General features: G+C 36.2%; 4 protein-coding genes and 1 pseudogene across 5 annotated transcripts; 1 reads left to right on the top strand and 4 right to left on the bottom strand.

The window, feature by feature from the left end:
• Nucleotides 1-29,447: 29,447 nt before the first annotated feature.
• Nucleotides 29,448-34,220, bottom strand: LOC147292190 (SWAP (Suppressor-of-White-APricot)/surp domain-containing protein / D111/G-patch domain-containing protein). 2 transcript variants are annotated; one of them, XM_086238397.1, is made up of 9 exons: nt 34,085-34,220; nt 32,341-32,788; nt 31,772-31,898; nt 31,443-31,549; nt 31,050-31,196; nt 30,673-30,807; nt 30,287-30,469; nt 29,801-29,979; nt 29,448-29,659 (listed from the first exon to the last, which is right to left on the bottom strand). In XM_086238397.1, the coding sequence occupies exons 2-9, from the start codon at nt 32,744-32,746 to the stop codon at nt 29,633-29,635; spliced, it is 1,311 nt and encodes a 436-aa protein (XP_086094523.1). In that variant the 5' UTR covers nt 32,747-32,788; nt 34,085-34,220; the 3' UTR covers nt 29,448-29,632. The 2 variants fall into 2 exon arrangements, with proteins under 2 accessions (XP_086094523.1, XP_086094524.1); XM_086238398.1 differs by having other exon boundaries at nt 32,341-32,804; nt 34,085-34,201.
• Nucleotides 34,221-37,793: 3,573 nt separating this feature from the next.
• Nucleotides 37,794-46,102, bottom strand: LOC147292189 (3-isopropylmalate dehydratase large subunit, chloroplastic-like; annotated as a pseudogene).
• Nucleotides 46,103-49,235: 3,133 nt separating this feature from the next.
• On the top strand, nt 49,236-52,140 carry AGL26 (tRNA (cytidine(34)-2'-O)-methyltransferase). Its single transcript, XM_086236717.1, has 7 exons — nt 49,236-49,584; nt 49,735-49,835; nt 50,577-50,645; nt 50,763-50,821; nt 51,280-51,340; nt 51,446-51,499; nt 51,843-52,140. Exons 1-7 carry the CDS (start codon nt 49,422-49,424, stop codon nt 52,119-52,121), a joined length of 786 nt encoding a protein of 261 aa, XP_086092843.1. The 5' UTR covers nt 49,236-49,421; the 3' UTR covers nt 52,122-52,140.
• Nucleotides 52,141-53,527: 1,387 nt separating this feature from the next.
• On the bottom strand, nt 53,528-61,523 carry LOC147292187 (putative disease resistance protein RGA3). Its single transcript, XM_086236250.1, has 13 exons — nt 58,777-61,523; nt 58,286-58,674; nt 58,053-58,133; nt 57,734-57,802; nt 57,224-57,377; nt 57,039-57,079; nt 56,228-56,596; nt 55,935-56,073; nt 55,420-55,553; nt 54,761-54,901; nt 54,475-54,552; nt 54,218-54,327; nt 53,528-54,104 (listed from the first exon to the last, which is right to left on the bottom strand). Exons 1-2 carry the CDS (start codon nt 61,521-61,523, stop codon nt 58,293-58,295), a joined length of 3,129 nt encoding a protein of 1,042 aa, XP_086092376.1. The 3' UTR covers nt 53,528-54,104; nt 54,218-54,327; nt 54,475-54,552; nt 54,761-54,901; nt 55,420-55,553; nt 55,935-56,073; nt 56,228-56,596; nt 57,039-57,079; nt 57,224-57,377; nt 57,734-57,802; nt 58,053-58,133; nt 58,286-58,292.
• A 7,257-nt stretch (nt 61,524-68,780) lies between these two features.
• LOC147292186 (uncharacterized) lies at nt 68,781-71,578 on the bottom strand. Its single transcript, XM_086237076.1, has 9 exons — nt 71,424-71,578; nt 71,209-71,328; nt 71,053-71,120; nt 70,398-70,506; nt 70,252-70,320; nt 70,068-70,125; nt 69,596-69,831; nt 69,456-69,507; nt 68,781-69,311 (listed from the first exon to the last, which is right to left on the bottom strand). The coding sequence occupies exons 1-9, from the start codon at nt 71,424-71,426 to the stop codon at nt 69,244-69,246; spliced, it is 783 nt and encodes a 260-aa protein (XP_086093202.1). The 5' UTR covers nt 71,427-71,578; the 3' UTR covers nt 68,781-69,243.
• Between the last annotated feature and the right edge of the window lie 511 nt (nt 71,579-72,089).

Below are 72,089 nucleotides of genomic sequence, written 5' to 3'. Positions count from 1 at the left end.
TATTTTGTTTTTTCTGTGATTGTGTTGTGTGTGTTATCTTCTTTTTCATTTTTTTTTATATCTTTTTGATGGGATATAGTATTTGTTTTCTTTATTTCTGAAAACAACCTTATCTATAAACTTTTTGAAAGGATAATGGTATATTGGTATATGGTGCTTTGCTTATGGACCAAGCGACTCTACTCCAACTCCGAGGGTAAAACTAAAACTGTATGCTGCTATAAAACATTGAGTGGTCTTTGGTTTGAAGGAAGAGACACTGGTAGCTAGGCACATGCATATTCTCTTTCATGAAGATTGGTCGACATTCATATGTAACATTAATCTAATTAATTGATATTTTGCATCCTATCCATCTAGGAAGCTATGTTTTATATCTTGCTTACCGAAATATTATTAATTAATAGCAACAAATTGATTAATTTGTTTCATTCTTTTGGTGTACTTTTAGGTGCCAAAAACTGCCTGCTCACACATCATTAAGAAAAGTGAGTTTCAAATAGGAATCTGAATATCATAAAATGCTATTAATGTACATATTTCCGATTGTAGTCGAATGAACTAAAACTTGATTATGAACAAAATTGAAACATTCAACTCAAAATTAATCCATAATAAGAGAAGAGGGCCAAAACCTTTATAAACACTTACACAAGATTGTAATTTTTCAATATGAGACAACACACTTTACAATCTCACATCTCCCACATGTGTGGCATCACATAAGTCATACACATGGACAACTCATATTGAATGATGTAGAGTACGTATAGTCACTTGGCTAAACACACACAGGTGCACCTGCTCTGATACCATGAAGAAATTGGAATATTCAACTCAAAACCAATTGACAATATGAGGAGAGACCCAACACCCTTATAAACACTTAGGGCTCGTTTGGTACGTCGGACTGTACTGACTAATTTCTATCGGATAGTATTAATCTGTTCCGGAGAGTACTGACTGTTTATTCAGAATATTATCAGGCGTTTGGTACTGTTCTGGATAAACAGTCTGAATAAGTTATAATCAGACTATTTTTTTTTTTTTTTGATAACTTAGTGGAAATTGAAGAAAAATACTGCCCAAGCAAAACTTGGAAGAAAAAATCATAACCTAATTCCCAAAAAAAATGTAATAAAAAGATCTATTGAATAAATCTAAAATAAAGAATAAGAAGAAATAATCAGACACCATTTATAAAAGAGGAAATATATAAAGAAAGCGAAGATGAAGAGAGAAGAACAGAGAAGAAGCAAGAAGAAGCATATTGGAGAGAGTATGATAGAGAGAGAGAAAGTGAGAGATGGATACTTGGAGAAGAGTGAAGAGAATAACCTGTAGAGAAGATAGTATAGAAGAACCCTAGGGAGAAGAAGATGAAAAAAGCGTCTGTTGGTTTTCAGCGTGTTTTTGTTTTCCCAATTTTTTATAATTAAGCGTGTATTATCTAATTCTAGGTGTATGGGTTGTATTAGTTAGTCAGGTAAGGAGAGTATTAAAAGCCCAGTCCGGTTTGCATAGTCAGGTAATTAAATAATACAAATTGACATCAAACAATTGACATAGACTATTTACTCCTATTCAGAGTCTAATACGATGTACCAAACATGCCCTTATACAATATTATAATTTTTCAATGTCAAACAACATACTCCACATTCTCACAATAACAAAATACTCTACCCTAATAACTATTTGGTGTTTACCTAAAAAAAGAAAAAAGTGACCGTTTGGTCTAATAGTGATCATCTCCAAGTTTCAAATCCAAGTCCAGTGAACTTGATTTGAAAACCTATTGGGTGGTTTAATTTATTTGTGAAAACGTTATACCTAATCTTGTAATGCAATATCATTGATGCAAGACTGAGCCTCGATGATAAGTAGTCATTTATTAGGATCATATTTAGATTTGGATTCACTACTTATTTATGTGTTTGTTTTTAAAGTAAATGATTTTAAGTCTATTTTATAGTATTTTATGATAAATCAATTCACCTAAAATATTTTAGAATGTTAAAAAGGTCCACCTAATAAGAAATAATAAACCCACCTTTTAAAAAGAGGCACTTAAATTCATCCAAAAAAAAAAACAACATTAAGTGCACATCGCTGTATAGTGCCAATAGCCACTGTTCAATAGGAACTTTGAAGCGATAGTTCAATGACGAACATAATAAGGGTTGATGTGACTCCATAAATATATGTGATTTTTTGTGTTTTATGTTGGATTTATGAACTTTTGATATGTTTACGTAAAAAAAAATATATATATATATATATATCTATAAATATCATGTTTATACATTTTTTATGTTGAATAGTGGCTATTAAGTAAAATACGGAACAAAAAAATGGCATGCACCGTCGTGTTTTTTCATTAATTTGGACTAGGTTATCACCGATTTTTTTTAAGGTAAGTTGGGTTATTATTGTATTTTTCATTTTGAGCTTTAAAAAAAAATCCATTGTTTTTACTTAAAACTTAATCCTATATTACAAATTCAAGAGGATTATATATATTTTATTTTTATATTAAACCTTAAATCATAAATTAGAATTTTATAATGCAGGATTAAAATAAGCACATAAATTTGTAATGAACGATTACAATTGAAAAGAAATTGAAAGATTAATTACTCTTAAGGGCTTAAGAGTTCATGAAATTACTATAAAAGAAAAAGCACTTTTGATTTGCTACCTTCAAATACAGGGACATCTAACTTACGTAACAATAAACAAGAACCACTAGCAGCTACTAGAGAGAGAATGGCCACTTTCTAGAGGGGAGGAGGAGGGAGCACGATTTGCTAGCACTTAAGCTGCTGGTGGTTCTTGGTTCGTTTGTCAAAATTGAAGGCTGTAACAAGAAGGTGTTCAGTCTGATTTCGTGTTTTTGTGCTAGGTAACGTCCAACCCAGTTGATATAGAATTTGTTTTTATGACTTACATTTGTTACCTTAAAGAATAGGGACAACTAACTTATGTAACAATAAAGATAATTTTTGCACGTGTTTGACGTGTGCGCCAATAAATCTTAAACTGCCGAACGCTTAGCATAAATATCGATCGCTCAATAACTGTAGCTGTAGTTGCACTGCAGCTACAGTTGCCTGTCAAATTTTTTTCTTTATTTTTTAGTTGAATCTTAATATTTGGGAGTTTGATTATAACTTTTTACAACGTTTAAGTATGTTTTTTTTTTTAGATTTATTGGCTTAAGAATTAAATTTAATGTTTTTTATTGAGGATAAATAATATAGATGCAATATTGTAAATTGCAAATGCAGCTACAGTTGCATTGCAGCTACATATGCTGAGTAATAGGCACAATCCTATTAAGCACTTAACATTATTTTTTGTCTTGAAACGTAATAACACAAGTCACTATACTCTTGGATAATAAGATTAATGGTCTGTAACTTATAATTAACCAACCCTAAATAAAAATTAGCACATAAAAAAGTAGAGGATCTTAACCAATTAAAGGACTATCTGTGAGGCTCATATATTCTTCCAGTTGTTTGTTTTTTTTTTTGGCCATTATATTCTTCCAGTTGTTAATTTGTTGCATTTTGTATTTTTTAACGTGGGTAAGTATATTTTATTGTTAGAGGGTCCCTTGGTCCCTATATAATAAGTAGTTCTTACTCTGTCACTCACATGAGGACATAAATTGCTAGTACTGTGACAGCATAAATTTGGACAATAAGGAAAAAGAGGCTTTGAGAAATACATTGTTGACCATTTATTGACATATTCTAGCATCAATGCATGTATATGGAGGATAAATAAATGCCCAAGACAAAGACCAAGACCTTCAAACAAGTACTACAGAGTACAGAAGACGATAAGTGTTACCTTTCTTTCACGCAGCATTGATATATGGTTTTTAATTTATTCAACCCAATAGAACTAATTTTCAGAAGGGTATTTGTTGAAGATACCAGCCCAACTACTTGATGTAAGAGGTCCTTAAAGTTTGCATAATTAATTAATCTAAGGGATTGATGTTCATTTGCTGATGGCGATCGCCGATCCGTACTGACATTTGGGTTGACATTAATTATAATTCTTAAACAAATTGGAAAAGAAAATTCAAGAAATTACGAGGAGTACAAAACCAAGGCAGTCATCATTTGGACTTGTCCACATCTAGCCACAAAAGCAAATGCAGTTTAATATAAGCCAGAATTAAAGAAAACTGAAAAAAAAAAAAAAAAACACCGGAAATGGTTAAGGACCTTAAGGTTGACTTATTCAGAATTTACTGCCAAGAAGGAGCCACATTTTGCTCTGTTTGATGTAAGTTTTTCTTGAGTGAAGAAAGTTCGTGATTACCAAAAAAAAGAAAGAGTGGTATATCATGAAACAAGTACATATAGAGAAATGATCGAGTTTGGTCCTTTGCTTATGTGTAGAAAGATATCTTACTTGTTTTCAAATTATATGCGTTTATCTAATTATCTTTCAAATTATCAGCGATTTTAGTGAGGAATCAGTGGAGCCAAGTGTCTTCACTCACTGTTTTAACTCGGTTGAAATCTCCTAATAGTCCAAATTTTTCTTTGATTTTTTTCATAAGAATGTGAGAAATAAGCTTAATAAAATGTTTCAAAGAAGTTGAGGCAAAAGATCGAAATAAGAGTATTTGAGAGCTACTTTCTCTTGAAAAAAAAAAAAAATTATGTGAAAGTTTCATCTTCTTGTCCCCACGAAGAATCCACCATTATTTCTATCTACATATTTAATTTTTCCAACAGTTTAAACTTTAAAATAGCCAAAAGACATTATGTACACCCTAACATCATTGATCAATATCATATTTCTTTACTTATTTTGATATCAATAAATGATCATATTTTAAAGAGAAATTTGCACATTTGCTCATAAGTCATAAGGCATTTGCTCATAAGTCATAAGGCATTTTTTTTAAAACAAAAATTCATTAGAAAAATGTACATTTTAGTACCTGCCTGTTATTTGTTTTCTTTAACATCTATTGTTGATTTCCATGATTCTAATCATATACAAATGAGTTCACATGCAACAATGATTAATTCAATTGGGGGAAAGAAGCATAGGACAAAGAAGCATAGGACAAAGAAGAAAGGGTGTTGGTCAAAGAAATTTTCAAACCCCAGCTGTATAACCCCTAATCCCAACAAATAGGTTATCCTAACCAATCGATTAACAGTGGTCCCTCAAAAAAACGTTATCTAATCCACAAAAAGTTAATTAATTAATTAAGTACACATGGTTGTTGTTTGTTGATGTTAATGAAAGCAATGCATCTTACTTTAACTACATATTTCACTTAAACAAATATCACGTGTTGCCCGTGAATCCTAGTTAACTATGTGTCCGAATGTCTTCGACGTTGACTTATTACTATGTCAACCCTCTTGGTTTAGGAGAAAGTCACTTGTGTTGATTTAGTAAAACCCCTTGACCTTCTTTATTTTGGGCTTTCAACTTATAAGGCATGAGACTCTGTATTCATTAGTCTGCATGTAGAGGGTCCCTAAATTTTAAGGACAAGGAGCATTCCAACACTTTCGATAGAGCATTCGAAAGCTCAAAAATTGCTTCAATACAATTACATTCAGTAGCGGAACCATAAAACATATACACACGAGGACATCTCAGACAATGTAAAAAAAAAAAATTAAACTAATAACTAAATGTCTGCAAATAAAATAGCTTAAACATAAATAATTATTTTAATTTTTACATATATATTAAAAAAAACTCACATCAATTGAAAAAAAGAAAAAAAAAACACAATAAGTGCAAAAGAAACACGGACTGAAAGTAAGAACAAGTTCACTTATTCATTTGTTGTGTTACATTACAAGAGAGCAAGATTGGAAATGATAGGTTAGAGAGGTGTGGCTATGTGGATCTAAAATTGAAAGAGTCTAAGAGGCTTCAATTCGGGAAAGAAATGGAATTTGGGAATGTCTTGAAGATAGGATGATAGGTTAATTTTACAAGTATTTATGTAGTAATTTTCAAACTCATTTCTCTAATATTTCTAAAAATATTAAGCAGAACATGCAGCCTTTTTGGGCCCCATATGTCTTTATTTTTTGTTACACTTTATTGTCACTTTTGAAAAATTATTGAATGTGATTGTAACACTACCACGTAGTGTTATCTTATCCACCTGTCATAATATAGGTGGACGACGAGTTTATAAATTTAGGATTTAGAGTTTTAGATATAAAATAATTGTAGACATATACGTTATAATTTTAATAAATTAATCATATCGCCACACAGTGTTACAGTCACACATGATAATTCTTGTACTTTTAAATTAACACCTATGTATCCTTACCAAAAATTATATATATTTAATCCTAAATTCATAAGTTGCCTAAATCAAACTAAAATAAGCTCTCATACACTAATTAACTCCTGATAACAAAGTAACAATTAAAACTCACAAGTTAAACATTGTTTGACCAAATAAGATTTAAATGGAATTACTCAAAACCAAGGTGAGCCATATATAATAAATAAACGTACAATGTGTACTAAGTAAAAGTTAGCAATATAATAATTGGAGATATTAAACTCGATTTTTTATTCCACTTTTTGGGAAAAAGTTGAAATTCTTAACCAAATTTGGCACTTATAGTTTAAAAGTAAAACCAAAGCAACCCGCGCTTTACTTCATACCTCATTTGACTTTCGATTTTATTGGATAAAGTCATGCATGGTACATATATGATTCAACACATCAATCATAGTCATAGTAATCAAATCCAAGTTATAAGCCAACTTTATAGACTAGTCAAATTTAATTGAATCACGAGTTTTAATTACCACATCCTGAGGGTGTGTTTACATTTGCTAACAAAATTTCCTTTTAAATTATCATCTTGATCTCAGCTAGCTGTGGTGTCCGAGAATTGTTCCCTGAACAAAGGGATTGGTTCTTAAACCAAGGCATATATAGGAGATGCTTTTACTCAAGGATTTGTCATGTGTCTAGGAGCACCCAATTTCACACTTAAGACTTGAAGCATCTCAAAGTGTCATTGTCCAAGCACAGTTCTGTAATTACCACAAAAAATGCATGCTAAAAGATATACTGTATTGTGTGTTCAGAAATATTGCTCTTAATTTGAAAGTGTAAAAACTTTCTTTAATTTCAAATTACCAAATTGCTTTTGGTAGTGTTTGGTTTAGATAGACAAAAGGGTTTAATTTCCTAATTAACTGACCTAGCACATCCATAATTTGAATAAGATGGGGTAGGATTTGAAATCCTGGCCCACTTAGGATGTGCCATGTGGCTGCAACGGTTGGCTAGGATCTAATTAATCCAACCATGATCAAGTTTATAAATAGTCAACAAGAGTCTCATGACAAATGAAATATTATTTTGTATAATCATAGCACGTACTACAACATAATGTAACCAATTTATGTATTATAATATAAGTGAACGACGAATTTATACTTTTAGGGTATAATGTTCATCAATAGTATAATATGTGGATCAATTACACCACATGACAGTGGTAATACGGTTAATTATAAATAATAATTTTTCCATGCAAAAGTATATGATATTCCCACAAAAAAAAAAAAAACTCATTATTAATTTATCTCGAACTAACTTTCGTTGGAGACTCTTTAACTAATACCACACCAATGTCCCATTAATTTTAAGGTTTTTTCCACTAATTATAGGATTTTTAATTCATGTGATCAACTTTATGAAAATTCGCTCTCTTAATGAATATGGAGAAATCAACCACTTGAATTTCTAACAAAAATTTCTTATGTACTTCTTTTAACAGAAACACTACTAAAGAATACTAGTAAACAAATTATAAATCGAAACAATATTCTCAAACAAGCCCTAAAATGCACCATGATGCATTATTTTGGCTACTTATATAAAAACTTATATTCTCAAACAAACCCTAAAATGCATCATCTGGGATCTTGCGGTTGAATTCTTCTCTCTTAGATGGTCTTGGATCCCAAGAGAAGCAAATGGTGTTGCTAATGCAATTGCCTTGCTAGCTTGCAGGAGGATGTTGTCCAGAAGACTGGGTGATCTCACCCCCATCTTCCTTAATTGGAGTCCTGGTGGCAGATGGGCTTCCTCTAGATTAATATTTTGATTTTAGCTTATTTGTTTTTTTTTTTTTTGAGGAGTTTGTTTAGTTTGGTTGATTGAGTTGTTTTTCTGTCTTGTTCTTTTGGTTTGCTGCTTTGTTTTATATTTTTCTGGTTTGTATGTTGGCCCAAGGAGTGAAATTTTGAAAATTTCACCGAAATTTTCATTTTTTTTGGGTTCCGAAATTTTATAACATATCCCTTAATTTTCATTAATATTTCGGCAAAATTTCAAACCTCCCCACAGTGTGTTTCTGTAAAATTTCATCGAAATTTAACCAAATTTTGACGAAATTTGGCGAAATTTCGACGAAATTTTGCGGTGACTAACTTAGATAGTTAGATCTCATAAGTACCCAGCCCCATTTCCATTTCATCTCTCAGATCTTTCTCTCTGCGCAACTTCTCTCTGTCTTCTCCCCTTGTGCGCACCCAGCTGCCTCCAGCGTGACGGCGTGACGGCGTGACCCCCTGCCTCCTCCCCCTGCGAGCACAGCGCACCCAGCAGTTATCTTCAACCTTGTACCCAAATACTCAAATCTGTCAAATACTTGCGAGTTACGGCCTTGTGTTGTGGAGTTATGGGTTTACACTTTCCAAATACACAGCAAACAATAGATGATTTTCTTTGGATAGAGTCATAGAGATAGATCAGTGGGCTGTAGCCTTTAGGCATGCAGTAGTAGACTAGTAGGCAATAAATTATTCGATACTTTCCATTCCACTATCTAAGTATGAATATCTAATGTTTATTTATAATATATTAAAAAATAATCTAATATTTATTTATAATATATTAAAAAATATCTAATATTTATTAGATTTTCTTTTTTCTAGTTGATTACTTGATTGATTTGATTCAAGTGTTTAATTGTTTAATTGTTTAAATTTAGGTTTAATTGTTTAAAGTCTTAAACTGTACCCTAATATATTTGGGTTTAATTGTTTAAATTTGGAAATAGTTTTTTTTTTTTTTTTTTTTTGGGGTATGAAATTTTTTTAATACTTATTTGGAATTTGAAAATAGTTATTGACTATGATTGTAATTTGTGTATATTTGGAAATATATAGGTATCCAAATACTTATTGTGATTGTGTATATTTGGGGAAGATTTAAATGTTTAATATGATTTTGAGTTTAAATTTGGGTTGCCTCACCCTTTTGCTTATGTGAGTCTGATAGTAGCTCTTCAAATGAGTATGGCTATGGGCAAATCCCACCATAAATACCACCTCTTGATCTATATGGTTGATATGTTGGGAATTATATGCAAAGTTATGCTGAAGATGTATCTCGGAGTAATTATTCTTCGCAGTTCACCTACTCTGGACATGATGATATTGAAGATAGCGGAAATTTTGAACCTGTTAGAAATTTTATGTGCTATTGAATACTTATTTAATTCATAATTTAATATTGTAATATAAATAAATTAGAGGTATTATTTATATAATTATTAATTAGTGACTCATTTTTTTAACAGTATTTGTCTCCAGCGCGCATTATATTCACCTTATATCACATGAAACCTACTATATAATTTGATTTCTTTAATGTTTTTTATCAATGTAGTAGATAATATGTTAAATAAGCATATGGTCAAATTTCATTCAAAATTTCCGTATTTTGATAATAATTTCCGTCGTTTTTGTCTAATTTTGCCGAAATCAAAATTTTAATCGAAATTTCCTCGAAAATTTCCGTCGAAATTTCCATCGAAAATTTCCTCGAAACCGAAATTTTACTCCTTGTATGTTGCTATACTGCTCTTTGCCTTTGAGGCTTTTTAATGGATGTTTTTCAGTGGCCAAAAAAAAAAAACAATAGTATGACTAGCTTGAAACCTATATGATGTAATAAAGATTTGTTTAGAATAAAGATACAACCCAACCCGGCCACATCACTAAACCACAAAGCATTTGTCCCAAAACAAATATTCCATATAAGATTGAGGAGTTGTCTATTTCTGTCTATCCTGACATGCTTACTTTTTTTGGTAGGACAGATTCAGAAATATTATTGCAACTTGAAGTAGGCTCCTTTCTAGGCTGTTCTATGAGTAGAAGGGCAAAGATAAGGTGGGCTCGTACGGATTGTCCACAACTTTTCCCACCAAAAGATACTATTGTATACTTAACATGCAGTTCCCTTAACCCAACAAAATATGCATAAACTTAATTAGTTATATATTGAGGTGTTCCAGCCACTTATAGAACCACCAATATGCAAAGTGAAAAGATAATGAAAATATTATTATGCTTAGTAAAGATGATTCTTTAATATAAGGGTAAAATACGTTTTTGGTCCATGTGTTTTGACTTAAAAACATATTTGGTTATCATGGTTTAAAAATTACCAATTTAGTCCTCCTTGTTAAATATGTTAGCAATTTTAGTACATTTGTCAAAATCCATTCTTAGAACTAGGGCTACCCTTTGGTTTGGTTTTTACCGAACCAACCAACCACGGACCAAATTTTTTTGGTTTGGTATACTGATTTTCACAATTCAAAAATCGAAAATTCGAAACCGAAAAAATCCAAAAAAAGTTAGTTTGGTTTTGGTAAAAACAAAAAAAAGTTTGTAAACCGACCGATTATCAAAAATTATTATTAAAAGAAACCGAATCGATTATTACCGAAAAAATCGAAATATATATCGAAAAAAACTGAAACAATTACCAAAATTTAGTTATATATGCTTATATAATACTATTATGTTAGTGGTACAATAAATATTAAACTACTAATATCTTAAACAACTATAAGAAAATCTAATTATATAATGTTATCATATTAATATTATCAAAAGTGTGAGTTAATATATAGAATCATTCTCTAATAAAGTCAATGTTATTATTTTTAGGAAAATAAGAATCTCATCTTTAGGTAAGTAATGCATATATATATATATATATCTACTCATATTTATCGGTATATATACATACTAAACTAATAAGATATGTACTAATACATATTATTAAACTAATTATACTAGTATATATTATTAATAATATTAATATTATTGCAATTAATACTAGTAGTATACTAAACTACCAATATTACTCGTGCAAATATATATTCATCAAATATTATATTTTATGCAAAATATTATATTTTATGCATCATATTTGATTAAATTTAATTTATATTGGTATATAATAATTAGTATTATTATAATTAAACTGAAAATGAACTGAAGATATACTGAAGTAAACCGAAAATGAACAAAAGATATATCGAAGTAAATCGAAAATGAACCGAAAGTATCCGATACCAAAATTACCGAAATTGAATCGAAAACTGAAGTTTACCAAAAATTACTGAACAAAAAAATACCAAAACCGAAAAATACCAAAATCGAAAAATACCAAATTTTTTTATTTTGGTTTGGTTAGCCCCAATACCGATCTGAATCAATCGATGGGCAGCCCTATTTAGAACTGTTAAAGTTTGCACTTGTGGCATTCATGTAGGGGCAATTATAACTTTTTCCTCTAACCCAACCATTAACTCTAAATTAATTAATTTTCCAAAATAGTTTTCTTATGAATTAATTTAACTTTTTAATTGAAGCATTGGACTTTCCATTCTCTCTCCTCCTATCATTCCCAAAATCGCAAACTTCAATTCCTCTGATGGGCTGCTACTACACAATTCATAGAAATCGATGGAAGCACAAAAAATCACTTGCCATTTGCCCAAAAAAAGAAAAAAAGAAAAAAAAAACTTTGGCATAGATATCGATTCTCAAACAAGAACATATATTTGAACCAAAATTCATTATTCTGTCATCAATGAAATTTAGTGTATCAAAGAACCATTTTCCCTGTAATGCCAAGCAAGCCATTTGGGTGTTCAATGGATCCTCAAAAATTTGAAATTTACTGTATCAACTTTTCATCCAAGTTGGACTTTTTTGAGTAAGGTGTCCTTCAGAAGGAGTTTGAACATTTGTTGGATCGGCCATAGAAAATAAGGGAAAGATTTTTTGTTTTTTGTAAACGTTAATAGAAATCACCAATCCTCTCACCTTCATCTTCTCCATTTTCAAAACCCCAAATTTTCACTCACAAATTATCCAATAAATTATATATAAGACTGCAATTTATTAGTAATGTTGACATGAATCAAATAATAAATTATCATTTCTCAAATTTGTTGAAAGAGAGAGCTGTAGGGAAGGAGATAGAGCCCTAATCTTTCTCAAAAGAGGAACCACAACGAACCCATCAAAGTTCCAAACCCAGATCATTGACATCAAAGCTTCATACGGTCATACCCAAAATATCGTCATCTTCATACATGCATCCTCTGAATTCACAATCGTTCATTTCTCACATCTTCCTTTGCGTTCTCATCATCGATCTCTAGCTAATTAAGTTGTCCCCATCCTGAAAGACCCACTGTGACTCGATGGAGCCCATGGATGCTTGTTCGCCATTGATCTCGCCCTTCTCATTATCTTCCTTCTCAGCCATCAATGATAATATTCTTATTTTTCCTCTATATTATGTGCAATTTCGTAGAAGAATTAGGATTCAAGATACTAGAGTGGGACTTTGGTTGGGTGACTATTTGGATGAGAGGAAATTGATAGAAAATTATAAGGTTTGGCATACAAAAATGGAGAGGGATGAGATAGAATGACAAAAAGTCATATTTGCCCTTGCCTGAATGCCACATGAGCAACATTTAACAGTTTTATTAACGGATTGTGACAATTGTCCCAAAATTGCTAACAGACTTAAACATGAGAACTAAATTAGTAATTTTTAAAACATAGGGACCAAATATGTTTTCAACTCAAAACACAAGGACCAAAAACGTATTTTAACTCTTAATATAAATTTGTTGGATATTTGAAATCTAACTTTAGTCTTTGACTGTGCAGCCATGTCAGTATCCACTAATTCAATGTATTACACATCAGTCTCTCTTGAAAGTTGAAACGTACAAATCTATAAAACTATGAAAAGTGAGTTGTAGACGGTAATCAATGGGTTCCTGAATCATGCAGAGGTAATGATACGTGTAAACTTGGTAGATTTCATCAATTAATAATTGGGTATACAAGATGTATATATAGTGAACAAACTATCCTAGCCGAATACAAGAGAAAAGACTTCACATACAAGATTCAAGAATCTTATTTATACAAGGAAACATATAGAGCTAGGAGACATGACCAATATTATTAATACTCTCCCTCAAACTTGGCAGCCTTGGAGTGACAAGTTTGGAACGTAGGAGCAAATGACGAGGTTTGAAGAGACCCTTGGTGAGTAAATCCATTGTTTGATCAGTAGAAGGAACATAAAGAACTCGATGACTACCAAGAGCCACACACTCACGAACGAAGTGGTAATCAAGTTCAATGTGCCGAGTCCGTACGTGAAACACCGGATTAGCTGTCATATAAGTAGCACTAATGTTGTCACAATGAAGAACAATAGGAAAACTAATCCAATAACCAAGCTCATGAAGGAGGTAGCTTAACCATACTGTTTCAGCGCAAGCATGAGATAATGAGCGATATTCAAATTCGGCACTAGATTTGGACACGGTGGGTTGCTTCTTAGAGCACCAAGAGAGAAGATTAGTACCTAGAAAAATGAGATAACCAGTTGTAGAATGACGAGTAGAAGGACAACCTGCCTAATCAGCATCATAGTAGGCACAAAGTGTAGGGACACCTTGAAGTGGAGAGAGAAGCAAGCCATGATCAAGAGAGCCTTTTAAATGCCGTAGAATTTGCTTGGCTGCAATAAGGTGCGGATGGGGTGGTAGCTTATATATTGGGTGACATTGTTCACCGCAAAGCCAAGTCCGGCCTGGTAAGAGTTAAATACTTTAAACAACTGACAAGCTGCTTGAATTCAGTTGGGTCTGATAAGAGAGAACCAGTGGAGGCATCAAGGTGAGTCTTGGTGGCAACTGGAGTGGAACAAGTTTTGCAATCGAGCATGTCATAACATTTGAGAAGATCAAGAGCATAGTTAACTTGAGAAACATAAACACCATTAGAAACATAGTGAATTTCTAAGCTGAGAAAGTAACTAAGTGTGCCCAAATCTGTGATATCAAACTCATGCCGCAACCGAGTGATAAAAGAAGATAATAAAGGGTCATGGCTGCTCGTAAGAACGATATCATCAACATAGAGTAACAAGAACATAACATGTGAGTCCCTCCGAAAAATGAAAAGAGAAACATCAGCCTTACTTTGAGTGAAACCAAATTTGAGAAGAAAAGAACTGAAGCAATGGAACCAAGCATAAGGCACCTGCTTAAGACCATAGAGAGCTTTGTGAAGTTTGCAAACATAGTGAGGACGGGAAGGATCCTGAAAACCTAGAGGTTGAGCCATGTAAAAATCCTTATTCAACGAGCCATGCAAGAATGCATTCTTAATGTCCAATTTCCGCATAGACCAGCCCATAGAGACACTAACACTAAGCACAATACGAATAGTGGTGGGCTTGACAACCAGGCTAAATGTCTCATCATAATCCAGGCCGAGTTGTTGATGGAAGCCTCTAGCAATGAGGCGAGCCTTGTACCGTTCGATGGTTCCATCAGATTGGCGCTTAATGCGGAAAACCCACTTACAACCAACGAGGTTGATGAAAGTGGAAGGGGGAACAAAGGACTAAGTGTGATTTTTGAGAAGTGCATTGAATTCTTCACTCATGGCCTACTGCCACTCAGGAACCTTGACTGCTTGTGTGGAACATGTAGGCTTAGACGAAGAAGCAAGGATGGCAGCATGGGCAACAATTCAAGGATAACGTATTGTGCCATCAGTACGAATTTTTGGACAAATAATGCCATCTTTACTGTGGGTTGTCATTCCATGAGAAGGGGCAGCGAGAGGCAAATGAAGTTACGGTGGAGCAAGAGCCGCCTCAGGTGGAGGAAAGGGCAACAGAGACGGTGCAGCTGGTGGAGAAGAAGCTGGCGGAGACAGTACAGCTGGTGGAGAAGGCGGCAAGTCAGGAGGTGGAGCTGAAAATGGTTGGAGCTAAAGTTCAACCACGAGGGAAGAATCTGAGGATGACAAGACAGCAAAAGGAAACTTGTCTTCATCAAAGACAACATGGTGAGAGATGTAAACCTTCTTAGAACTCGAATCATAACACTTGTACTTTTTGTGCTGCAAGCTGTAACCCAAAACCACACATTCTAGAGAACGATTCATCAGCTTGTTAGTAACATAAGCACCAAGATGAGGGAAACAGGCACAACCAAATGTAAGAAGATGAGAATAAGTAGGAGGATGACCATAGAGAAGAAAATAAGGAGTAGACCAATTCAGGACAGGAGTGGGTAAGATATTAATTAAATGAACTTCCGTAAGAGCAGCTTCGACCCAGAAGGCAAGAGGGGCATGCGACATGGACAATAAAATACGAGTAATATTGGCAATGTGAAGGTGCTTGTTCTCAGCAAGACCGTTTTGCTCGGGAGTATAAGGGCATGAAAGCAGATGTTGAATACCCCGGGATTTGCAAAATTTAGAAAAAGCATGATTGACATACTCAGTGCCACCATCACTTTGAAAGACCTTAAGAGAAGAATTAAAAATATTTTGGACTATGAAAACAAAAGTTTTAAAATGTTGCAAAACTTCAGACTTGTGACGCAAAGAATATATCCAAGAATAACGGGAAATATTATCAGTAAATAGCACATAATAGCGAAAACCAGAAATTGAAGAAACGAGAGACATCCACACATCAGAATGCACCAAAGAAAAAGGAAATAAATAACTTTTATTATGTGAAATAAATGGTAATTTTATTGATTTGCCTAAAGCACAACCCTTGCAAAAATATTGGTTATTACATAAACGACAACCTAAAGCTAGACCTAAACAACTAAGGATAGTTGAAGACGGATGGCCAAGACGACGATGCCAAACATCAGAGGTGATGGCGGCTAAAGCTTGTGGAGATGGAAGAGAAAGAAGGTAGAGGCCGTCCTTATATGGGCCTGAAAAATTGGAAAACCAGAACATAAGTCAGAAATATGATAACCCGAAGGATGAAAAGTGAAACTAACATTATTATATTTGGTGAACTTTGCGACAGATAACAAATTCTTACGAAGAGAGGGATTATGAAAAAAACTTTTAAGATGAAAAGAATGAGGACCAAGGGAAAGAAGGATTGTACCAGTATGTGCTATGTTAAGTGAATCACCGTTACCCAAAAGAGCAATGTTGTTACCATAATATGGGGTCAGGTTTTGAATAGCCTGACCAGTCATGTGATGGGTAGCACAAGTGTCAAGAATCTAAGTTAAATCAGGATATGATGGCAGTGATTAAGCAAGATGCATGCCAGCATAGGGAACTTGCAAATTATCAAGGCCAATGTAACAATGTGGGCATGCATGAGTTGTATGTTGATTAGTGGAGCAGGTAGTGCACTACTGAGAAGGGCCAGCACCAAGAAGACTAGAGCCACGACCTGCAGAAGAAACCCAATGGCCACGACCAGTCTGCGATGGATCAAAAACAGAGGAACTAAACGCTGGGAATTAAGAGGGCCACGACGGGGCATGCTGGTAGTACCCACGCCTCCTGCCACGACTACCGCTACCGTGACCGCCGTGATAACCATTGGGCAAATTGTACTGTGACTGATGCTGATGGGAGGACCGGTGCAGCGGATGAGACGACGGTTGTTGTGGCTACTGTTGGGAAAGCAGGGCAGTGGATGTGGAGTAAGCAGAAACAGCAAGCTGTGCAGTCTGAGACTCGAAGGAGAGAAGACGGGCGCGTAGGTCTTCAAAGGTTGGAAGCGGAGCAAATTGAGAAGAATGGTAATAATCATATCATAATCAGTGCCAAAACCATGAAGAGCAGCTGTGATGAGGTCGACATTGGAAACATGAGAATTGGCAGCGAGAGAGTCAGCAAGACCCTTAGCATGTTGAAGATATTCCGCAATGGACTTAGAGCCCATTTTCATGCCAAGAAGTTGAAAACGAATCGTAGCAATGTTGGCAACAGACTGTTAAGAAAAGTGCCACTGGAGACAATCCCAAACGCCCTTAGAAGAGGCTTGACCAACAGTCATGGAAAGGATGAGTTCCGAGAGTGTAGATGTGAGATAACTCAGAACAAGCTGGTTTTTCTGAAACCAAGGCAAAAAGGCCGGGTTGGGAATGGCCTCTGTAGTAGGTGGAATGAGGGGAAGAGTCTGAGACGGAGCAGCAGAGGAGTCATCCACATATTTCCAGAGATCATGGCCAATAAGAAAAGGCTTTATCTGAGTAGACCAAAAGAGAAAATTGGAGTCAGTGAGCTTGAGAAACGTAGCAACATTCAGGCCAGAGAGAGGATGCTTCAGATGAAGACGCTATGAAGAAGAGGGGGGGTTGGCTAGGGTTTGAAAGAAACGAAAAAGTAGGGTTTAGGAAAACCTAAGCATCTGATACCATGTAAACTTGGTAGATTTCATTAATTGATAATTGGGTATACAAGGTGTATCTATAGTAAACAAAGTATCCTAGCCGAATACAAGAAAGAAGACTTCACATACAAGATTCAAGAATCCTATTTATACAAGGAAACATATAGAGCTAGGAGACATGACCAATATTATTTAACAATATGACATAAGTTTTGAGATTTTTTGTTTTTTGAATTTAAATAGATGAGGCAAAGATAAACGTGAATCTAAACCCTAAACTTGAATTACAATTTGGAACATAATTGAACGGTTGGCTTTAGTTCGACAAGTTCTTGCAAAAAGGCTCAAAGGTATATTTTGTTAGTGTGAAAATTTTAATAATTTGTTCTTTATTTTGTGTTTTTTTGTGAATAGTTTAGTACAACCACAAGTAAATACTAAACAGGAAAAACATAATCATGGTACAGTAAAAAGGTATACTAAATAGGTATACACTAAAAAGAAAAAGACATCCAAAATAAGCACCCAAAAAGAGCACTCACCAATACTATAAGCACGCTAAAGTTTTTACCCTACACAAAAACCATCAACTAGTTTACAATATTACTCTACAAATTTATAATTTAGGTACAATAAATAGGTTTACTATAAAGTTAGAGCATACTAAACTAGAGATTAAACATACAACACAAGAGAGTTGCGTATACCCAAAGGGACATTTCTTCGAACATATAACATGCATTTTAACAAGTGAAACCTAAGCATTTTACTTTTTGTTTTTGTCAGAAAACACAAAAATCACAGTAATATACTAAAACTCATATAAAAAAACTCATAACAGAAAATGAATTACCACAATTTCCATAGAAATAAAAAGAACTATGTGGTTGTACCAAAATTTTAACACAAAACACAAAACAAAGAATATAATACCAAAATTTTTCACAGTACCAAAATATACTTTTGAGGTCTTTAATTTCCAAGAATGTGTCAAACTATAATTTCAAATAATGGAGCAATAATTGTTCAATTCCGTACAAAATTCAAATTCTAGCTGTGAAAAGTTGAGAGAATATATATATTGTATCTATTAATCCATCTCATCCGTTTGAATTTAAAATAAAAAAAAAACATCTCAAAACTTGCATTGTAATGTATTGTGCTGAACACTCACAAAAGCTGTGGCTTTATAGAAAACTAAGCGAGTGGCCTTTCGTTCGTACTCTAATCTGTTTACCTCTATCTGATTCACGAAACCATTTATTACCTTCCAGATCTTACATTTTATTACCATATATTTTCTGATTTCACGATACAAAGACAATCAATAGATTTTTTCCCTTTGAACATACGACAATTAAGTGGGTTTTATGTTTAGGTACGTTTCAAGAGTTATTGTAGAAGTACGTAGATATTTGGTTTAATGTTTGGGAATTGACAGGTGGATACAATGGCATGGGTAGTAAATAATAAGAATAGTATAACTATGGGTAAAATGGTATAATTTGTTGAGGCCCTTAAGTCTAAAAGTTCATAACCGATATATCATTACGTGGTATTACAAATTCATATGTTATAATATGGGTGAATAACATATTTATACTTGCTACAGGCTAATGCTCTTGACACTCCTTGTGCTAGAGCTATTTTAGTCTAGTTCTTCTTTGTTGGGCTTTGGCCCCCGCTGTACCAAAAAAAAAAACATATTTATACTTGTAACGTATAATATATATTAATAATGTCCATTTATATTATAGAAAATTAGGATTAAATATCAAATATCAATATTTTTTAATAAAGCAGCAAGACACTAATTTTTTTTAGTTTAGGTACTAATCTAGAGTAAAATATTTTGGATTAGGTCACAACACAGTTTGTCATACAGTTGTGACTGTCGAACAGTTACAGTTGTAATTGTCGAACAGTCACAGTTGTGACTATTTAAAATTTATAAAAAATCAAAATTTTTAGGGTTTCATACTTTTGATTTAGGTTTGGGGGATGAAATCTTATAACCCAAAGACTAAATATTAAAGTTTAAGCCTTGCAAATATTGAAAAAACAATAAATCAATAAAAAAGTTATGACTGTTAGACAGTCACAGTTCGATATAACTGTATTTTTTAAAGTTGGTACCTAAACTGAAATTTAGTACCTAAACTGAAATGACATAAATGTTTTAGTAGTTGAAATGAAAAAATATTATAATTTGGTACCTAAAATCAATGGACCTTTTATATTATAATATGTTAATTTGTTATACCACGTAGCGGTATAACAAATATACAAATTATGCAGAATAATTACTTAGCATAATCAAGCTGAAGATTACAACATTTCAAAACTAATTTAGAAAACGTACAGTCGCCCACCATTGAATTAAGGCATATAGATGATTCTTTGTTGGCTAGGCATATAAAAATATTTCTCACCAATATATATTAACCGGCCACCAAGTTTGTGGCATTTTGGTCCCAACTGATCATTGGGTTCCACCTTATGCATAGTCAACATTTAAAAATTCATTGGCTTAGTAGATGAGGTTAGGTTATGTTTTTTTTTTTTAGGTAAGAATCAGCATTTAATTTGTTTGGGAATGTTAGTCACATTTCTCAATTTACCTTCCTTTTCGACCTTAACTCTTATTCTGATAATTCTGCAGTATAGTTTTATGATCAAAATCGTTCATTTTTTAAATCGTTATTTAAAAGTCATTTTTGAAAAAAAAAAAAAAAAAAAACTAAATCGGAAATCGTATGGTCATATAACTGGTTATAAAATAAAAGACGACGAGTCCAACTGTAACCAAAACTGTTTGTTTATTTGATAAGAATTACTTAACCAAACGGTTTTCGATTTGGTTAATTTTTTATAGAGATAAACTTTACAGGGTGATCTAAAAATGAACGACTTCGATCATGAGATTAGACTTCAGAATGAGGAAAGAAGATATTCGACATACACCGACTGAGATTGTTTCTGTGGTTTGTCTTTTAGAACAAGAAGAACATTCTCCTATTGGAAAGGAACCCATATTTGGTGAAATAAGTTTATAATCTTTAATTATTACACTGGATGTTGTAGAGGTGAACTATCTTTGTTAAAATTTGCTTTCATACGGAAATAAGAATAAGATGATAATTTTCGGGCTAAAACTAGATTATGGGCGACAACCCAATGAACACATAAGAGTTTTCAAAGTTGGAAATGCTTCTGAAAAGATGCCTTTGGGTATCTCTATTCCTCAGAATAAGAGAGAAGCTAGGTAAAAGAAGAAGGTAGCTAAATTGAGAAAAATAATTAGCATTCCTAGCTATAATTTGTTTACTTGGAATCTGTTTCTCTCTTTATCTCTCTCAATCAGAATAATAGAATCAGATAAATCCTTCGTTGAGGAATCTACAATTGCTTACGAATCTACATTTATGAAATATGAAACAAGGAAAAGAAAGTTTGTGGGACAAAAGGATGTTTTTTTTTTTTTTTTTTTTTTTGTAGACAGAAGGATTTATTATTCTTGTATCTTGATGATAAGCACTTTTTGCCTTAATCGACTTGTATGCGATATATGATCAGCACTTTTTTAGGCCACTAAAATGGATATTTGATCCCAATATATAAAGGGATATATACCTGCCTGATTAATAAAGAAAAGGTTATTATATATATGAATCTTGATTGCCTTGTTTATGATGGCTATCCCCTAAAAAATGATTGAATATTGAATAGCATGTATATATATTGCAAAGTCATGCAAGATAGAGAAATTATTCTGTATAACTAATATACTGTCATGTGGTATAATCAGTTTATGTGTTATAATATGGGTGAATGTTATTAATATTATACCCTACTAATATAAACAGTTAAACACATTGACTAATAATATCCTTACACGTTAGATTAGTTATACCATGTGACGATATATTGGTTATACCATATAATTTTTCAGCAGGATGGGTTCTTATAGGCAAAGTCCACTGTGACATCTAGCAATATAACAGTAGGATATATAACATGGTACAAGTAACATGTTTAAGAATATATATTTTATTTGGAAACTAAATAATATTATTTGTAACCAAATCTCCAGGAAAATCCCCTTGATTAAGGAACACTTTTAGGGACATTTAATTTAATTTGCTAATCCTAGAGATTAAATGGGTTTATATAGAGTGCGTGCTGGGTTGTTATACCCCCAAGTTTTTGGATTGTGGAAGCGCATGTTAAGTCTCAAATTAATTTATGTACTGGATTGTGGGTTTTAAGATTGCAAGAAGTCTCAGTAGTTGTTAGTGCTTCTAGGATATTGGACAAGCGCGTTGCTAGGTCTTGACATAGAGTCGTAGACTCATCAATTAGATTATTTACCAAATGATGTACTAATATGAAAGTCAGATATGTGGCATTTGTGCTAAGATTCTTGAGAACGGTTCACTGGCTAAGCTTCTACTATTTAGAACCTCTCACACACACACACACACACACACACACACACACACATATTTAGTTTTAGAGCACTTGTGGGTTAGGAAGTGTTCGTATGATTAATCATCTGGGCATAACGACAAGTCACACAAGGCTTAACATCATGTCGTTTGGGCCTAGACCCAAAAGCTACGCCCCCGCTAGGCTCCGGCCTCCTAGGCCTTGACCTTCTAGGCTCCGGCCCCATAGGCTCCGGCCTCCTAAGCTCCGGCCCCATAGGCTCCGGCCCCATAGGCTCCGGCCTCCTAAGCTTCGGCCCCATAGGCTCTGGCCCCATAGGCTCCGGCCTCCTAAGCTCCAGCCTCCTAGGCCCCGACCCGTGTCAACTCACTCGGATCCTCGAGACCGGTGACACGTGGCGCTCCTACAGTGCAAGTCATCACAAGGGACACGTGTCATCACCAGATTGGTTGACACTCTTCCAAAGGTACTATAAAAGAGGTACCTTCTTGTCACAAAAGGACGACTGAAATCATTATTATACTATTCACTCACTCTGCTCTCAGATCTCTCTGAACACTGACTTGAGCGTCGGAGGACCTTTGGCCGGCACCACACCGGTGTCCTACCCGCTCACTTTTGTGTGTCTGTGCAGGGTGCTCCGAATATCATTCTATCTTATTACTCACCAGTCGGACCCAGCTACCCGTTCCTGCCCCACTTCGACGTGTCCTCCGCTCAGTGGTGGGTCAACGGGCCTACGTGGTTCGACTCGACGTTGACTGCTCTACCATTTTTGGGCATCAACAGTTTGGCGCCGTCTGTGGGAAAGTTACAACTTTTCCCCATTGAATTCTCTACCCTCAGTTGAGGTGCAAAAACCTTCCGAGCTTCCGAGCTTCCGAGCTTCCGAGCTTCCTAGCTTCCGAGCTACCAACCCTCACAATGTCTGACGGAGGCCCTATCCTCGACCAAGTCGACAACACCCCGCTGGTTGACAAGCGAGGTAAGAAGACTGCCGAATCTGACCAGGATGAGTACATCCAGCGATTGGAGGCTCAGCTCCAGCGAACCCAGGAACAGCTCGACCTCCAAAAAGGTGCAACACAGCTTTATGAGCGACTCCTCCGCGACAGGGAAGGACATACCACTCCCCGGAGTGGTGAGAGGAGGAACCCCCATGACAGGAACGAACACACCACTCTCCGGAGTGGTGAGATGAGGGATCCCCCCCGAAGGGACCAAAATGTTCCCCGCCAATTGGATGTAGGGCAAGGTAGCCATCCACCCCCAGGTTTCCAAAAGAGACTTGTCCACCCGGTCAGCCGGGCTCGATCTGGCGAGCATCCTACCCGCTCTGAAGAGTTCCACATTTATCGGGACTGTCGTCATCTGCTCGATGACAACCGCTCTCGGCGAGAAGAGCAGCGGACGAACCGGGGTGAATCTAACCCACGTTCCCAAAACTTGGAGGAAGAGCAGGCTCCTCGTCCCAAGCGACGACGGGGAGAAGAGCAGGTTTTCTCGGCTGGGCGCCGCGCAGAAGATGACACTTTCACAAGTGAGCAAGTCGCTGACTCCGGTAACAGCGGATCCCTTCCACCAGACCAACTCCAACAACTCCTCATGGACATCAGCGAACGCCTGAGGAGAGTGGAGGGGGGAAGTCATGGTGGGCACCCATCTTTGGAAATAAGGGAGCTACCTGGACCTTTCACAGCTCGCATCCTGTCTACTCCCCCGGTTGGCGACGTCCGACCTCCCAAAATAACTCCGTACACAGGGAAGGAAGACCCATATGACCACCTCATGAGTTTCAGGTCAGCCCTGGAGTCCAAAGGTGCTGATGACGTTACCAAGTGTCGAATCTTCCCTTCTACCCTCTCTGGCAGTGCAAGGGACTGGTTCTACCAACTTCCTCCGGGCTCGGTTGATTGCTTCAACGAGCTCCGAGAGCTCTTCCTAGGCCAGTATATCATCCAGACCGATAGAATCTACACCACGGATGACCTGACTCGAGTCCGACAGGGCAGCAGGGAATCCCTCCGGGAATACATCACTCGATTTCAGCTAGAACGATCCCGGTGTCGCGACTGTGATGAGAAGGTAGCCTTCGCTGCTTTCAAGGGTGGTCTCCTAGAGGGGGACTTCTTGTTTGAACTCAACCGCCGCAATCCGCGCACCTACAAAGAACTCATGCAAGAGGCCATTGCCTATGCTACTGCTGAATTTAAAACATATGGGAAGAAGCCGCCCACCATGGATCGCTCAAGTACCGACCAGGCCATCATAGTGCCACCCCAGCCCAAGCCCTACTCGGGTAACCAACATGGGGGGTCCGGGAAAAAGTTCAGTAAATTCACCAAGAAGCAATTTGGTGATGGTAGAGGTGGAGGGCAACGAAGGGAGGAAACTTATCAGACATCCGACCCTACCCATATCCGCCCCATGCATGCAAGGGAAGCCAAGTACCATGCATTCAGGGCGCGGCTATGGCAAATGCATTCAAGGGAAACTAAGTACCATGCATTCACGGAAGTCCTACCACGGACACTTTTTTCTTCATTTTTAATCAAAGTCTTAATTGGCTGTATGGACCCCCGGGCCATCAGACATCCGACCCTACCCATACCCGCCCCATGCATTCAAGGGAAGCCAAGTACCATGCATTCAGGGCGCGGCTATGACAAATGCATTCAAGGGAAACTAAGTACCATGCATTCACGGAAGTCCTACCACGGACACTTTTTTCTTCATTTTTTCTCAAAGTCTTAATTGGCTGTATGGACCCCCGGGCCATCAGACATCCGACCCTGCCCATATCCGCCCATGCATTCAAGGGAAGCTAAGTACCATGCATTCAGAGCGCGGCTGTGGCACATGCATTCAAGGGAACTTAAGTACCATGCATTCAAGGGAAAATCAATCTCATGCATTCAAGGGAAACTAAGTACCATGCATTCAGAGAAAAATCAATTTCATGCATCCAAGGGAAACTAAGTACCATGCATTCGATAACATTCTGCAGTACCATGTATTCAAAAGAAGGGCATCCTACCCCATAACGGGTTGGACACCCTCCAAATCATCCAAATATCATAAAGTACAAAGGGAATAATCAAAAGAGTTTGTAATTTGGTACGGGCTACATCCGACCCGCCATATAACTCAAACAAAAATAGGGCGATGGTCCGCCCACCCCTGCCCTCGGGCCATGTTTGCTTCAAACATTTATTTGGGATCCTCTCCCATGTCATGCTCCCCACCTGTGGATGCTCCATCCTCGGGCTCTTCCCCCTGGGTACCTCCTTCTGGAACATTGGCATGTCCATCATTACTGCCAGCCCCTAACAGACCACCTGCTTGGCTTGGCTCAGCTCCTCCTCGCACTGCTCCAACTCTTGCCTAGCCTGGTCTGCCTCCTTCCTGGCCTGCAGTAGCTCGGCCTGCAATGCATTGATTAGGCTTCCTGCCCCGGCTCGAGCCCAGGCTTCCGCCCTGCTCACCACCCAGGCTTCCGCGCCGCGCACCCACCCAGGCTTCCGCGCTGCTGACACCAGCTTCCTCCGAGCTTTCGCCCCGTACACCGCCAGCCCCGGCCCGAGCCCAGGCTTCCGCCCCGCGCACCCACTCAGGCTTCCTCGCCACGCACCCACCCAGGTTTCTGCGCCCCTGACGCCAGCTCTCTCCGAGCTTCCGCCTAGTGCACCACCAGCCCCGGCCCGAACCCAGGCTTCCGCCCCGCACACCTGCCCATCAAAAAAAAAAACAACAAAAATCAAGATGGGAAGTACTCGGAATACCAAGACAACACCATGGACATATCAAGATCGCTACTGGTTTCCTACCCCTCATATGTGCTCTTCCACCCCCAAATTTACAACATTCACTCTATCACTTTTCACATGCTCAACCACCAACCATTTATCAAAGCCAATATTCACAATATCAATTCAAAGGGAAGAGCAATGACAACCCAATCCTTACCAGTATTCCGCGGCTTCAACAGCTCAGACGGGTTCCGACCCACTAATCTTGTTTCCTATGTACCTGGCCAAAAACACAACAACACCCAATAAATTACAAAGTCCAAGAATGAAGGCGTGTGGCCTACCCAGTGCTCAGCAAGGCTCATATCCACTTGTACCACCTCCTGCCCGAGCAGCCGCGCACCCGAGCACCCGTGCACCCGTGCACCCGAGCACCCGTGCACCCGTGCACCCGTGCACCCGAGCAGCCGCGCACCCGAGCACCCGTGCACCCGTGCACCCGAGCACTACCCCCACCCACCCGAGCCGACCCCTTCTCTGCACTACTCTTCCACAACAGCCGAGCCTATATTTGGTTATCTAAACAAAAAAGGGAGGCAGCTGTATTTGGTTATCCTTAAAAAAAAAAAAAAAAAAAAAAAAAAAGGGAGGGGCAGCTCTCTCTCTCCTCCAATGGTCACAAAAAAAAAAGAGGAAGATGTGGGTGCGGAATCCTTATATTTGAGCTCTACCATTTAATTCAAGATCCTCATTTACAAAGGGCGACATCCCACCATTAAAATCGGACGAGATTCACTGGGATTACACGAAGCGTCTACTGCTCGGAATACAGATTCTCATTTACAAAGGGCGACATCCCACCATTAAAATCGGACGAGGTTCACTGGGATTACACGAAGCGTCTACTGCTCGGAATACAGGGTGATCAGAAACTCAAAAAAAAAAAAAAAAAAAAAAGGGATCTTTCATGTGTAACCCCCCAAGTTTTCCTACAGTACAGCTTTCTTGCTCAGGAACTTGGGGGACTTCTAGACAGTAGCTTAAGCAGGAACAAGTGTGTGGTTACTTGTCGTTCTGCTCGGACTCTTTTGTGTACAAAGTTCCCAACCAAGAAGTATCTTTTGCTCGGAAACTTGGGGGACTTCTGTTCGTATGATTAATCATCTGGGCATAACGACAAGTCACACAAGGCTTAACATCATGTCGTTTGGGCCTAGACCCAAAAGCTACGCCCCCGCTAGGCTCCGGCCTCCTAGGCCTTGACCTTCTAGGCTCCGGCCCCATAGGCTCCGGCCTCCTAAGCTCCGGCCCCATAGGCTCCGGCCCCATAGGCTCCGGCCTCCTAAGCTTCGGCCCCATAGGCTCTGGCCCCATAGGCTCCGGCCTCCTAAGCTCCAGCCTCCTAGGCCCCGACCCGTGTCAACTCACTCGGATCCTCGAGACCGGTGACACGTGGCGCTCCTACAGTGCAAGTCATCACAAGGGACACGTGTCATCACCAGATTGGTTGACACTCTTCCAAAGGTACTATAAAAGAGGTACCTTCTTGTCACAAAAGGACGACTGAAATCATTATTATACTATTCACTCACTCTGCTCTCAGATCTCTCTGAACACTGACTTGAGCGTCGGAGGACCTTTGGCCGGCACCACACCGGTGTCCTACCCGCTCACTTTTGTGTGTCTGTGCAGGGTGCTCCGAATATCATTCTATCTTATTACTCACCAGTCGGACCCAGCTACCCGTTCCTGCCCCACTTCGACGTGTCCTCCGCTCAGTGGTGGGTCAACGGGCCTACGTGGTTCGACTCGACGTTGACTGCTCTACCATTTTTGGGCATCAACAGGAAGTAATAAAACTGTAAATAACAATATTATAAATGGTGAGCTGAGATTAAATATTAAATTTAATTCTCTTTTTTAATTACTAAAAATCTATGCTATTTCTGCTTAGGTATGAGTTTAGTTAAAAAATGTTGTTGCAATCATTTGGCCAAGCAACATTCTTTTATTGGTTGTTTACACTTTACCCACATACTTGGACTTTGGGCTCCTATCACTTCACTACCTAATAAAAAATTGAGTCAATTTGCTATCTTAATTTTTTTTTTTTTTTTTTTTGCAATGTCATATCTAGGCAATTTTGCATCTCACTTTCCGTTAAAAATAAGTATGTGCGTGGCACAAGACCCTTTTTAAAGGGTTGTTTAGTCTTTTTAGGCCTAAACAAAATACTAAATGGGATTAGGGGCCTATTTTAGGGCCTTTTTAAGTTTCCGAAAAACCTAAGAATAAAGACTGTTTGATAATTTGTTTAAGCTAAAAAAGACAAAAAAAAAAAAAAAAATTATCCAGTATGACGCACATACTTTTTTTAACAGAAAGTGTGATGAAAAATTCCCGAGATCTGACATTGTAAAAAATCATAATTCATATGACAAATTGACTCAACTTTTAATTTAATTTGTTACGTAAAAATGAGTCCAAAGATTAAGCAAGTAAAATAGAATTGCATGACGAGTTGGTCACAATCATAATTCATAACTTGATTTATTTTTTTTCTTCTTTTAAAGTATTTAGATTATGATTTAAGATTCAAATTTTAGTGTTTAATCTCTAGAATTTTAGGGGTTTAGCCCTCAAACTTACATCTGAAGGTGTAAATCCTTATAAACCCTAAAATTTTATAAACGTCATCCAAGAACAATTGTAACTGTAGGACAATCACGTTAAATCCCTAGAGTTTTAGGGCTTTAGCCCTCAAACTTACATCTGAAGGCATAAATCCTTATGAACCCTAAAATTTTATAAACTCCATTCAAGAACAATTGTAACTGAGGGGCAATCACATTAATATACAGTACTTATGTGGCAATGACATAAATATACAGAAAACACTACGGAGCGATTGCTAGAGCAGTGTGGGGATCAATGCCCGTGCGCTTTCACATATATTGCGGCATTCTCTTGTTGTCAAAGGGACTGAATGCCATAAACTCTGTTTGAGTGAGGGACTTGAGATTTGCGATTATGTGAGACTTAGAAATCTCATGGGTCTTTTATTTTTATTTTTTTGCCATTGAAATCTCATGGTCAAATTACCATGTTTGGCAACTTTAGATTTAGAGAATGGCAGGGACTTTAATATGGAATTATTTTGGAGTTAGCTCACCCTCACAGGATCGCAAACCTGAAATTGTAAATAAGCACTGATGGGATAGACAAAAAAAATGGGAAATACGTTTGACAACCCAAAAAAAAAATTCAAATACCATCTCGATAGGTATTAAATCCTAACTCAGACCTTAAACAAGGGACTTAGGAACCTATACTCCAAAACCTGCGACAAAGACACTTGAGGCCCAACTCAAGACTTGGGATCCAAACCCAAGAGAACAAAACCCACATGCGCAACCTAAGACTCAACACTCAATCCCCAAGATACACGCCCGAGACCTACGACCCCAGGCCATGAGACCTTGACTCGAGACCTTAAACCTGCACCAGAGACGAGACTTGAACGCCAAATGCCAAACCCTAGAACCCAAACACAAGATCACCCGTGATTCCAAAACCCATATTCATAACCCAAACTGAAAACTCCAAACCCCGAACCACACTGACCAAACAAGCCGCAAGTTCCTTGGACATGACATGACTTATAATGCTGGAGAAACAAATTCAACTTAAAAAGGATAAACATTGTTTTCTGATTAAAAATGAACTTCACAAAACATACACTTCAAATACAAATTTGTTCTGTCACAAATTACCAACACAAATTTCTTTTCTTCATAAAGTAGTTCAACTTCCAATGAACTTCCGAATACCAACCTCACAAATATATGGCTAGGAGAGTATAATCAATCACTTAGTAATATGCTTTTCGTGGATTATTCTGCAACACAAAAAGTTCAGACAATGTATCAGAAAGTTAAAGCTAACACTGCAAGATGAGAAATTTTCTTTAAAAATGAAATGGTAAACATGGAAAAACACACATAAAACAAAAGGAGAAAATGGAAAAATAGGTACATACCAGAGGATTGGGTCTGTAACGGTAACCAAGCATCATCCGCTTCTTATACTGCTCATATATATCATCTTCAGGAGTCACCTCTCCAGGTTGTTGAGCACCGACCCCCAAATTGTCCTTTTTCACATTACCTGCCATTATTGGATCTGAAATTCCTCTCCTGGAGCTTCCCAGACCCTCGCCTGAAATCAGATAACATCATCACATTTCTCCCTATGAACAACAAGAGCATAGTACAAATAATAGAAACCAATAGTGAGGTGAAAAATAATTTCATAAGAAAAATTTAAGAACTGATAACTGAACAATCTGCAATACATTCAAAGAAAGATTTGTTTTTTGGATAGACAATCAAAACTCAATCATCTTCTATGATACATACCACTACACATGAGCATCCATGCATGTGCCCAGCATGTCTGTGTGTGTGTGTGTGTGTTTGCATGAGAGAGAGAGAGAGAGAGAGAGAGAGAGAGAGAGAGAGAGAACCTTCTTTCCAACCCATTTTAGACAAAAGTTTATGACCCACGTTATCAGCCTGGATTTTTGCCCTATCTGCAGCTTCTTTGGCAGCTTTCTGTGAAGCTGCATCATTACAAGCAGCCATAAACTTCTCCAGCTCTTCTTGTGGGATGTAATCACCCATGTGATGACCCTTTTTAAGAGCGGATGCTGTGCAGAAAATTGGAAAAAAAAAAAAGAGTATTTATTACACAGAAAAGAAACATCAGGAGGCCATGTATTTACGTAATTATCTGATCAAAAATTAAAGCTATAATAGGAAATCCTTCCTAATCCTAACTGATCCAAAATTAAAGCTATAATAGGAAATGCTTCCTAATAACGCCAGCCAATTTATGGTTTCAATCATGAACCTTGGAGAGAAGCGGGTGGGGGCATTTCATCTTTTGACTGTTTAGGTTGTCTCCTCCTCTCTTCCTGCGCAGCCTTTTTCACGTAGAACTCCATCATGGCAATAGGATCTGAACCTGTTGGTGCACTATACTCACCTATAATTGGAAATGCAAGTTAGTAAGATTAGGATCAACCAAAAAAAATAAAAATCAGTTAAAGGTCTCTAAACCATATAGTTCAATGGAGCAAACAACACAAATAGACAAGCAGAATATAATCCACATATCCCAGCAAGGAAAAGTAAAATCAGACTTAAATCACATCTAAAAGTTGAAGGAAAGGAAAAAAAAAAAGCTAAACTTTAAATGAAAGCAACAGAAAATGTTATATTACATACCTATCCTTCCTCCTGATGCTGTATGAAATGAATTTGGATCGTCAGTAGGTTCATATAAAGCAGAGGCAGGAGTTTGGTAATTTGGATGCTTCAAACTAGATCGTTGAGAACTACTTGTGGATTTAGAAGCTGACATACTCGTTCCTCCTACACACAGTAGGGCAATAACAACAAAAAAGGTTGTCAAGATTAATATCTAAGAATTATATTCCAGGTCAAACCTGAACTTCACACACACCCCCCCCCCCCCCCCCCCCCAAAAAAAAAAAAAAACCCACACAAATACAATTAAAATTAGCCAGGATGCGTCCACCAACTTTGAACAGATGCTCTTACTTTTTCAACAAAAATGGTTTAGAAGAACTTGTTCAAAAAAAATGGTTTAGTACCAACCATTTCGAGATGTTTGAGAATCCAAGGTCTGTTTAAGGGCTTTCTCCTCATAAGCAAGCCGATATTCATAATATTTGTAATCAGCACAGCTCTCATCAAATAAAAATCTGCAAACAAAATAAAGCATCAATGCAAAGAGCATATGAGCTACCATAAGTGGAAGAGGGAACACCAAACCAGAAAACATTAAATAACATGATACCCATATAACCTAAAGCTGCAGTGAATCATACTCCACATCATTCTCCCTTGAGATTTCATAAAGGCCAACAGACATATTGGAGACAACAGAAAACATAATTAATCGGTCAAAATGTCATAGTACTTACTTGAAAGGGGTATCTCCTGGATTTTTTTGGCGAGTAATATGCTCAAATTGCCTTCCATGTTTAGCCACAAAACTTGCTAGTTTGTCAGCAACTATCTTCACTGTAGGATCACTTGGGGAAGGTGGTGCTGCATATCACTTATAAAACTGATTAATACCGAGAGCATGAACAAGGGAATGCAAATTACTCTTGTAGCAGGCGTGCCACATATTCCAATTCTTTCATTGAACATCTCTTTCCCCCAATGTTGATAGGAACTTAAGGAATAAGCTGCATTCATGAGACAAGAAATATTCAAGAATGTTTTGTCCTCTTCATCCACACCACTTAAGAGTAGAGAAGACAATTACTGAGATAATTTTCTCAATAACAGGGTACTTAATGAAGGGGACAACTTCAATTTACTTCACTTAAATCTTCTGGTAGTAATTTACTTGATTAAAAAACAAAATTCTAAAGGTAAGAACAACTAAAAGTTTTACACCTCCCATTCTCAATTAAAAAATGACTGCAAAGACATTCCATTTCAATTTAACCAGCTCAGAGGATATGCAAAAAACAGTAATTACCAACATCCACTTGTCCTGATGATTCCTCTAACGCATCTGGCTGAACCAACTTTTGTCGTTTAGTTGGTGCACTGCCTGACACATTAGTGGCATCTGCTTCATCTTCATCCTCATCTGCACCTAACTTAACAGGAGGCGCCACAACCTTTGACTTCTGTTTCAAGCTGAAAGCAAGTTTGCCACCTGTAGCAGAATGGGTGGTCTTGTGTGTATCATTAGCCTTCAATTCAGCACTCGTTTTCCCAATGTTAGGGTTAGGAGTCAAAATCCCTGATACAACTTTACTTGGTCTAGACTCCTCTACAGCAGCACCCTTCTCTTTCTCCTTCTCTTGTTGAAGTTGTTTAAACTTTTCCATGAATGAACCATCATTCACAAAGAGGCCAGGAGTCACTCCTTTGTCCATTGGAAAAGAGCCAAGTTTGCTTAGGGTGTTTACAGGAATTCACTGTTTGACAAGCAAGCTTCCAAGCTATTTAGATATTGAAGTGATTTTTCATCTAATCTTTGTAATTTTTTTTTTCAATATGTAGCACTATATGAGATAATTTTAATGTTGGCAAAAGTAAATTTCACCCGAAGAATAAAATGAAAAAGGGAATACCACAATTTCACAAAACGCTGTGAATGAGCCTTGGTTTTCTGAAAAGACCACACTGTGCATATCCACACAGCTTCGCACTGTGCATATCCACACAGCATTAAGAGTGGGATTTCAGTTCAAAAAGAGGGGATATTCCCGCAAGAATATTTAGTTGGAGTCAGACTAATATGAGGGACAACACATCCGGGGTTGGATTATCACAATTGTAAAACCAATACTTAATTGAAGTAAATCCAACCCTACGATGTGTTGTCCCTCACTTGTCCCTCATATTTTGTCCATCATATTAGCCGGACTATATTTAGTTGAAAAAAGTAGATATTACAAGTGGTTATAAATTATAATAAGTATATACGATCAGATAAATTAAGTTCAAAACTAGTGTGTATGCCCAATGCGGTCATTTTGGAAAACAGAGGCCAATTTCCACCATTTCATTAAAACATGGACTCGAATGACACTATTCAAAACTGAATTTATACTGCTTTAATTAGATAACTTGAACAGGAGGAAAGTTAAACAAACTAATGTAAATGATAGTTGATAGTTGATCTCAAAAACGCCAAAATGATCCAATGGGTGGTGCAAGAAAACAATCTTCTACAAAACCATATTTAATGAAAAATCAGCTAATTATCTACATGACTATAAAGCACAAACACTTTCCCCTTACAAACCACTATAACATAGTCCCAAGCTTTCAAACCAGATTCAGAAGATAATCATCTACCACTTTGATAATCAGTTTACCTTTCCAGTCTACTAATTTTTTGCATCACTAACTTTCAGGACATATCAAAATTAATCAGCATAGAATTGACTAATTATCTTCCGCTCAATAATCATACGGAGTCACAAGATCAGTTTTGCACTTCATATACATGCATAAAAAAATAGACACACTGGGATAGTCGAACACAAACCCTAAAACCCAAATCAAATTTACAAATTTAAATCAATTTACAAATCCATCTAATACAAGAAACAAACTTCAAAGCCTAATTCACCAAGACAGCACCAAATCAAATCATCCAAACAAAAAAAAAACACCACAAGCCATGCCGCATAAGCCAAAACATAAGAATCCCAAAACGAGAAACGAAATGATATAAACAATGAAGTAAAAAACTGGAAACTAACCAGAGCGAAATAGATTCAATATTAGATCGTTGATCTTCCTCCAATTGGCAATTGGAAACACGTTTTGCCCTAATTAGGGATTGGAATCTGACACCCCCCTCTCTCTGTGATTCAAGGACGAGAAAGCGAAGACCGCTTGACATTTGACTTGTACGGGGCCGGTTTCCTTATATAGGGTTAAATTTACTCAAATTTGCACACCTTTTTTTTTCCTTTTCGCACACCTCTATTAAAAAAAAAAATAAACAAAAACAAAAAGACCATACAGCCCCTCCCTCTTTCCCTCTTTTTTTTTCTCTCGTTCGGACCCCCTTCCCCTGTTTTTTTTTCCTTCTTCTTCTTCCCCCTACCGAGCCACCACTAACCACCATCTTCCTCTCTCTGCATGCATCACCACCACAGCACCCCCAAAACAGCCACCACCATAGCACCACCACCACCTTCTTTTTCCCCCTACCTAAGCCAAAACAGCTACTACCCCCTCCAAGCCCTCACCACAACCAGCCCGGCAGCCCCTCCTCCCCCTCTTCTCTCTCTATTTCTCTGTCTTCTTCCCTCTTTGCTGCACCATCATCTCCTCTCTCTCTCTCTCTTCCCTCCCTTTCTATGTCGCTGCAGTTGGTTCGGTAGACAGCCACCGAATGAAACTAACGGCTTCGGCAGATGACTGCCGAACGAACCCACCGGTTTCGACGGATGGCTGCCGAGCGAACCTGCCAGTTTCGGCGAATGACTGTCAAACGGCCTGATTCATCCTCTTGGCTGGCACTGCGGCGTGGTCGTGTGAGCTGGGCAAAGCTGTCAGGCGCGAGCTCATTTGCGTCGGCGGCGTGGTCGAACGTTGGGGCTTCTTGGCTATGCGAGCTTGGCATGGTGGTGAGTGCGGGGAGTGTGGTGCAGTAGGGAGAGAGAGAGAGAGAGAGAGAGAGAGAGAGAGAGAGAGAGAGAGAGAGAGAGAGAGAGAGAGAGAGAGAGAGAATGAGAGGAGAATGGTGGGCATGCAGGTAGGGTGACGCTGCGCGCGGTGCTGGTGCTGCGAGGAGGGTGGTGTAGCAGGGAGGAGAGAGAGAATGAGAGGAATGGTGCGCATGCAGGGAGAGTGGTGTTGCGCACGGTGGTGCTGCTGCTGCGAGGAGGGTGGTGCTGCGCGGGTGTGTGTTGACAGAGAAAGAGAGAGAGAGGGAAGGAGAGAGAGTGGAAAAGAGAAAGATGGGGTGTATGGGTGTGTAATGAAATAAGGGTATTTTGGTAATGGGTTAGGTGTGTGTTGAGAGGTTTTGAATTTGAGATAAGTGTGTGGGGTGTGTAGGAGAAAAAAAGAGAAAAATGGTGTGCAAAAAGAAAAAAAAAGGGTGTGCAAAATAACAGCATTCTTACGTTTTTACTTTTTTTCGGTCTAAGGTTAAATTTACGTTTTAGTACCTTAAGTTTTATTTAATTTATTTATTGCAATTTTCTTTTTTACATAAAATTTGTATTTCCAATAAAACAAATGTTAGCTACTTTCCTCTTCAACTTTCTCTCTTATTTCTCACTTTGCAGCATGAAATTAAATTTCAAAAATTTTCTTGAAATTTATTTTTTTGTTTTTGTTTCGAAATATTACTGAATCAAAATTATCAAAATTTTGTTAAAAGTTTCAATTGTTTAGTCTAAATTTTTTAGGTTTCGAAATATTCCTTTCTTTGCAATGTAATCAAATAAATATATGGTTTTGGTAACAATTAAACTCACTCTCTATTTATTTTATAATAGTTATATGACCAAACGATTTTTTCAGTTTTTTGATTTTTTGCAGAGATCTTTAAATGATAATTTAAAAAATAAATGTTTTAGATCATTAAAGTATAATACAAAATGATAATATAAGAGAAGCGGTCAGAGAGGAAGTTAAATTGGAAAGGTAGCTAACATTCCCCTTCGAATAATGTTTGGAATCCCCGAATCAAAATAATGCATCAATGTACGTGCGAGTATTTTATTTATTCTTAATATATTAACCTTAAAATTAAGAAAAAAGTCTTAAATGGGAGAATGGTACCACTTGTATAGTAGGACCACCCACTATTATGGTGCCATGTCTTCTACCAGATTTAAAAAACTGCAAACTTTATTTGAAATAGGGGCACATGCCAATAAATTATTAGAGTCTTAGAGGCCGCACCATATACGTGGCACAACCACCCTAGTGAAGAATATTTTTAAAATAAATATTATGCTTCACTTTTTCTATGCAGCAAAAAGACAATTGGACTCTATAATTGTTAAGTTAATTGTACTTAAGTAAAAAATAAGGGATGTGCAAGTCATTAATGAGATTTGTGGAGTTTGATTGTAATTGAGCTAAACTTCAAGGATCCTCATGAAATTAACCCTAAGGCATATAATTGCGTTCAAATAAATAGACAAACACGATGTATCTAATAAACATTTAAATGATCAACATATAATTAAACAGTTTTCATAGAAAAAAAGAAAAAATAGTTTTCGATTTGTTATAATGGAAAGTTAACAAATCTCTAAACTATATTGTAAAGTGGCAGTTGTTGGGTAGCGCAGTTGGAAGGCCGTAGAATTACCCACAATGCACCCAAGTTCAATCTCCCTTCTCCCCAACTAAAAAAAAAAAAAAACTATATTGTAAAGTGAATCCCCAATGTGACCCTTAAATGAACTTATATATGTTTAAGTCTATCCTCGTCAAGAAAACCCAAGGAGTGACCCATTCGGTGTTAGGTGCTATTGTTGGCTAAAAATCTTAACATTCAAAAACTGGTTACAATGATTAACCAATGCAAGTCTGCAATTAAGGTGTAAAGTTCTCCACCTATGGATTTTCCCAATCATTGGTGCCCATTAGGTCCAAATTGATTATTTAAGTGAACCATGAACGTTGGTAGGTTTACACATAGAACTTTTTATTTCTTTTTTTCTTTTTCAAGAAAAATTACTTGGGAACTCACAATTTTTATATAAAAAAGAATTTCATTAGGTGTATTTAAATCCTGATCGTGTATATCAACTCCACATTTTTCCTTTTTATATAGTAATTTCTTCTAATTATATAATCATACACAAACTTTTTGGGGTGACTAAGAACATGCTATGTTGCAAGATCAAGAAACTGAAAATGGCTAATAAAAATGATGAAAGCCCAGAATCTTTCTATCTGTGAAGCACTGTTCCATTGCTGAGAGTAGAGAACTTGCAAGAAATAGGATAACCTAAATTCTGTTTCAGAATAGAGAAATTGCTCAAAATTAACTGCAATTCTCTCCTTGTTATTGTATTCTTTCACTTCTAGATAAAATTTGCCTTCACAACAGGTGTATACCTCAATCTCACAGTATCCAGTCATATGATCAACACGTGAGAGACGACTATGAAACAGACATTTACACCTATTGTAAGTAAGAAGTTTTCATTAAACATAATCATATGTCAACTGAGAAACCTTCTTATACAAGCAAAAGCCATCAAAAGTTGTCTAGTAATGTTCACTGAGATACCCTCCTTATTTTCTGTTCATGTATCATTATAGCACTTGGAATAACAATTCACATAGAATACATATGGAACTGACCTGATAAATCACAAGCATACAACACTTTTGGATGGGTGTAGAAAACTCATTACTCTTTTAATTGCCTGATTTACAGCAGAAAAGTACAAAGTAAACATACACTGATGAGATTTGTGATGATATTGCCTACTGCAGAAAGTCTCTTGGGTCGGTGACATAACCAGTCAAAGCAAATGTTGCAGCAATATATGGTCTAGCAAGATATATATGGCCTTCCTTGTGGCCTATTCGGCTCGGGAAGTTCTTGTTTGTTGTTGAGACACATACTTGTAAAGACAAAATGGTATTAAGATCATCTGCAAATGGGGTTATGAGAACTCCCCCAAAAGTTGAACGGCCAGTCCTAATCCTATCAAAGACAATAATATAGTGAGGTGCAATGATCTATGAGGTCCGGCTACCCCAGGACGTGAGAGCATGGTTAAATCATTTTGAGTGTGCAGCTAAAGGAATAAACTCACCTTTGGTTTATTCATGCGAGCATACATGTCTTTAGGACCACCCAAACAAGCACCACAACTTGGACTTGCATGTGTGTCACAACCAGCTTCCTCAAATATCTATGAGCAAGTCTTGCCACCAGATTCGGGCACTGAAAGACTATACATGTCCATCCAAACCTATAAATTTTAGCATAAACAATATAAGATTTCATTTATCATGGATTTCATAAATTTATAATAAGGAATGCTGACGCCTAAGCAATTGTTACTGTAGCATGACAAACCTTTTGAGTAGCAGGCACAAGAAATGTGGGTACTTTGACCTTTTTGCCTTGTATTAAAGCAATTAGATCTTAACCAAGAAAAGAGAAAATCTCTAAGCAAGTTGATCTATACAATAGGACGAGCTATACAGTACTAATATACGAACACTTCCCTAAGCAAGTGACAACAACCCCAAATTGACCAAAAAAAAAAAACATAATAAAACAAGAGGTCCAAATGCACCAGCATACCCCTAAAGCACATACTGTTAATAGGTAATACAATAAAGAAAATGTAGAGTATTAAATATATTGAGATAGATTTTCATTAACAAAACACATATGTCATCTACAAATTGGATTCATGCAATTCATACCACTGGTGATGATTCATATGTGCAATGTATGCATGCATGCATTTGATAAAAAAGAAGCACTCAGATGTTTATTCAAGTCGGCATGTGTTAACAATATTTCAATACTCATTTTACAAAGATTTGACTTCTTACTGATGCTAAAAAAAACTTTAGCTGCAACTATAAAATCCTCTGTTTTTCCACCAGTACAAGATCCAATATATACTCTGTTAATCTTCACGTCTTTGCATTCTCTTGCTAAAGCACGATTATCTAGAGAATGAGGCTGCAAAATAATTGAAAAATGACTCGCAAAAATAGAGATATTTGAAGATCTAACTTATATGAGATTAATCTATGTGCTACTCACCTATGTCACCAGTGGCTCTAGTTTTGAGACATCAAATCTGTACTCAGAAAGAAATCTAAATGTAAACAAAATAAATTCATTAAATACAAATGAATTCCAAAATCTATCGACAATTAGGGACCAATATTAAGCAGATCAAAAGAAAGGACCAATATGTTTAAAGTTATATGTAGAATATGAATTACAAATTTTAACATTCAATTCTCTTACATTTAACATAGACTTACAAATGACAAGGTTACAAGTCAAGGACAACACCGGAACTAATAAGATGATGACAATATAGTACTTAAATGCATATGTGTTTAAAAAGAATACTGTAGAACAATATCTGCTTATTTTAGCTTAGGATTCTAACCAACTTAGAATGTGTATTACTAAAAGGAATTGTATGAGCAAGGGACATCTTTTGACAACGCACAAACTCTTTTTTCTTATTGTACATATTCCATATTGTGATAGTCTTCCCTGCGACAGGTACTGGGAGAACACCCATAGACATTAAATGAAAATGATGGGGCATTAGAAAAAAATAAAAATAAAACGAAAATAAAATGAAAGAAAGAACCAAGGTTTGTCTTTACTTGAAGGTACATATGGTGTAAAAATTATCTAAAAATGTTGTCTGGTCTCTCATCTACTAACATAGCAAAGGCTCCATCAGTGCACTAGAAATTTGTAATGATTTCCAAAGGCCCTTGAAATCCCAGTGAAATTATTTTATGAAAATCTGAAGTTATAATATTGGTACATCTAGAAAATATTTAAAGGTGGCATTAACCATGGAAAAGTAAAACATAAAATTCTAGAGTGCATGTCCATGTTGAATGCAAAGCATGCACTTCAGTTTTGAAAGTTAATACACAAGAAAGGTACAATGTTATAAACTGGATCGTGAAATGAACTTATAAAACGTGGATATCTAATTGCATAAATTACCTTGTTTTATCATCACTGTACACAAGTTCATAGGGTATAGACGTCTTATCTTGCGATGCAAATTATATCATTATATAGCTCATGCTAGACAACACAAATGTATTTAACATGCAAAGAGAACATCATATGTTGCAAAACCACTCATAAAAAAATAATAACTTTATGACAAGCTAGGCAAAAGAAAAACACTATGTGTAGCCCTAAGGCAAGACTTGTTCCCAACCTCGTTCAACTGAACTGGATTTTGACTTCTGAACTCAACAATGGGGCCTTTTGCCACAAAGTTCATGAGATCATGAATGCTGATGTACACACTCTTGCCTGATTTTGGCATACTAAGCTAGGTAGCACCTATATATATGTGATGACAAATGGACACGGGTATCACAGCATGCATCAAAGAAAAACAAGCATACATATGTTGGCACACACATCCAACCATCCATTATAACGCACATGCACATGAACGCATATACCTGCTAATATACATGCACAAATAGACATACCTTTGTGAGTGTGTGTATGTGTGTGTGAGAGAGAGAGAGAGAGAGAGAGCTATCATAGTATTTGATGATTAGTGCCACTAACCTCAAGGTACTTGTATGCAGTGCTATCAGCAGGGACAACACGTACTATTTTTACCCTCAGCTTCAATAACCATGTTGCATAATGTCATCCTTTCTTCCATTTGTCCAATACAGAGATTACATAAATTGAATTCATCGTTCATAAATGAGTAACTGACAACTGCAACCAAATTAACTGGATGATCATACATACTTGCAGTAAAGACCTTTAAAAGTTCACTTACATTTAAACTATAACAGTGGAACGAACAAACTTCATAGCTTTATATGTTGCACCGGCAACATATATTTTACCAATAATCTGCCACATCAAAATCATTTATCAAGTGGCAACAACACAAAGACTGGATGTTTTCATAAAGTTAGATTTCAACAAAACAATTGAAAATCATGGGCTCTATCAAACTGAAATAATTTACATTTTTGTATTTTATGAATACTTTAGAGGAAACAAATACCTTGAAACCTGGTTAAACTTACTTGCAAAGTCAAATATTTAGCAAGCAAATACTCAGGCATTTCACCATCCATTGCAAATCTCAAAGTTGGAGGTACCTGCAATTTAAAAAGACAAGAAAATCATATACTTTTAATTCATAAAAAGTAGAGAAAATACAACAGAATTTCACATAAATAATCACAGATATCCATAATACATAAGTACAAAATATATAGAATACAATATAAATTATGTGTTTAGATATATAAACCAACTACCAAGAGCAGACATAGAGCTCACACAAGTACGAGAAACACATTTAGCTTATAGAAAAAAGATCATTCTCCTTTTGGTTCTCCATAGTTTATGTTACCTTACTAGTTTTCTAATTATCTAACAACTTCAATTGCATGGTTTTGAACTCAAGCTGAAAGAGAATGAAACATGTGCCCTCATGATTTTGCATTTCCATGATTCCGATGAACAAAAGCGAATGCTAATTACATGTCTATTGGCTTTTCATATAGCCTAGTCTATAGCTTCCAAGTCCAAGAGAAATAAAATGAATAACCCACTTCTAAATATTATAACATAAAATAAATTGTAGAATCGTAAACATTTCGTATTTGGACATGCATGATATATACATCAACATAATCCAAGAAGTCCACCTAGAATATTTATCAAAGGCTTAGGGCACAAATGTGGTACTTAATTGTGTTTACCTGTCATCAAACACACATGCTATCAGAGTCATTTGTCATATATGGCATGTATCCACATCATTCGGGCAATTCTAGTTACTTCTAGGTCAATTACAACCATCCACATATGTCTAAATCATGCCATTTTATTAGAATCCTTTCAAATGCACTATATCAAAGTAGCACGATCAAAATCATCATGCCTACTAGTGTTCTTCTTAACACCATCATCACCAACGTCACACTTAAAATGTGAGGGATGAAGACATGCAGAAAAGTTCTGTAAACTTATAGATGCACATGTTTTGAAAATCAGCCTACACACCATTCATTTAAATAACTTGTAGTTGGCTCAATCCTATCAGTTGTCCCCACCTACTATCTAAAGCACATTTATATTGTTTTCCCATCGCTGCTCAAGACATTGATTGGATATTACCATATTTTATAACCACATAAATATTATTGATGTATCAAGTCAAATACTATATATCCAAAAAAGATAAAGGTCAATTTGTGCATGTAAAATTAATGCATGAGACATCAATGACATGTTAACAATCATGAAGAGAAATGTTATAGCATATATTAATATAATGTAAAAGCCAAAATCTGTATCATGTCTGATGTAAGATCATGATACCAATTAATCCTAAAATTATTAAAAAAAATCTTAGAAACTTATTATATATGACACTCAACATAATAAGCATTTGTAGTTAAGATCAGAATATAACTACCAAACCACTGGAGAAATTCGGTGTCATAAGATCAGCAAACAAAATCAACGACTCAAAAAACCATGATAGGTGTGAGTGGAGCATATGGGGTTTGGATTAGCTTCTGATTGTAAGTCTTACTTATACTCCTTAACTTCATAGTGGATGTTGTTTCTTAAACTTGCGTCTCGCGGTTTTCACTATGAGGAAGAGTTTCCTTATTATCATTGCTTGCGTTAAATGCTTGATAAATTGATTGTTTAGATTAAACAAATTAGTTATAAATATCTATTGATCTTAAACTTAATTGTATCAACAGTCTGCAAACTTTATTCCGAGTCTCACTTGAGTCTATAGACTTTACTTTTTGAGTATTTAGTCCACAAATATTTTCACGTTAATCACTTCAATCCACTCCATCAATTATTTTTTCCATTTCCGTCAAATATTTGCATGTGACAAACACATTGACCAAAAAATTTAAAGCTTTTGCCCTTCAAAAGTCAATCATGTGCTTGTAATGTACAAATATTTGATGGTGATTTGAGAAAAAATTACGAAGCAGATTGAAGTGAGTAACGTGGAAACATTTGTAGACCCAAGAATCTAAAAGTAAAGTTCGTCGACTTAAGTGAGACTCGGGGTAAAGTTTCCAGACTGTTGCTGTAATTAACTCTTGATCTTGATACATATACTTACCTAAGTTGGTTAGTCTTGTTTAATTAATAATTTAATTCTATTATGTTAACTTGATTATAAACTTGTGAGCTTACATGCTATTGACCATAGACGGTTTAGTGGAACTCGAAAACAAATATTAAGTATTGTGGATTGTGTATTTGTGTTTGCTTTGCATGTATCAAAAAAGGAAAAATTTATAAACAGGATATATACTTTGATGGTTGTTTCATTAGGACATTAATTTTGATTTGTGTTAATGAAGGAGACATACTTTTATTTTGTGTCAATTAAGGACCCTGTTTTATTTTAACTTTGGCCCGACATTGGACCCATCAAAACTCCACCAAATTTAGCAAACTTATACTTGGTTTAAAGCTATGCATCTTTTCTTTACAACCATATAAAGATCATTCAAATCGGACATCTACAACTCCAAATCATTGGCCTAAAAGTAGGGTATCCAAAACTGTCCAATCAGACCTCTGGAAAATCGGACAGTTTCGAGTACCCTACTTTGGGGCCGATTATCTGGAGCTGTAGAGATCCGATTTGGGTTATCTTTATATGATTGTAAAGAGAAGATGCATATCTTTAAATCCAATATAATTTTTCTAAATTTGATGGAGTTTGATGGGTCCAACGTCGAACCAAAGTTGAGATAAAAACTGAAAAAAATATGGTCCTTAATTGACACAAAATAAAAGTATGTGTCATTCATTAACACAAAGCAAAATTAATGTCCTGAAATGAAACAACCATCAAAGTACGTGTCATGTTTGTAAATTTTTCCCTATCAAAAATTAGGTTTAACCTATTCACCCGGCCCCCTATAGGTATATTATAGATACGTACTTATAAATTTCAAATTTTATGTTAAGTTTGATCATGTGTAGTGCACATGACCTTTTTATGAGGGACATTTTTGTCAAACAAGGATCATCTCTTTCAATTCTCACCTCTCTTTCTCCTCACAATCCTTACTGTCAAAACCCAGCCCCTACCTATTTGAATGTTTTCCTTTTGCTCTAAACCAGAACCTCAATCTGCAATGTCAATGAGTACTACTTAGATAGATGACAAAAAATTCTTCTTAGATGAGTTTAGTACTTAAACGTGTAAATCAACGGAATAAAATAGAAATATCCGTACATCACATTAAGTGTGAAGCAAACTAATTAATGGCACAAAAAAACATGAGACAATAAATATAACAAGCAAGCAAACCTTGGTGCAAATTGTTGGGAAAAATCCCCTCGTCATGAGTCACGACAATATATGTCTAATGAAAATAAATAAATAAATAAGCCAAGAAGACAAACACACGAGAACACCAAGATATACATGGTTTGGCAAAATCCTGCCTATGTCCACGAAGAGTATTCACCTTCACTATGAGAGAAAAAAATAAACTTGTACAAAATAATGCTCAAAAGTTAATCCCAAACCTGAGCCCTTGTATCCAATTGGATACCCCTTGTACAGCCTATTTTAAAATCTAAAAGTATGCTCTATCCCTCTTTGGTTCTCCCTCTATCAACTCCCTATTTTTATTCTCAAAAGGAAACACTTGAGTCTATATAAAATGAGGCATAACCCTCTTGCTTTTATAGTCACAAAGATGACTACATTTAGCCAACATATAACTAATGCATCCATTCACATCGTCCATTACGGTAAATGTGCAAAACAAACAAATGGGTTTCCAAAAATTATGTACCTCCACATAAGAAGGGACAACGTACACACCCAACAATCTCCCCTTCTCAACTTAAGTGGAGGACAATTCTTGACTTTAATCTCGAAATCCATCTCAACCTGAGATATTGTTTGTATATACCACAAACGATCCATTGACCTTGTCCTTATACCAGTTACACAAAACCCAAATCAAATTTGTGGTTTTAACTCCCCCTTAATTCTTAACGGCCAATGCTAATGTGTAACTACACCGAGTTAACAATCACTAGCCTCTTTCCCCAACATGATTTTCTTTCTCACCATCATCTGAACCTTGGAAACATGTCACTCGAGTCTCTGCTCTGCCCGCAAATAAGACCCGTCTTAAGTACCTGTTTTATTGTGCACTCTGTTTCTAAACCACCTTTGAGGTCGGAGTTTTAGTACTCTCTACCAGACAATATAAACCACCACATTCTTCTCCTTTTATTAGGACTATACAACCACGTATGATTTTCATGACTCCCCCTGCAACAGAACACTTGCAGTCAATGGAGTCCAACTGGCTCAAAGATATTAAATTCTTTTGCAACTGTGGGACATACGCCACACCACCCAAAGTGTGCACCACTTCATCAAACATTTTGATCTTTACCGTTCCTACATCCATGACACCATACTAGCTTAAAGTCATTGGGTTAGGAGAATGACCTACCTCTTCTTTCTGGGACGTATCAAAATATTCTTTACTGGAGCAAATATGGTGAGTCGAATCAGATCTACTATTCATTCACTTTGAGAAGAAATGTTACTTGCGAAGACTGTGAGAACATCTCCAGCAATATCCATGTAATTTTGTGCACAGTCGAACTTTATGTGCCCTTATTCCTTACACTTGTAGCACTGTTTGCCCTTTGCACTGCCTTTGGATCCAGACCTACTATTACTATTAGATCCCTTAGTAGTTTGTCTTCCTCTACGATTCAAATCATGAGCAACCAAGACTGAATCCTGAGTGTCCTCAACTATCTTTCTTTTTTCATTTGACAAGAGAGTTGATTCGACATCTTACAACTTCAGCGTATCCTTATACCATACAACATTGTTGTAACTATGTTGTTATATGAATCGGGAAGTGAGGTAAGAAGTAAAAGGGCTTGATCTTTTTCCTCAAATCTTGACATCAACTCTTGCTAGTTTATTCAAGATACCTTTGAACACATTCATCTGTTCCATGAGATTCCCACATTCTTCCATCTTTAACTTATACAAATCTCACTTCAGATTTAACTTTGTGGTCAAGCTTTTGGTAAGATAGAGCTTTTCTAACTTTTCCCACAACGCTGGTGCAGAATCTTCATTCATAGCATTGTTAATAATGTTATAAGCTATACAGAGTCGAATTGTGCTAACACACCTAGACTCCATATCCTCTCAATCATAATTGGGCATTTTCTTCGGTTTCCCATTCGTTCCTTTCAACACTCTTTCCAAACCCTGTTGAACTAGGATGTCCTTTACTCTCGTTTACCATAGAGTAAAATTTCCCTTTCCATCAAATCGCTCCACCTTAAATTGTGAGGTGACAATCCCTGCCATGATGAAACTTGATCGAATACCACGATCAACGAACACGAACTTGGCTCTGATACCACTTATTGGGAATATATCACCTCGTCACAATAATATATGTATAATGGAAATAAATAAATAAGCCAAGAAGACAAACACACGAGAACAACAACATATACGTGGTTCGGCAACATCCTGCCAACGTCCACGGAGAATATTCACCTTCATTATGAGAGAAAAAATAAACTTGTACAAAATAATGCTCAAAATTTAATGCCAAACTTGAGCCCTTGTATCCAATTGGATACCCCTTGTAGTATACTCTACCTCTCTTTGGTTCTTCCTCTATCAACTCCTCATTGTTATTCTCAAAAGAAAACACTTGAGTCAATATAAAATGAGGCATAAGCATCATGCTTTTATAGTCACAAAGTTGACTATATTTAACCAACCTATAACTAATGCATCCATGCACATCGTCCATTACGATCAATGTGCAAAACAAACAAATGACTTTCCTAAAATTATGTACCTCCACATAAGGAGGGACAACACACCTAAGACAAATTTAGTTAGATTGGTTGAACTACTAGGTTCACAAGATCGTATCTCTATAGATTGAGGTAATAGAGATTGGGGTGCTGCAATAGATTGAGGTGGGAGTTGTCTTTTGTTTTGTTTTTACTTTTTATTGTTTTTCAATTTTTTAATTTCATTGAAAGAGAGAAAGATGATTTTCATGCATTTGATAAAAATGTCATTTTTAAAGAGGTTATATGCGCTCCACATGATCAAAATTAATAGAAAATTGAGCAAATTTAACGATAAAGACTACATTAATGTGCGGTAACAAAGCAGGAATACCACTAGAGTAATTTTAAAGTTTGAAAACCACATTGATAATCAAGTAATAATGGACCAATGGCGATAAAAAGCCTCACTACTAAAAAATGGGTCATAAAGCACTGCCCAGGGCACTGCCTTAGCCATGAAAGAGCACGGTACTCTATGGCCTATAGCCTTTGGCCACTGTTACAGATTTATGGGAAATGGCCATTGTAGGGGTCTCTAATGCTAATTATGCTATTCAACACTGCATAGTCCAGCCGTGGCACAATTGTGAGTGGGTCCCACATGCTTTTGCACTTCCCTATTGTATGTCTTAAGCAGTCACAAATTTCTTGGATATTACACTAACCATGGTCAATGCTTTTTTATTTTTTCTTAACTATTATTATCTAATTAAAATTAATATTATTTAAAATGCAAATACCCAAGAATCCCCAAACCCTATATGCAGGAACCTCCCTCACCTCCGCCCATTTTCAGTGGTGACTTAAAGTCACCGGACTTTGGCATCAACGTGACTCAAGATTTTGTGAGAACACTAGATCGAAGACTTCCATATTAAGTAGTAGTTGTGGTGAGCCAAGGAGGTGTCGGGAGAATCACCAACTAGCCATAGTGGTGTGGGAAACTAGGCGGCGACGAGTTTAAGCTATTTCCTGCATCGGAAGGTGGTGGTGTCACCGACGTTCTCTAATCGTGGACTTTCGAGTGGTGTCATGCGAGGAGATCCGGTGCAACGATGATGCGAGGCGGCATCTAGCAACCGCTAACAATGGGTTAGTGAAGAAAAATATGGGGTAAGAAGAAGACGAGCAAATAGCTTGGAGTAGTACTTGGACAAAGGATCCAATATCTGCAGCAAGATGTACACAAGTGGCGGGGATGAGGCTGAGAGAGGTTATAATAGGAGTGGGCTGAGAGGTAAAGTATTTGAAATTAAAATCCCCAGTAGCCCGCCCAGCCCCATATGCATCAACTGCATCAACCCCTCCCTTCCCCCCAATCTTTAGATTAGTATTTGAACACTTATTTTCAACTCTTTTTAAAAATTTAATATTAAAAAATTCTATATCAGTGCCCAACTAGGAATAAATTTATTTTTCTATTCAAAATGAATGTCAGAATGTCAGGGGTCGACCGAAAAAGCCTGATAACATTTCTAAATAGGCACGGTACAGTGGCGGAAAATCTATTGGGCACCCTCAATCAGTGTCCTATATGAGATTACACACCTATTTTTATTCAACTGTGCCCTATGTATTAACGGTGACTATTAAACATTGCCGTATGCCCAATTTTCTAGTAGTGCCTAAAAATAATTAGTCCTTATTATTTTGTTGGAAATTATTGTCATTTCATATTTTGGTAAACTAAATTTTTGGTCTCTATGTTTTGGCTCGAAAACACATTTGATTTTTGTGGTTTCAATTTTTCTAATTTGGTGATTGTGTTTTTTGCAATCTTAGGACATTATGCACCCACTTGAAATTTTTTCTCAAATCGAAACTAATAACTTATTTAAACTAGCGAGTTTTACTAAAAAATTACCAAAAATTATATATGTTGCCTTGAATTTAATTTTCAAACAAGAACGCAAAAAAATCCCAAACTTAATTTTCAAACCCTATAAATTTTGTTAGCCTCGATTTCTTTAGCAAACAATACGAAAGTAAAAATAAAAATTAGTTTTAGATATAGGAAAAACATAAAATACAAGAATCAAATTAGAAAAATTGAAACCATAACCACCAAATGTAATTTCAAGCCAAAGCACATAGATTAAAAAAAGTAGTTTACCACTTTACCTTTCATATTTAATAATAATTTTTTATTGTTCATTTTTTTTTTGTCTGTAATCTATATCATTTCATTTCAGGCTAAAATTTATTTATTTTATATTATATACAATATGTAAGACAATTATGTGGGAAAAAAAAAAATTCCTATATTCATTTCATCCTCCTCCATTTCTATTTATAAGAATGGTGTGCCGACTGTTGGAGCAGTGAGACAACGAGTTGCAGATAGAATTACACGTCGGAGAGGAAGACACAAAAGATAAGTAAACAAGCAAAGAAAGGGAGCGAGCAAAAAGCATAAGAGGGCAGAGGAGGCTAATAGGCCATAGCAAGTAGCAAGTAGCAGTAGCAAGCTAATGGCAATGGACACAAGCTGCTTAAAAACCCTAACCCCTTTCTCTCCTTTCCGTTTCCGCTCAAGAAGAGCTCCTTTCTTTGGTTCTCTATACTGGGCTCATCTCAACCACAAAGTCCGCCTCTCTCTACTCTCCACTCGCTCCTCTCCTCTCAGCTCTCTCTGTACTCCTCTCTCTCTCTCTCTCTCTCTCTCTCTCTCTCTCTCTCTCTCTCTCTCTCTCTCTCTATGTATATACATAATATATGTGCATGTGTGTGAGTTTATAGTCGGTGATTTAATATGTGTATGTATGTGATTTTGTTATGGTGCAGCTGAGAGGGGCAAAGAGTGTTCTCTGGCAAATGGGGTAGGGGAGGCAGTGAAGGGAGTCTCACAAAATAAGATTCTCCAAGTGGTTTTAGTGTCTCCTCAGGTACCAAGTACAAGGTTTTAAGGTGGCAAGCTTAATTTCGCAGCTATTTAGGAACTGAGTCACTTTTGGGTCATTTTCTTGTATGATTGGTACTTGACATAATATTTCACTCTTTCCCTTTTCATTTTGTCTAAATACGATATAATGCATATCCATGATTCATTAAACATAGATAAGTATGCATATTTATGCTATCTGTGTTGTGAATAATTTGTGCAGAAATTGGTGTCTAACTAAAACCAATACTAATCTTGATAAGTTTGAATGCATGATGCTAATTGATCTTGGCCGGTTTTAGCCTGTCCTTATGAAGAAAATGCGAAGATTGACTCATTTCGTGTTGGATGCTATTGGTTAGCTGATAAGCTTAACATTCTTAAATTGGTTAGACTGATTAACCACTGCAATGAAATGAAGGTGTAATACACATAGTTCTCTATCTGAATTTGTTGCTACAGATTTTCCCAATCATTTGTGCCCATTAGGTGGATACTGGTTATTCAAGTTCCCATGATATAACTAGGAGTACATGGAGAAAATTAGTATATTGAAATCCTAATTGTGCTTGACACTTCCACATTTTACCTTACTTTTGTATTAATCTCTTCTAATCACACACAAACCTTTGGGTGCTGAAGAATGTGGTGACTCAAGGAGTATAATTTGTGTATCTTTTCCTTTAGGTCACAGAACCTCTCAATTTCTCGAGGCTGGCTCTGAGATTTCTATTGTCCTTGGCAGATTCCTGGAAATACAGGTTGCATTGCCAGAACATGTGCAGCATCAGCAGTTGGGCTTCATCTAGTTGGGGTAGATATTACCAGTTTGTGTTCAATTTCTCTTTAAACTTTATATTATTCATTCATATGGAAGAAAAAAGAGAGTTACCCTCTACTGGCCATTTAACATGCTTTTGTTCTTCATTAGCCGTTAGGATTTCAGGTTGATGATACAAAATTAAAGCGTGCTGGATTGGACTATTGGCCGTATCCTAGCAATTAGTAATATATATTAACTATGTTGTTTCTTCTGTAAATTTCCTGAGTACTTTTTGAAAAGAGAATTTGAAGAGTGATGATTTTTTTATATGTGAATTAGCAATGCAAAGACATCTACTCTGCCTTTGAAAATAAGGCATGAAACCTTTTATCATTACTGTAAAATCAAATTTCATTTTCCGTACTTAACATTTTGTTTTTTATTCTCACTCCTTTTTTATTTTTCTTCCAAACTATGGTTCAAGGCAGGACAAGCTGTGTTTGCATGCTTGTATTTGTTTAATGACATTACTGTAGATATTGACTAGTTCATTTATGTAAATACCAGTTTCCCACCAGCTTTAGACAGTTCTGTTATGTTTTCTTGTTGTGTGATCAATATCCTTTATTCTTTTAAATTCAAATAAGATTCTTTGCTATTTTCAACAATTAACTCCCTATGTTAGATATGTGGTTGTCAAAGTTCACAGCTCATGGGCAGAGTTCCAAGACTATTTCAGACAACAGGTTTGTTCCACTTCAAAGTTCAAAAAATGGATTTCGGAGGCCTTTTCCATAGTTTTCCTTTGAACACTTTTCTTTTCCCCTCTCTTTTTCCTTTTATGTGTACAGGAAGGAGAAAAGCGGTTGCTTGCATTTACAAAGAGAGGAACAAAATTCCATTCGGTAAGTTGTTATTTCAGTTTCACCATCCTTCTGGATTTTATCCTGATATAACTTCATAACAACGGGACCTGCAGTGATAACCCTTTATGTGTTTTTTGTCTTCTTTTTAGTTTTCTTTATACCTGCGATATGTTTTTGTTGCATGCCCTAACTTTTCTTTTGGCCTGAGCCGAGCTTTTAGGGAGAGAATTTAATCATTCTTGGTTTGGGTTCCTTGGGTAAAAATCAATGTTCTTAGCACCTTCCCTTTCCTTATTGGGAAGCCAAAAGTTTTGGCAACTCTTTTGTTTATATTGAGATAAATTAAGTATTTGAAACTGACTAAACTAGTTCTATTTCTCAGGATTTTTCTTACAGAAGAGGTGATTTTCTCATATTTGGTGCAGAAACCTTTGGCCTACCACCTGAGGTCCTGCAAGACTGCAAAAGTGAAATATTTGGTGGTGGGACGATTAAGATTCCAATGGTTGATACTTATGTAAGATGTCTGAATCTCTCTGTTAGTGTCGGCATTGCTTTGTATGAAGCATCCAGACAGCTAAATTATGAGCAGCTACAGCTTCCATATGAAGATTGTATTCATCCTGAGCAATCATTTATCACTGAGGATATTTTTGCCTAATGCAATTGTATTGAATTCATTGTTTTACTGTTAACGAGATCTTGAGGGAGCAGAAGTAGGACATTTACTAAACGTGAATTTTTTGCAGGTCAGTTAAGTTTTAACAGACACAAACTGATGCACTTATATATATATATATATATATATATATATATATATATATATATATACAAGAAGGTTCCATTGTAGGATACCTCATGGGGCCCACTCCCGTGTAGTTTTTCAACAATTTGAACCGTCTATTTTTTAGACCTTTATTCATAGATCATTCTTGTAAAAAATTAGTCAAATCGGAAATCATGTGTCTATCTAACTTTGATCAAACACATAGACGGTTTTATTGAAAAATTTTGGTTCGTCTATTTGTTTGATCAAAGTTAGATAGGCAAATGATTTTCGATTTGGCTAATTTTTTACAAGAATGATCTATGAATAGAGATCTAAAAAATAGACGGTTCGGATTGTTGAAAATATATGGGAGTGGGCCCCATGAGGTATCCTACAAATAATATTATTTGTAGGATTCTACAATGGAGCCTTCCTGTATATATAAAATGATACATAGTTAAGTGATTATTCCATCCTAGCTGGTGTTTGTATGTTTGGAATAAACCTGGAAATAGAATGGTCATTCCCGTTTGATTCTCATGTATAGTTTGGGAGTACTCATTTTCAATCCCCTTAAATAATGAAATGAGCATTTCAACCATTACATTCTTATCCAAGTTTTTACTTGTTTTGGATTCCTTTTACCTACAATTAAAGGGCACCTGACCAAGCCCTTTACTGTGGGTACATTGTTGTGTCTCTGGTCATGCTTCTTTGTGGGTTTGCTTTTTTTGTCGAATTATCAATTTGTTATATGGCAAACAGGGGTTTAAATTTTCTTCATCAAATTTCTTATTCTAAATTTGAGCTAGTTAATCTCTGCAAATTTTGTTCTTTTGTAATTGAGCCTGCAAAAATAAGTTACGTTGTACCTGGTTTCTGATCACTTGCTGCAAATTAACACTACCCATCTAGCTGCTTGGCCTTGTTTTTTCACTTCGTGCCAGAATTCCACACCCCAATACCCGAACAACTACATGATTTTCAATATCACGGTTCTTTATTTTCTTTCTTCACAACAGAAAATTACAGCTGTTACAATCTCCTTGGAATCAATATGGATAATGTGTAGAAACATCAAATACTGGAACAGACATGATTTAAGAGTTTGTGCTTTTTAAGCTTAGTTAGTGTATAGGCATAGCTATTGAACAATTCAACTTGCAACAGAATAATGGGTACATGCTTCATTCAATACAATTATATGAAACAACATTTAGCACAACAATATAAATTATCTGTTTTCAATTTTCAAAAAATTCATTAACATGGTACTAACGTACATAAAGTACATTGTATTCCTTTCGATCAATCTTGTTTCTTATTTTACTTTCAGACATATGCAGTGGACATAGAATAAGATGAAAGTAATGGAGTGAGGGAAGTCATTAATATGTTTGGGGTCTCAAATTTCAGATTTAAGTATGGAATTCCAAGCTTGAGATTCAAAGTCCCGAGTCCTAGATTTGGAATTAAGGATCAGAGGTCTGACGTTGATAACCTGAGGTTTGGGATTTGAAGCTTAGAGAAGCACATGATCTAAACACAGAGCTCCCTCATATCTACTCTGTTACAAACTTAAAGTCATAGAGCTTTTGCTGGTCAGGAAAAGACTTGGACACACTCTCCTTCTGCATTCACCTCTTAACCCCATGCAATGAAGTGGATGCTTGGCCTCTACACTGAAGTTGCCAAATTTCTCATACACATAAAACCAACTATAAGGACTAAAACTGTGTAGCCGTCGCCCCTCAGTGATCAAGTCTAACTGTGCGGCTCTCTCAGGACTATGCAGTGTATGCAAAGTCAGATGCCTCAAAATTCACACTATCAAACACAAAAGACAGGGAATTGATCGGTTGTGGCTGCAACAAACTGATGGAAGATGGAAAGCAAATTAATTGAGTAATTTTTATCATAAAAAAATAGTAACACTGTAACAGTAATAGTTTTGAGCTTCTGGATTAGCTATATTTGCATATACATACCGCGAGGCCAATCTTTATAAGGTGCATCTCTAGAAAAGACTCCACCTCCAAAGTACAAAACAAACCAATTCAACAACAAGAGCAAGCCCCACAGCCAGGATAAAGATCATCTGCACAAAAAATTCCTCCACAAATTAAGTCCTCTGATTGTTTTGACAAACGTGAACTCAAACGCAATATATTAAAGAAAAAAAAATATTTTGGTTCTTCAAATTATAGTTAATAGTGGCCTTTACACAGACAAACTGAATTAGTACCTGTAATACTAATACCCTGGTTGCAGTAGCTGTTGACTTTTTGTAGTCTTTCTGAGCAAAAGCACCCGCTAGAATAGCCTAAATAGCAGAGGACAGTAACACAGAGATTGCCTAAAATAGTTGTAATGGTAAATATTGATTTATAACTATAAAAATGACTAATCTGGTGGAAAACAAGCTAACTATAACTCAGAGAGCAGGCACTTTGTGTGCCTTTTAGGTCTTGCACAGTGACCCTTTTTTTTTTTTTTTTTGATTGAGAAAAAGAAGATGGAAATTAAATTACCTGTCCAGCAGCAGACAAACCATCAGCAAGAACAGATGATGACAACCAGACCTGAAAGCAAGTCTGAAATGCAGTGATGGGACTTGGACCAAGCTGCGCAACCAGCGATACTGCCAAGGTCAGAAGGTCACAGCAATCACCCTAGCCAACAGCAATCAACTTCACGTAATTATAAAAAGTATTTTAGAGCAAAGAACTAAAGGAGAAGCCAATCCACATTAGATGAAAACAGTTCAACTGTACAAACAAAACATATAACTCCTATTAAGAGGCTAGTCCAAAGTTTGGTAGATGAGTAAATTATTAAGCTGTGCTATAAGTTGGAGGAATCAAGCTTATACTCATTCTTCAGAAACCAACCAAATTGCAAGTCTTTAATACTTGGAGGTAAGCGATCAACTTTTGTTGTCAAGATTAAGAAGAGAATTAAGAGCCATCAAGTACCTAAAAGGATATCAAGTTAACACTTTAATCTTGACAAAGATTTCTCTTAAGTTAAAGTAGTACGAAGAGTAGTCCACTACTAGACAGGCTTTAACTTATATGCAGTTATGCTTTATTTCTTGGTTTTCAGCATACTTAAGCTTAAAGGTAATGAAGGAAGAAGGTTAAGTAAAAGTAGTTGGGATTGGAAAATCAGAACACAAAACTAGGCCTACCACTGACATATAGAGGAGTTGGTATCCTTAAACCTTCGGGAGATCCCTTGCATAGCCAATATAAGAAGAACTGCAGGTGCACCGATCAATCTTAATCTCAAGTATTTCTGTGCTGGGGCTGGCATATGGAATCCCTGTTCCATAACATGAGCTGTAATTATTTCTCTCATTCAATAATAAAGAGCTTAAATTACATATAATATTCATTTTGATGAAAAGTCATTGAGAAATGGTTTATACTTTGGAAACCTATCCAAAATTTGAGTAACTTGAGAAAAGAAGATATGCCAAAAATTTAGATCAACATGTGGTTGAAGGATAGATATGATTTGGCCCAAGGTCAGCTTTTAGATACAGGCAATGCCTAATTATGCGATCAAGTCACAAAAATATATCAAGAAAATTTCAGATATTATTTGGGAGACATTTGTTTAAATTCTTTATCTCCTTTTTCATTGATTTGTTTATTAGCAGTGTTCACTTTTTTAATATATTAAAAATTTAAAATCACTTACAGGTTTCATACCCATCACACCCAGGAGAACTTTGACTCCAAACATGAGAAATATAGCTTGCAAGCGGCAAGTATTGCACCAAAGATGACTGCTGTTGATGCTGAAGCAATAAGTCTCCTCTCTTTCTTTATTTTGGAATCTTATCAAGAAAATCACTAATACTAAATTTCAGAGTGAATATAATAATATTATTTAAGATGTTCATTGATATTTGAGTTCTTGGCATATCTGTCAGAGAGCTAGAGAGTGAGTGAGTCAATAAGTGAGTGAGAGAGAGAGAGAGAGAGAGGTACCATTTCCTTGTGGATCACTGTTCTTAGAATCATTTTTCTCTGCATTCACAGGCTTAACATTTTCTGCTACGGATTTCATTCTTTAACATTCTCAGAAAACCACTCTTTCATCTTACTGTTTTGGGGTGTAAACTTTTCCACAGCCTAACCATTTTCTTTTGCTGCATCATCATCTGCCACAAGCCCCTTTTTCCATGTCATCAAGCTGCATGTCTGAACTTCTTTCCAAGTTCTCACCTTTTGCTGACTTGAAGTTACGTACTGAAACAGTATCATCCTCAGCAACAGAAGAAGTTGTAACACTGACCAGTGGAAATATAGTATCTTGCTCAGCAATAGATACTCCTGCTGCTGCGAGCTCCACCGGACCTATAGAATAAAAAAAGTTCATCTTTAACTTTGAATCCTTCCACTTGAACAAACAACGCGCCCAAAGTGAATTGATAACCATATCTTTTGATAATACACTGACTAGTGATGGTTAAGACAAGACCAATTAATGTAGCCAAACACCATACAAGTTGATATCTTCTTGTGGACATGCAGACACTAATGGACAACAAAATTGTGTCCTTAAAAATGACTCCTTCGACCCCTAAGATAGAGTGGAATCGGTTGGAAGCATTCAACAGAAATAATTATGTTACTTTCATTATATCAAAGAATGGTTAGCATAAATATCACATCATACCAACAATGTACATAATTGGAGAATCGAAAGAATATATATACATAATCACTATAAATAAATTTCATCTTCACTGGAGTGATCACTTGTATGATCAAAACGACCAACATATTAATGACTTACCTCACTCCACCAATACTTTCTTCTTTGTCCACTGCATATGTCTGAAAGTAAAATAAGAAACAAGATGGATCGAAAGGAATACAATGTTAGTATCATGTGAACGAACTTTTTGAAAATTGAAAATAAATAATTGACAATGTTGTGCTGAAGGTTGTTTCATATATTGTATGGAATGAAGTACGTACCAATTATCCTGTTGCTAGTTGAATTGTTCAATAGCTATGCCCATAACACCATCTAAGCTTAATAAACACAAACTCTGATATCATGTTGTTCCAGTATTTGATGTTTCTATGCCTTATCCATATTGATCCAGAAAACTCAGATTGACGCGCTACCCTGAAAAGACAGGGCAGAAGGGAGAGTTAGATGGGTATTGATTTATTTCATAACGGCTGATAAGAAACAGAGAAGAAAAAACCTGTGAAAAGATTTTATTGCTTTTTTGTTTTTACTTTTTTGGGAAAGGCTAAAAAACAAATAGAAGTTTTCAAAATCAATTTCAACATGAGTTGAAGTGGTTGTATGCCAATACTTACCCATTTAGTTAAACCACATGATCAGCCAATGATTGAACATGACATTCATTACTCATGAACAACATTTTGAAATTGTTAATTTGTCTAATCTTTCTATAGTATAAAAGGCAATCAAAATTTCACATTGAAAAAGGGTAAATTGAAGAAGCAATTTACCTACTATAAAATTAAATCTCTCGTTATAATCTTCGTAGTGATACAGGAGACAAAGTGGCTGATGTCACCCTATTTATGCCAATAAAACAAAAAACAAAAGAGCCAAATTCATCATATCATAAACTTATGTATAATGTGGACAAAATGATACATGATATCATAAAATTCTTCCAAGGAAATAAATCACTATGAAATGGAAAGAAGATAAAAGAAGTTAGGTACACACATGCATGTGTATGTAAACATGAACTAATGAATTACAGGCATTAAGAACTCATTTCTAAGAGAAGGAAAGTGAGATGAGGTTATATATAGATACCACTTTGTTGTCAAGATGTTGTTGCACAATTGCAGTGAATAAGGACAATCTTTTATGCATATGCCTTCGGTAATCCAACACCTAGATCGATGTGAAGACAGAAACATTAATGCTCTATATGAATTAATATTGACCAAAAAGCAAGAAGAACTAAGAAGAATATGAACAAGAGTTTGCATTTGATAGCCTATTTTGAAAAACCACACTGTAAAATCAGAAGTTACAAAACGCACCAGATTTTTACTCTGAATCTTGTTCATCCGGATCAATAAATATAACAACGTCTGGAATGTGAGAAATCTTAGGCCAGTCCTCCCCTGTTTCTTTCTTGCATCTGTTGTGTAATAAGATGGAGCAATTGAAGATAGTCAATCTCTGCAAAGAGGTGAGATGACGCATTCCTTCAGGCAGTGATGCCAACGTAGGGCATCTAGAAATTGAAAGCTCTGCGAGTGATGTGAGGCTGCCAATCCCTTCAGGCAGTGAGGTCAAATTAGGGAGATCTTCAATTGAAAGGCTTTGAAGTGATGTGAGGTTGCCAATCCATTGTGGCATATCCTTATCATCAATTGTACCGATATCCAGAGATTTCAATTTGGAGAGAGGGGAGAAGGAGGAAGATGATGCTCCTCCTCCTCCACACACAAAGGAGGAGACAGGGATATTGAAGAGGGATGAACAACTACCATCGCCATTCTTCTCCATCATCACCGCTGTCTCTTGGAATGGCTTCAAGCTGGTATTCTGCAATGTCAGCTCTTGGTCGAGATATGGATACAGCGGCATGGAAGTTAGGTAAGGACAATACCAGATATCTAAATAAGAAAGACAAGGAAATGAAGGCAATGATGGTAGATGTTGTTGTTGTGGCTGCAGCCTCCACCATCCCTTGAGATCAGGGCAATCCAATAGACGGAGTTTCTTTAGGGAGGGAAAGAATGGTGTTGGCGAAGTCGATATTGTCGATGCCGTCGATGACATCTCCTTGTCTGATATGTACTCCAAATGCTTGAAATCTTCCAGATTAAGAACCTTAAGGTAAGGTAATTCATCCAACGCTGGAAGATATTGGCATCTACCACAGCCATACAAACTGAGATTAACAATATTTGTTAGAGAATTAAGCCAATTCGCAAACCTCACACCCATATAGGAATTCACGACCAACTCTTTCAGATTTGAATGAGGTTGCAGCGCTTCCAACTGTTTCATTGACATGACTTCATCATTCTCATCATCCCTATTGATCCGTTTCCAACTTAAAGACAACGAACGAAGATATTGTTTCTCCTTCATATTTGCAGCACTTGATTCTGACATTGCATCTTTCCCCGGCCTCAAATTTTTAATCTCTAACCGTCCTCTTAATTCGTTAAGTCTGTTTAGTTCACCAAGCCCAGCACTGCGCCCCAAAACAAATCTATCCAAAGTACCAAGACACGCCAATTCACCCAACCCACGTGGCATATCAGTCAATCTGTAACAGCCTTTGATCAACAGATGCCTTAAGTTGATCAATTTCTTAATGTCTCTTGGCAGTTCCATAAGACTCTCACAATCTGAGAGATCTAGTGTTTGCAAATTATCAAGTCTAACTACCCAATTCGGGAGTTTTTCTAGGGCTCTATTTTCACTCAGATCAAGATATCTTAGGTGTTTCAGTTTAGCAACACAATTTGGTAATACTGTGATTCCCAATGCATTGAGACTCAACATTCGCAATACCTTAAAATTTGTAACAATAGCATTACAGAATGACTTACTTAACCCTCTATTAACAGAGTACATATATGGTTTGCATTGGTTCTGTATGAAAAGAAAAGTCCGTATCTTATTTGCCTTTAGCAAGGAGGTTGGGATTTTCCATTCAAGCAAATCAACATCAAAACCAAAAGAGACATGGCGAAATTTGTCATGATCGAAATTAATCTCTTCATTTTTTCGATCTATTATCATGCTTTCCGTCTCTGAAACTGAAATTGCAAGTTTATTCATCATATCGTGCATTTTACAATTCCTTATCATACCAAACTCATCTTTTGTTTCTTCTTGGAAAAAAGATCTCCAAAGTAATTCCTTAAAATATTCATAACCAACATCTTCCAAACATTGATTTGAAGGCTTGACAAATCCTTGTGCCACCCAGAGTCGAATTAATTTCTTAACATCAAACTCATAATCAGGTGGGAACAAGCTACAATAAGCAAAACAATGTTTTAAATGTGATGGGAGAACATCATAACTTAGTTTTAGTGTTGGTATAATATTATTCTCTTCTTGCATTATTTTCGAAAGTACAGTATTCTCGAAAGCCAACCATTCAGTTTCTTGATTTTTAGAGGGCAACATTCGTCCTATTGTCCTTATAACAAGCGGAACTCCCCCACATTTTCTAGCAATCTTCTCCCCAATTGTCTTAATTGTTGAATTCTCCGGTTCTTTTTCATCTCCAAAAGCCATTTTCTTAAATAAATTCCAAGACTGCTTTTCATCCAAACCCCTTAAGGTGTACGACTTATTTGTGTCTGATATCATTGAAACTTTTTCACTACAAGTAGTTATTAATATTCTACTACCTTTTGCACCACCCATCAACAAGACTTTCAAGCCAAACCATTTTTCAGGATCCTCGTTCCACACATCATCTAACACAAGGAGGTATCTCTTTCCATCTACAATTTTCCTAAGCTGATTTTGCAATTGATCCAGTTGAAGGTTTTCAGCTTTTTCATTAGTTGCAGATTCAATGATTTTCTTAACAAGAGTATTCAACTCAAATGGATCAGAGACACATATCCACATTTTCAGACCAAAATGATTTTTGACTACCTGATCATTAAATACAAGTTGGGCAAGTGTAGTTTTCTCTAATCCTCCAAATCCAACTATGGAAATGATTGATAGATTCTCTTTAGACTTAGGATCCAACAAGTATTGTATAATTGCCCTTTTATCTTCATCTCTCCCTATAATATTTTCTTCAGGGACATATGAGTGAGTTTCCCTCTCCCTAGTTATAAATGGTGTCTCTTCAAATCGCTCAACTAAGTGAAAGTTGTTTCTAAGAGTTGCAATCACATTAAGCCTCTCATTAATCTTTTTTATCGTATGACCTATCTTTAGCCGAAAAGCAAGCTGGTTTGAACTGGAGAAGAAGATGCATACCTGGTTTGAGATTTTATTATTTCCAGGCAACGTTTGTCTCCGCCGAGCTTCAGTATAAAACTCATCCAGCAAGTCATCAACATCATAAACTACAGCTTCCAGATTTTTGAGCCAGCGTTTGACTTCATATTGATTGGCCTGCTTTTGCTCTGCATCAAGAAGAACAGCTTGGATTTGAGTAACTGTCTCCTGAAGCTTCTTGAGCTCATCTTTGACACCCCAAAGCAATCCAATCTCTCGGAAAACATTGGAGCCTAGCCTGCCAATGATTCCTTCAGCAATGTTGAAGAGGACTCCTTCTGCCATTGCCTTGATTCAGGACGGAAACAAAGGTGAATTGAAGAACAGGGTAGCAACAAGTATTTCGAAAGTGAGAAGATGGTGTTGTAAAAATGGATTCGTTGTCATTGCCAGTGTACTTATATAGGCTTACTGGGCATCTTTGAAGTAAATAATAGTCAAGCAAAGTATATGATTCTAGGCTTCTAGCTTGACATGATGGCCATTCTTAGATGGAACAAAAGTGAAAATAAATAGGAAACGATAGAAATCAAACTAAGAGCGGAACAAGTATTCTTTGTTTTCTTGAATAAGAAAAAGCAACCTTATCGTACGTCTTGATATATTCTTGAGAATTCATGCATCCCCAGCAAGAAAAGATAAAGAGAATAGTTCATCTCAATAAAAATAGAATAAAGTTACAATATTTGATCTCAAGAAAAGCATTTGAAAAAGGAATATATATGAATTTTGTACAGTTAGTGAAGTTGTAATTGAAGTAAAGAATGAGTCATAAAATTGAATTCCCTTGCACAAGTAGGACTGGTTTAATTGGAAAGGCTTGTGTACGAAATGTTTATACTCGAGAGGTTTTTTTTTTTTTTTTTTTGGCCACTACTTACACAGTTATACTCAAAGTTTATCCATGTGTTTTTGGCACTTGCAAAAGTACTTCTAAACACGTCCTTATTTCTCTCCAATTGCTTAAACAAAAAAAAAAATTATCTCAAATTAAGCAATGCTTCTTTTTTTTTTGGTAATAGTCGGGGCCAAAAAAATTACATCTCCAATCAATGCTTCAAACTTTTTTTTTTTTGGTCAGTGCTTTAATTATTCCGAAAGCCATCACATACATGATACACCTAGCTTAATGCTACATGAATTTGACTTTTCCAATCTTTAAAACCCTTGATCATCCTGTAAAGATTATATTTGCCAAAAATCTACCAAAAAAAAAATACTCTAGTTTATTTAACTATTATTAAATAAATAAATAGAGAATTTTATTAACAAAATTTTTTATTTATTTGATAACAGTTTGATGACTAATCCATTTTTGATTTAGTTAATTTTTTATAAAAAAAATTTTAAATAATGATCTAGAAAATGAACAATTTTGATCATAAAATTACATTATGAATTAATTAGAAGGGAGAAGTAAAAAAGTGAAAGAAGAACGTAGTTAGCTAGCTAGCATTTCTCTTCACCATTTGATAGCTTTATTTCAACAGTGCAGCCCACTATTTGAAAGCTTTTTTTTTGTTAAAACTGGGAGTCAGTGTCCCAAAGCATCCTCAAAGAGGACAGGAAAACAATTATGAGGGGGTGACGCAAAAAACAGCAAGACCTGAGGAATAGCCTTTCATCTTGATAGCTTTTCATCTTGCCCTTGCCAAGAGAATTTTTTGAATCCTCCACTGACTACATGAGAATTTCACTTCACCATCTGTCGATCTTTAAAAACCAAACCATATATATTACCGTTTCATCCTCCATAAAATATTTTCAGGAACAAAAAAATCATAATGATTTTTCCGGAAAATACAACATTTTTGTTACCCGACCAACCCTAGGTATCATTTCTAATACATCCGTTGGGCTCGAATCCCTCTCTCTCCTTTTACTCATTGAATAGATTTGTTGTTTTTCTTTATTTTATTGGTTTTTCCCCCATAAAAGGAAATGGCTCGGCTATGTGGGATAGCCGAGCCAAAAAAAAAAAAAAAGATTAGAAGATATAAATGAGTTGAAAAGAAAGGACAAATGAGTGTATCCACCACAAAATCAATAATGCTAGTTGTCCCACATTTTTTTTCCCACATTTGTATCCCACCTGATGTGTCATTACTTTATTGGAAGGGTATTTCATTTTTCTTTTTTAGGTTTTATTTTTTAATTTGTAGTGTCCAATGTATGAATGCCATGTAAGATGGTATGAAATTGTGGTATAAAAATATGGTAAGTGTAGCATTACTGACCACAAAATAATGGCAAAGGTCATCACAAGTATTCTACTTGTTGAGAGTAATGTGGAGTAATGTTTTACATTGGAAAACTAGAATTTAGCATATATGCTTATAAGTCTTGGGCCTCTCCACCCATTGCCAATTAATTTTGGGTTGAATGCTCTAATTCTATCACTATTAGCAATTAGCTCCACACAACTCCTTGTGCTCTTTGATACTTCTCAGTAGAAGACAACCATCACAGCCATCAAGTTCATTGAATTATCATCAGAAACAGATCCAGTAACTCATTGCAAAACTTTTTAACCATGGAAGTCTCGCCCTCCACAACACCATGCTTCCTCTCAGGTGTTGGAGAATGCTGAGATGAGTTGGAGGCATTGGATGAGCGGTGTCGGTGTGAGAAGTTGATGATAGCTAGTGGTGGTCAATAGTGTGACTGTGTGAGAGTGTAGTGTGAGTTTTCTCACATTGGAAACACATAGTCTTGTATAAGTGTTTATAAGAGTCTCGGAGCTCTCCTTTTATTTTCAATTAGTTATGAGTTGGATATAGAAGAAAAATTGCAACGACACCAAATTTGGAAGAAATTTACCAAGCAGCAAATTACTTGCTGGTTGCTTGCAAAAAACTTTCTAAGTATACAATGTTTGAGTTTTTTAATTTATTTATATAAGAGTACAATATTTTAGTTACACAATAGGCTTGCAATTTTTGATAAGAAAAGAGTGAACAATTTTGCAATGTAGTTACACTTATACATTCTTAATAAAAAAAACTCACAATTCTAAATCTTGAAACTATCAACCTCCAAAAACATGCTAAATTATACATAAACAAACTCAAATAAGCATCAACCAACCTATAAAAAAAAATATTAAGAAAAAGTACAAAATAAGGGAAACTTTTTTTGCATTGCAGTTATACCAGTGTCGCGCAGTGCAAGCAAGTAAAATGGACATTGTTGAACGTGTAATATGACGCCCTTTATGTTCTTGTAAGTTAAAAAATATATAAATGCTCACTTGTAAATCTCAGAAGTTGTCCAACATTAAAGGTTTAACTTAATTTTACCATAAAAAGAGATTGAAAGAAGTTTCAATATCATTCATTAGTATTTCAACTCTTAATCTTATTATTATTTACTTGCTCGTCTTTTTGTGAAAGGCTGGTGTCTGGTATTTTGACACAACTACACAACTAATGATGCGAGTTTATTTCTATAAATAAGAAGTTGTGATCTTTGAGTTACCAATTTTAGCAACAATGATACCTTAATTAATTAATATATATATACCATAAATAGAAATTTTCTCTATATGACGTCCATCCGTTCTTTAACTAAAGAACGGTAAATATGTTTTATGGCTCTGTTTTTTTTCACCATTTTATTTTAAACAGGATTTAATTATTTAGAGTATAAATCATTATTCGAACATATTCCTTGGTTTTAACTCTCATGATTTTGAGTTTCGTTCCTCTGTTAGAATTTAGATTTTAACTTCGAAGTTTTACTGCCCAAAACTCGAGAGTTAAAACCTAAAATATAACCTCGAACAATAATTCTATACCTAAAATGTAGAATCATATACCCTAACATGTTGAACCCTATAAAAAATGGTCTAAAAATGACAATATGTCATAGAAATATCCATGTCCATTCTTTAGTTAACGAACGGATATCCTGCAAAGATAATTTCTCTGATGCCCACTTGGGTCATCCGGATGGTGTACTAACATAGTATGATGCAATCCTGTACATATTACATACTTAACTATAATTCTAGACAATTGACTTACCTACATTCCTATACTATATATAAAAATTGCATGGTTATCGAGTCAAAGCTAGGTCACCTGAATGTGGTCTCAGTGAAATTGAACGGTTTAGATTTAATGAGCAATTACAACGGTTCTGATTTGGTCAATAACGCAAATAAAATATCATCCCCTAAATAATGATGTGAAAAATATGAGCCGTTGGAAAAGAGAATAACTTCTCTGTCACGGGGATGCCAGCTTAGCAATTTGACCTACTGTCACAACCTAATGAAGATGAGACACATTTTGTCAGCATACCGTGTCACAACCCAATAAATTAATTACTAACTTAACTAATTTTTGTTGGTATGATCAAAGGAAGAACATATGTGTCTCATCTGAATGTGGTCTCAGTGAAATTGAACGGTCTAGATTTAATGAGCAATTACAACGGTTCTGATTTGGTCAATAACGCAAATAAAATATCATCCCCTAAATAATGATGTGAAATCGAAGTTGTTGGAAAAGAGAATAACTTCCTTGTCACGGGGATGCCATGTCATCAATCTGACCTAGTGTCACAACCTAATGAAGATGAGACACATGGTGTCAGCATACTGTGTCACAACCCAATAAATTATTAACTTAACTAATTTTTGTTGGTATGATCAAAGGAAGAGCATATGTGTCTCATCTTCATTGGGTTGTGACACCAGGTCAATTAAATTGCTGACCTGGCATCTCTGTGACTGGGAAGTTATTCTCGTTGGAAAAAACTTAACAAAACGCAGAAGAGAGAGAAACTTATTGTAGAGTGCAAGAGAGGAATTTTGATAGGGGAGGGAGTGGAATAGATTGTCGATCCAGTCGCCAATCTCGTCGCTAAATCCCTTCGTTGTTCCCGTTCGATAGAATGGAAATCCTCTGAGAGAGACAGAGAGACATAGAGCTGGAGTTGATTTTGACTGAGGAGGAAGATGAAGAGAAAGAGGTCATGGCTAGCAGAAACAAGATGTTTGAATCAAACAAGATTCGTTATCAATGGATTTTTCTCAGGTCCAAAACCGAATGATCCGTAATATTTTAAATTTTTTTTTTTATGTATTCGTATAGGATGAGAAAGATAGGTTAAAATTAGCATAGATTGAAACGCTACCATTAGCAAAGGAAATTGAAGTGGAAAGCTTATTATCTAAATTTGAATATATAAATGGAAAATGAAGTGGGTTGGATATGGCTTACACCGTAAAAGAATTGTGAACCATTAGGCCTTGTTTGTTTCACCTTCTTAACAGGGACTGGCTTAGTTAAGACTTTAAGCCCATGTTTGGTGAGCTTAGGATTAAAAAACACGGGGCTTAGTGAATCCTCTCCAACTTAAATGAGCTTCTTAGTTGGGCTTAGTGAAACCCGTGAAAATGTGGAGGTTTAGCTAAGAACCTCCTTAGCTGGGTCTACCTAAGACAAAACTTTCATCTTCTACAGCAATCCAACCCATTTCTTCTACCTGCAGCAACAACGCCAGTCAACGCAGTGCAGCAACAATGCCAGTCACACACACACTCTTTCTCTCTGCTCAATGCCATGGCGCTTGCCACCGTCGTCGACCACCAAAACAACCACCACCTCCACCTTGAGTCCCTCCCTCTCATCGACCTCCGCCTCCTCTCCCAATCCGAGCTCTACTCCCTCTCCCTCACCTCGTATTCCTCCTCATTTCACATCCTCAAACCTTTCTCCTCTCTCAAAACCACCGAACACGGCGGAAACCCGAACGCCGCTAAACCCTCGCACAAATCCAAACCCCCCTCTGCTCCGTGGCTCAACAAGTGGCCCAATCGCAACCCTCCCGCCGATTTTTCCCGCCAAAAGATCAACGACAAGGTTAAAGTCAAGGACTCGTACGGCCGAGACCAAACCATCAAAGCAAATACTGCAAATACCACTCGGTACTTCGACAAGGACAAAGGCCAGAGCGCGATAGAGAGAATCGTGTTCCGGTTGCGGAACTTAGGGTTAGGGTCCGACGATGAGGAAGAAGAAGAAGGCGATGATGGTATCGGATTGGACGGTCAGGATTCAATGCCAAGCGGGGAAGAGAAGCTCGGCGATTTGTTACAGCGCGAGTGGGTTCGACCTCCGCCTCCTCTCCCAATCCGAGCTCTACTCCCTCTCCCTCACCTCGTATTCCTCCCAATGGCTTGATGGCTTTTCTGTGTTTTTTCCTTTTTTTTTTCTTTAATTTCTCTCTCACCAGATTGCCTTGATCTATTGGGTTCTTTGGGGATTGATATATAGAATGGATGACTTGAGATTTTTCTGGGTTCGTTTCCTTTCTTTTTTTCTTTTTTTTTTTTCATGTTTTTATTTTCTTTAATTTCTTGATTTTTATTTCCAATTTTTTTTGGTGGGTTTTGTTCTTCTCTCTTTTTTATTTTTCCCTTTTTATCATTATTAAATTGTTAAAACAAAAATCAGACTTGCACCCGAGGAGTTGGGCTTCTTTGGGAATCACTAAATCAGTGTAGAGAGAATTGGTTGGATCCCAAATTTGTTTAATTTCATGCATTTTTTACAATGTCATAAAAACAATATTGGAATTGTTCAAAAAATTCAACAGTAAATAAGAAAGTTATAGCATTTTAAAAGTGGTCACCCCAATTTATTGCATTGAAACTATTTTAAGAGATTTTATAATTTAATTATTTAGGTCTTCAAACTAAATTGAAATTTTTTTATAATTAATATGTTTAATTATTTTAAAAATTAAATATGGGGATTTATGATTTTGTTTCAAAAATTAATTTTCCAACTTGTTAGTCCTGCACTGCACCAAACATAGGACAGGACTATTTTCATTATCCAGATTGTTAGTCCTGCACTACACCAAACATAAAGGCAGTTCTTAGCTAGCTTAGTCCATGCCAAGCTAGTCTATGCCAGTCCCGATAGCTAGTCCATGCCAAGACAGTCCTGTGAAACAAACGAGGCCTTACAGTTTTTTATGTTTCATTAATGAAGGAGATATTCACGCTGACCCTCAAGTTTCATTAATTCCACCAATACCCCTTAATTTTAAACATCGTTAACTTCAAACAAAACAAAACCCTAGAACTAAACAAAAGAGTGAAGAGATGGAATGCTTCCTTCTGAAAATGGAGGCAATCCCACAACTGCCTAAAACTGGCGCTCGGTGGGGTTGCAATGTGTGATAGCAGAGGACAAAGGTTATGGAGCAGAGTAGGGAATATGGGGAGCAGAGGAGGTCGACGGCTAGCTTGTTGTACAAGATGGAGATCAAAGATTTTGTGACTCTCTCTTCTATGACAAATTTTACAGTGACGAAGAGTGGCCCACTGGTTTTGTACTTCTCCCCACCACCAGCAGATTGGTTTTGTAGCATTTAGAAGATGGACCCCTGCTGCCATAGATCTCTCTTTTTCACTCATTCTAGTTTAAGTTCGTACATCTCAATTTTTTACCTTTTTATAGTCATTGAATATGTAAACCTTTATCCAAAACTATGTAAAACTTTATTGTTGCTCTGTTTGAAAATATGTAAAATCCTCAAATTAATAACACAAACTCAATCCTAAAAGGCTAAAACACATAACACAAATTCATTCCTAAAAAAATAAAATAAAATAAGATAAATCTTACAAAATCAAAAAACACCTAAATTTTAATTCAGTTAACACATCCACCTGGAGGTGTTGGTACGCTCCTTAGGGGTGGGGTCAGTGAGGTAGAATTTGATTGATCTGTTACAGGGCTGGGGTCTTTAGAAGCATCTCTATCAAAATCAGCATTCAGCAGCTAAGGTGTTGAACATGGCCATGATAAACATGAACCATCCTTACAGGTGGACATGGCTATGATGAACAAGAACCTTCCTACATTCATGCCTAACACAAGTATAACTTCGACATGATGAAGCACCAAATGTTGAAGAAGAGCCTTGGAGTGTGTTCGGTGCCTTCAGCATTGGCGTGGTTGTTCCGGTGTACTCAGTAATCCTCTTAAACGAGCAAAACTGCATTTACACATCCGTCATTCTCTGGATTATTAGTCACCTGAGCATATTTCCCTGCATCCACCGCAAAGAAAAGATCAACACAGCAAGCGACATGAGTTAGAATCTAAAGTATCCACATAAAACAGAGTTTGTTAACAAAGCTTAAAGAGCTAGCATCAGCCAAAATGCCAACCACCACCCAAAGATTGGACTCACCCCATACAACTTTTCCTGCAGGTGTGACTAGACCAAGTTCACTGACATTCACCTGATATTCATAGAAAAGACAGCAGCATAAGACAATGGTATTTGTATTCCAAATGCCACAGGTCATCACATAACAATAATAGAGGTACCTCAATGATGGTTCCCTTGGTCAAGACACCAAGAGAAGTATACATTTGACCATTAGGATTTTTCTTCACACCAATGATCTCAAGGTTAAAAGTGCATTTAAGTTCAGGGTGTGTCACATGAGCTTTGGTGAATCGCAAACCACTGGGCCGGATGAATCGCTCATACTTGGGAGGTTTCCTCGTAAAACCAGCTCCCACAAATGTGGCCTTTGTGACCATCCTCTTCCATTGCTTGGCTGCAAAAATTAACCAAGTATAAGCTACCAGAGACTAAAGGAAGAAAAGTGCATGACAAATAATAGTACCAGTTATCAAATTTAGGATGAAAATATTAAAATTAAGGGTAACTTAATCTTGTCACGTGGGATAATCTAAATCATAATCCAAATTTTTAACTATTATTTAGGGAAAGAAATCAAACTGCAAAATTTGATTGGTACGGAAAAGTGAGGACAAATTGTAGATGACTTACTCTTGCGTTTTCCGGATCTAATCACCTTAAACATCTCATCTTCAGCCACAGGCCTTACCTGTTGAAGATAAACTCAGTCAGAAAATTCTCATTTTTAGATAACACAAGATAAATGCTCCCGCACAACAAGAACAATTATTCACAGTTTTAGTACAGAGACTAAATCAAGGAAGTTGCATATTACCTTAGGGAGAGGGACTTCCCATTTCCCAGCTTTCTCCTTTCGTTTTTGCTTAATCGTGTTGCTAAGAACCTATTCCAGCATAAAGTCAGATACAAAAACATGAAGAAATATCAAAACTTTTCTATTTAATGGCTGGCAAACCATACTTTTGCTCGTGTTGTATTGTCACGATCTAGCAGATATGCTGGAACAGCTCCTTCATGAACATCATCATCCACCTTGCGCCTAGTTGATGACTCCTCATGCATAGCCAACCTGTCGACATTCATAAATAACATTTTCTATTGAGAACATAGGCACAAACATAATATTCAATCTGTAACTGGCAATGGGATAACTCAATATACTTTGCCAGTTGTATAAACACAAAGCTCCTAAAGTAACTTAGCAACATAAACACAAACTAGTATTTAGGTATATAAAGAAGATGCAGATAAGCTTGTGTAGAATGAAGCCTGTGCCGTTGTACATATGAAAATAACTATGTGTATATCACACCAAATAATAGTTGTCAAGTAACCCATGCGATATGATAATAGATGTTTAAAAGCATCAATTCATTGCATTTTCTGAGAGGTACATTGTGGTTACTGTGGGGAAAAAACAATCATATTAATACCCAAAAATCTCAATATGAGTAACTAAATACTCAATGTATTAAAAAATAGAATATCATTTCTAAGAGTACAACAGAATACAACAATAATGAAATAAAAAAAATTACAAAAAAAAAAAAAATTAGACAAGGAAATAAGAAAAAATTTAATTAAAATGGATTAAAAATCGCATGATGGAACTTACGTTTTCTTCATGAGAGCCTTCTCAGCATAACGTTTCTTAGCAAACATCTTGCCCTTAATACCAAGAGCCTGTTCCATTACAAAATTTCCAAACAAATAAATAAGAATAATTTTAGTTTAATTTTTCAGGAAAGTAGAAGAAAGGAATGAAATTGACCTTCTGCGCAATCTCAGAGCGCTTGTGGACCTCACGAGCCTCCTTCTTGCGTTTGCGCTCGAAGTGGTCGGGTCGGTACCCATATCGCTTCCTGTGAAGATCTATGTAATCTCCCTGTGGCTGAATTTCACAAACAACAATAATTACGATATCAAAAGCCGTCAAAAATTATGAAAACTAAAGCAGAAACATAGATAAAGAGATCGAGAACCAACCATGGTTAAAGAGAGCTTCTATAAGTTGCTTTTATGGTTATGGAAGAGGGAAAGTGTGAGCTTTGGGGTTAGGGATTTCTAGGGTTCAAATCGGGTTGGGAGAGAGAGATGGAATTTCGAGGGTTCTATTCGAGTTTGGGGATTTAGGGTTTAGGGTTTAGGATTTAGGATTTTTTTTTTTTTTTTGGTCAAATGGTTTAGGGTTTAGGAATTAGGATAGAGTCTGGTAGTCTGCTAAGGGTGAAGTCATCAGGTGCGAGAAGGTCCAGGGAACATTCTGATTCGCTAATGATACAGAGACGCGTGGAGAAATACAATAAAAATGACACTGCCAATTGATGTCACGAAAAATTATTATATGTTACATAGTTTCTTTAAAAATAATGCAAATATATTTTTCTTCTGTCATTTATTAAATATGTAAATTATTCGTTAGGACAAAAGGAAGATACACTATTTTGTTCCAAAAAAAAGGAAGAGATTTATTTATTTTTTAAAATCTGGAAAAAGAGTCGAACAAAAAAAAAAATCTGAAAAAAAAGAGAAGAGATTGAGAGAGTTTTATAGGCTTATAGCAAAGAGGTAAATAAAGTTTTCTAATTTCTTTTTCTTGTTTTATCAATCTGATTTATTAGGTTTGGTCCCATGGCACAAACAGAACTACTT

This window comes from Dryas octopetala, chromosome 3 (genome assembly GCF_963921425.1).
Source record: "Dryas octopetala chromosome 3, drDryOcto1.1, whole genome shotgun sequence".
Classification (NCBI taxonomy): domain Eukaryota; kingdom Viridiplantae; phylum Streptophyta; class Magnoliopsida; order Rosales; family Rosaceae; genus Dryas; species Dryas octopetala.
Note: the sequence above shows the minus strand (reverse complement) of the source record. Positions and strands in the feature narration are given on the sequence as shown.

Bases quoted from the DNA above. Each gene is read 5' to 3' on its own strand.
- AGL26 (XM_086236717.1), top strand. From the start codon at position 49,422: ATGGCAATGGACACAAGCTGCTTAAAAACCCTAACCCCTTTCTCTCCT. The intron at 50,646-50,762 runs GTAGATATTACC...GTTCTTCATTAG, and splicing joins TTGGGCTTCATCTAGTTGGG to CCGTTAGGATTTCAGGTTGA. The intron at 51,341-51,445 runs GTTTGTTCCACT...TTATGTGTACAG, and splicing joins AAGACTATTTCAGACAACAG to GAAGGAGAAAAGCGGTTGCT.
- LOC147292186 (XM_086237076.1), bottom strand. The intron at 70,321-70,397 runs GTATGGTTTGCC...ATGCTGGAATAG, and splicing joins ACAATACAACACGAGCAAAA to GTTCTTAGCAACACGATTAA. The intron at 70,126-70,251 runs GTAATATGCAAC...TATCTTCAACAG, and splicing joins GGGAAGTCCCTCTCCCTAAG to GTAAGGCCTGTGGCTGAAGA.
- LOC147292190 (XM_086238397.1), bottom strand. From the start codon at position 32,746: ATGGACAAAGGAGTGACTCCTGGCCTCTTTGTGAATGATGGTTCATTC. The intron at 31,550-31,771 runs GTAAGTACTATG...TTTTGTTTGCAG, and splicing joins CCAGGAGATACCCCTTTCAA to ATTTTTATTTGATGAGAGCT. The intron at 29,980-30,286 runs GTTCTCTCTCTC...ATCTGATTTCAG, and splicing joins TAAAATGGGTTGGAAAGAAG to GCGAGGGTCTGGGAAGCTCC.
- LOC147292187 (XM_086236250.1), bottom strand. From the start codon at position 61,523: ATGGCAGAAGGAGTCCTCTTCAACATTGCTGAAGGAATCATTGGCAGG. The intron at 58,675-58,776 runs CCAAGAGACAGC...AGGAGGAGCATC, and splicing joins AATACCAGCTTGAAGCCATT to ATCTTCCTCCTTCTCCCCTC.